The following is a 72,089-nucleotide window of genomic DNA, read 5'->3' on the forward strand; positions in this document are numbered from 1 at the left end:
TAGGGAGTTGAGGCTTCATGATAGCACTCACAGATGAGGGTAATTGTACCCTTGCATTAGGCCTAAATTTTCTTTTATTTGTACAACAATCTTTCAAAAATTTGGCATACTTAGGAAAGTTCTTAACTACATCCATCAAGGGTACATTAACATGAATCTTGTGGAAGAAATCATATACCTCTTGATCAAATTGTCCCTTCACTTGCTTAGGGACCACTTGTGCTTGTGGAAAAGGAAGCTTCTTCATAATCTCTTGACTTTGCTTTCCTTCTTCCTTCCTTGAACTCTCCTTTCTTGTTTCACTTTGCTCGGCCTCTCCCTCTTTTTCCTTACTAAACAACTCGGCCATAGTTCCCTTTTCCACCTTAGATGGTGGTTGCTCACATATGATCTCCTCAATGTTTTCATCCTCATCATCTCTACAAAAAATGCATCATTAGGAGAAAAAGAAGAACTAGAAACATTAACATCAATTGAAGAATTTAAAGAGGGCTTCTCGGCTTCCCTTGTCTTTTGTCTTCTTGTACTCTTTCTCCTTGTCTCCTTCACTCTTTCTCCCAACTCCTTGCAACTCCTCAATGTGATAGCATTAAGATTAGCTTTAGGATTAGCAACGGTGTTGGATGGTAATGTAGAGGCTTGAGCATTGGCTGCACTTAATTGGTTAGCAAGCATATTCATTTGAGAAGTAAGGGCATCAATTTTAGAGTTCATGTTCTCACACTTGTTACCCATACTCTCTACCTTGTTCCCTAAGCCATCATACATGTTTTTATACAAAGAGCTCATTTCAATCAACTGCTTACGTAACACATTCACATCATTAGAAGAGTTTGAATTAGAAGAACTCTCAATTGGAACAAGCCTCCTATCACTATAAGAATTAGAAGAAGGTGCAAGAGAATTACCACTTGGATTGTAGCTTTGAGAAGAGCTACCTTGAGACAAATGAGGTGGAGGGTCACGGCCAAAGGTGTTTTGATAGGATCCTCTTTGTTGATTGTCTTGTAAAGCCACATTTGGATTTGAATAGGAAAATTAGGATGGTCTCTCCATGAAGGGTTGTAAGTATTAGAATAAGCTCCTTGCCCTTGCCTCCCACCATAGGATTGTTTTCTATTGTAGATAGCATTTACTTGTTCAAACTTAATAGGACAATTGCTTTCTACATGCATAGGTGAGTCACAAAAAGTACAAGAATAAGGGACAAGTGCTTGAGAAGTACTTACATTGCTCACTTGAGATATTTGTGAAGCCAACATTCTCCAATCTTGGCAGCTAGCAAGTCCACATATGAATCATTAAGAACTGAGGAACCTACCATATTCACATTTCTCTTTTCCCTTGTAGAGTATTAAGCACCACTTGAAGCCATCTTGTCAATTAGTTCCAAAGCTTTTAAGGAAGTGAGGTCAATTAAGCATCCCCCACTAGCGGCATCAATGTTAACTTTGTCTCTTGGAATTCAAGCCCTCATAGAAATATTGGACTAAATTCTCACTAGAAATTTGATGGTGTGGGCATTTAGCCAAAAGGCCTTGGAATCTAGTCCAATACTCATAGAGACTCTCATCCTCTCCTTGTTGGACCCCATAGATTTGCTTCCTCAAATTGGTGACCTTGGAATTTGGAAAGAATTTATCTAAGAAGATCTTCTTAGCTCGGCCCATGTGCTACTTTCACATAAGAAGGGTAGTTGAAATACTACTCCTTTGCTAAACCTTCAAGAGAAAATACAAAAGCCTTAGCTTGAACATCATCAACATTTACATGCATAGGCTTCATAGTATCACAAACCAATAGGAGAGTATGCAAAAACCTATGGCAATCCTCTCCTGGTAACCCATGAAATTTAGGCAATGCATTAATCAAAGAGGATTTAATTTCAAATTGAACATTAGTAGGAGGAACATATAAGCCATAAGGATTATCATGCCAATTAGGTTGAGTTAATTGCCTAATGCTCCTCTCCTCTCTAGGGTTATGCAAGCCTTCAAATTCATTATTAACATGGCCATCATTATGCAAATTCTCATTCCCATTCCCATGGCCCTCATTATGCACATGCTCATGTCCTAAGATACCTTCCATTGTTGAATTACAAACCAAATGAGAATCAAGAATAGGTTGTGATCTTCTCAATCTAGAAATAGTCCTTTCAATTTCTGGATCTAATTCAACAAAAGAGGTATGTTTTCTTCGGGTCATGCACTAATCAAGCTCAAGAAAATTAAGAACAAAGAACAAGCTAAACTAAAATGCAAATCAACACGAAACAATTCAAAACACACAAAAGCAAGAGAAATAATTTTTTTTCTTTTTTTTAATATACTCAATAGTAACAAAATGAGAAAAAAAATAACACCAAACAAGTAGAAAGAGAGTTAGAAATGCTCAATCAAGAAGCTTTGGCAATTCTGGAATTCGCACAGTAGGCTCTCTGGAGACAGTGAACTTGTGAATTTTCTAACAGCAAATCCACATAATAAATTCCCCTGAAAATTTTATGAGAAACACAAGAGATATACAGGAAAATTATAAAAAACTTTCAAATTAAAAATCCTTCCCAATCGTTCCCAGAATTTTTCACAAGTTGGTCCTCGGGTCTGGAGAAACAGGATTTCGTCCAGAAGACCTTCAGAGCTTCTAACAAACTTTCAAATAGGAAAATGGAAAAATTGAAGAAAATCCTAAACACAAGAAACAAATACAATATAGTGATAATAAAAATGAAACTGGAATAAATCAATTTGAACGCACAAAGAGGAAGATATGCTAACTCAAAGTTGAAACAGGGTTTTGGGAATCCTCTGTAATGGCTCCCTGGACCTTGTTAGATTGTAAAATTCCCACAGGACACTTCCCACGTCCAAAATTGACCAAACCAATTTTAAAGTGAAGCTAAGATATAGAGCTTTCAATGAAATAAATTTCAAGTTCAAATTCCCTCAGACTCATTCCCAGTTAATTTTTCAATTTTAGACAGAGACACTAGAAACAGAGTATTTTCAGCTCTACACCAAACTAACGAAAATTGCACTAATTTTTTTTTCTTTTTCAAAACAAAATAAAAACACTCAAAACACACAAAAAACACTAAACAAGACACAAAAATAAATTTTTATAATTTTTCAAAAAATTTTCCAGGAACACTAAAAATGTAAATTAAGTACTAAACAACCTTAGAATTAAACTTAAACCAATTCCCCGGCAACGGCGCCAAAATTTTGATATGAAATTAGTCGTTTATCCTCAAAATTACACTAAAGCTAACCCTAATGCAATATAGGGCCAACCCTAGGTCATCTCCCAAGGAATGGTTTTAAGTCTAATTGAAAGTTATCTAGTGAAATAAATCAACCAAAGTTTGTAGGAATTTAGTTACCTAGCTAATTATCTAAACTAATTACCTAATGTGCAAGTAATTAAAATGCTAGTGAAAGTGAGTGAAATGAACTTCGCTTTTTATAATAATGGAACCCTAGAGATTAGTTGATTTTGGACTCATTATCTTCTCATGATTAGGCTAAGTTTAGCTTCCCTTTCCTCTTGACTAAAGCTGTCATGACTTAAGAAAATTATCCTAAGCCAATTAACCTAATTAGCTAACCTCCCTAGGTCTTAGATTAAAGTCCCTAGTTCAATTAACCAATTGGTGAAGACATTAGCCAAGTGATTCACTCAAAATCCTCTCTCAACAGCCATGGTCAAACACATAAATTGAGCAACCACAAGATTATGTCAAGCTACTCAACAACACAAGCATTAACACCACAAGATTATGCAATATTAACACAAGAAATTCACTAATTGAAAAACACAAGATTATGTGCCAAGCAAAGAGTGGCAAAATTCAGTCATGGCTGTCCAAGGAAGAAATTAAATGAAACAATCCTCTCTCTTTACATCAACATCAAATTCAAATTAGAATTTATAAGCTAAGATGATTAAACCCTAGATTAAGGAATCTAACCATCTAGTAAAAAGAGAAGAGGATAGGAAACAAAAGAACTTAGCCAATTTGAAGCTCAAGACTCATCCTCCATCTTCATCTCTCTAGGATTCCACAAAGAAACTTAGCCAATCTTCATCTTCAAGAACCCTAGTGATTGCTTGTGAAGGCCAAACTCTATAGCTCTTGAATGATGGAAATGAGCTTTAATCTTTGTGAAAATGGAAGGGATGGAACGAAAATGAAGAGAGGAGAAGAATGGTATGAGTTTTGTGGAGGTTTGGTGGCTGAAAATAGAGGTTAGGGTGCTGGAAAATGAAGAACAAAAGAGAGAAAACGAAGAACACTATGAACAAGAGAGAGAGAATGTGGAAGATGAATGAGATATGTGTTGGATCCCATTTGGGGCTTAAAATGGCGTGCTCCTTAGTGTCTCCCATCAGCTGAAGCTTAATTAAAATAAGGAAAAAGAAATTAAAATGTAAATGGGAGCCTTGTCACACTTGCAAGGTGGCAACTTCCTATTGGTTTGTAGATGATTCCAATGTGTGCCAAATTTCCCATGTGTCATCCACATCATTTTAGCTGATTTAATCCCTCAAAATAATCATAATTCACGTGCAAACGATCAGCCATTGACCTCAAGGAGTGTTGACCTCAATTGCCCAATTGATGCACAAGTCACATGCCACCTATGTCACATAAATCACATAATTCAATTAAATAGCATATGATATAATAAAATCTAATTCATGTCCAAAATTAAATTCATATTTAGAAGGGAGAATTTATTAAATTAACCAAGTTTCAGGCTGCATAAAATTATATAAAAATTTTCACACAAAGGCAAACCAAAAAACTAGGACAAACTAAGACACTTAAGAAAGTGTTGACTTTTTTATTTAATTACTCCCAAACTAAAATAAATTTTAAAAATATAATTTCACCATTCATCAACTGGACATAAAATGCACTTTGTCAATTTTTCTTGTACATTTTCTCAAAAGTTCATTTTTTAGACCAAAATGCCCCTAGTGCACTGATCTTAGAAACTTAGGCAAAGTTTCAAATCTAATGCAATGTGTGCACTTGAAGGTGATAAATCATTAATAAAATGGTCCTAATTGACAAATAAAAGTAGGTAACAAATGTGTTCTATCAAAAGGTCTAGAGTTCGAAGCCCTTGGTGTATATGGAGTGATTTTATTTTTGCTTCAAACTTTTAAAATAAGCATTTTTCCCCTAAAAAAAGAAAATAAAACATAAGATACATTAGAGCCTGCATCTCTGCTTTGATTTTTTAAGGTCATCCCTCATCTTTGATGATGTTCTAGAGCAGAGAGAGAACAAGGGCTCTATTAAAACCACCATCCTTCCTCCTTCCTCTATTGTCTTCAAATGATCACCAGCATATGTTTGCCATCTGCCACTGGTCAAGGTTGTCGTTATTAAGGGATTCTTTTTCGTCTTCTATTGCCTTGTGTCATTGTCCATCTGCTATTAGGGTGTTCCATCAAGCTTACAACTCTCTCTCCTTTGTCTTCGCATGGTCAAATCTTCCTCTCTTCCTTGTTATAGTCTTATTCGTGGTTCCTTTTTTGGCTCTCTGTTTGCTGCTTGTTTTTTTGGGTATAGGTGCTTCATTATCATTGTTGTTGTTGTTGTTATTTTTTTTGTCTTCCTTATATTGAGTGTTGGTTGTTGTTAGAGGGAGAAATTTTGATGATTTATTTTAGTTATAGCATTGGAGGAGGAGTTTCACTTGAATAGGCATTTTCTAAAACTCCTTCAATTATAATGAGAAGCATGAATTAATTTAGTTGCTTTTCAGTTGTGAGTTTAACTTTAGCACTGCAAATTCTCTTTTATTATGAAGCTATTGTGCTACTAGTTGAATTTTTAGGAGTAGTATGGTTGAAAAATTATAAACCATGGTGTTGTTCTATGACTTGGTTTTTGGATACACTTAAGGTGTTCGATGAAATGGGTGTTAGAAGTATTCTTGGATTAATGGAGTGGTTCAGAGTAGAGGGTGTCTATGTATATACTTTTGATTAAAAATGTAACTACATGTGTATTGAAAGAGCTTCCAATTATAGTTTGAAGTTTGAAGAAATTTTGATTTATAATGGCAATATATATGTGGTGATTATGTTGATAATTGGACAATTATTAGAAGTAATCATTCTCTATAATGAAAGTTTTAAAGTATATGTATATATTTGGTTAATAAATTATGGAACAAGCTCGTTTCTTCTTATTTAAACTTTTGGGTATATAAAATTCTTGTGGAAGAAAGAAAATGAAATTGGATAAACACAAGTGGTAATGTTGAATAAATCATAACATAAGTTTTTATTTTCTACTGAGACTTAGAAGTTCTAGATATTGTTTAGATATACTTTGGATGTTTATGGATTAAATTCACTATGATATGTTATATGTGAAAGATTAAGGTTGGGATTTTTTTTTATACTTGATGGATTGTTATTTGGTATATATGTTACAAATTAGATTCAATGTAACATTTTACATGCAAAAAATTAACGGTAAGTTATTTTCTTTTGAATTTGCCGTGGACTTGGGATGTGAATGTGCCCTTTTGGATTGTTGAATATTAGCCCAAAGTAATTTAAAGAGTTTGGATTGATGCTCAAATAAAGTGTAGATATGAATTTATTAACGATTTTAACTTTGAGAGTTGTATTAAAAGAAAATATTTTGTTTTATAAAGTGTATATATGAAAAATGACAACAATATTATTACTTTGGGCATTAGGAAAATAAAGAGCTGCCCATATTGTGAAAGCAACTAACTAGGAGTAAGTTATATATTTGAAAATGCATCAAGTAAGTGGATAACATCCTGTTTAACTTATCAATAAAATTTCTTTTTACAAACATATTATTTTTCTTAAGTAGATGACAGGTACTATTTCAAGTGATTTTAAGTGTTGGTTATTTTATTAAATAAATTACTAACCTCACGTTTTTATGGTGAAGAATAGATAAACTTGGGCAAGCGTTGTACAATTCCATGAAAAAAATATACTTTTTAGCTTGATAGAAATGTTTATACAAGTTTCAGAATATTTCTACTTGATAAATGCAAGCTTGGAAATTGGTGGAGAAGTTTAAGAGAAATTATTTATGAATTTTATATTAAAATATTGATGTTTTTAAATGCTTCATGTGAGTTTGATACTAAGAAAATAAATTTATATTTTAAACATGATTATTTTCTCGCATGTTTAAAAATTATTTTCAGTGTGACATAGCTAAAACCTAGCTAAGTTGGTACTCGTGGGCATAGTACTCATGTTTGATATTCATGAGTGCTGCACTCACGTTTGTTATTCGTGGTTCTAACAACTACATTTGTTTTTGTGGATTAGGTCGTGTTTGGTTAGTATTACCCTCATAGACTGTGTGTCCACATTTGTCTTCGTGATATAAGCCACATTTGGTTATTTAGGATTGTGTGTCTACGTTTGTCTTTATGGCTTTAAGCTGCATTTGATTAGTTACTTACCCTTATAGATTGTGTGTTGACATTTGTCTTTGTGGCTTTAAGTTTCATTTGATTAGTTACTTACCCTCGTGAGCTATGTGTCTGCATTTGTTATTTGTTCTATTAAATTCCCAATAAAGCATAATTTTACTTAATTCACTTGTTTTATATAATTTCATTTAATTCTTATTTACAAGTTTTTTACAATCTTTATTTTTTTTCAGCCTAAGGAATCATGGTTTGAATGTTGATTTTATATCTATGATTGTGCAAATGGAAACAAATAATGATGGATATATCTTCTTATTACTTACCCTTATAGATTGTGTGTTGACATTTGTCTTTGTGGCTTTAAGTTTCATTTGATTGGTTACTTACCCTCGTGAGCTATGTGTCTGCATTCGTTATTTGTTCTATTAAATTCCCAATAAAGCATAATTTTACTTAATTCACTTGTTTTATATAATTTCATTTAATTCTTATTTACAAGTTTTTTACAATCTTTATTTTTTTTTCAGCCTAAGGAATCATGGTTTGAATGTTGATTTTATATCTATGATTGTGCAAATGGAAACAAATAATGGTGGATATATCTTCTTATTATTCATATAGTTGAAATGCCTTGAAGATTTTATGATGTTGAAGCAAGATGTTTACATTATATATTTACATCTTTAAAGTAGTGACATGTTTCTTTCATTATTTCCTTTATTGATATTATTTTAATTTTATTAAAATGTTATTCACTACAAGATATTTTTGATTTCAGATAGCATAGACAGCTCTGCACCTCCAAAGGATCTTTAAGAGGTTTAATGCCAAGTTGGAATTGGAACGTAACTTTTGGTTAATCTTCATTTGTTGTAAAATTTGAATTTATATTTTATTTTGTAAATTTTATTCTAAATGCTCCACGTAAGTTATAGGTAGAGTCTTTGTTTTCTCTAGTAGTAATGTATGATTATTGATATGGTGCAGAGTTTTTATTTTTCCCATCATTTAATTCAATTTTGTTGTTACAAATGTTTTCCTTTTTTTTCTTGGAGGTATTATTTAAAAGGAAGGTTCTTATAAAATTTCTATACAAAGTTTGTGGTTAAACTTATACATTTCTTATATTAAGGCCTAAGGAATATGTGTTCATATGCATATTCTGTACTAGTCACATTTTAAATTTTTAGGGCATGACATGTGAAAACTGCCTAAATCTCTCCTAAAATTCAAAAGTTGTTGGTGAATATGCTACTATTTACAAACCGATTTCTAGGCTACCACCTCATAAAACAAACAGCCACTCTATTAGGATTAGATAGGGGGCACAACCACCTAACTTATATCCATACCACTATTTGTACACTCACATGACAGAAATTGAGAAGTTGGTGAAAGAGATGATTGAGGTTGGAATTATATAGTTGAGTAGCAGCCCTTATTCAAGTCCAGTGCTTTTGGTGAAGGAAAAAGATGGAAGTTGGAGATTTTGTGTTGATTTCAAGGCATTGAACAAGATAACAATTCTCGATAAATACCCCATACCCGCTTTTGATGAGCTACATGATGAATTGGGTATTGCCACTATTTTTTAAAGCTAGATTTGAAGTCAAGATATCATCAAATTTGAGTCAAAGCTGGAGATGCGCATAAGACGGCCTTCTATACTCATGATGGGCACTATGAAGTTTTAGTCATGCCTTTCAGCCTCACAAATGCACCTTCTACCTTCCAATCTTTAATGAATGATATTTTTAGAAATTATTTGAGAAAATTTATCTTAGGTTTTTTGATGATATTCTTATCTATAGTAGAGATGAAAGGCTATATCCAGAACACCTAATAAGGTGTTAGAAGTACTGCAGTAGCATTAGTTGGTGATAAACAAAAAAAATGCAGTTTTGGGCAATCACAATTGGAATAATTAAGGCATATCATCACGGCTAGAGCTATAAAAGTTGACCCAGCTAAGATTGAAGCAATGGTGAATTGGCCGACTCCTAATGACATTAAAAGCCTGAGGGGTTTCCTAAGACTTATAGGGTACTGCAGGAAATTTATCAAGAATTATAGGAGAATTGTAGCCCCCCTTAATAGCCTTGCTTAAAAAGAATGCCTTTAAGTAGGGAGTTTCAAGTCAAGCTACCTTTAAGAAATTAAAGTCAACTATGACAACTGTGTTGGTTTTAGCCATGCCCAATTTCCAACTACCATTTGAAATAAAAGCCAACACTTGTGGAGTGGGAGTAGGTGCAGTTCTCATGCAAAATGGGAGACCCATCGCATATTTCAGCCAACAACTTTTAGAAAATGCTCAATAAGGGTCAATATATGAGAAGGAATTGATGGCCATTGTCTTTGCAATTAAGAAGTGGTAATATTACCTTGTAGCTTCTCCTTTTATCATTAAGACTAACTAAAAAGCATTGAAATATTTATTAGAGTAGTGAATCATGGACTTGGATTAGAAAAAGTGGATTTCAAAACTTATGGCCTATAAATTTGAGATTTACTACAAGCCTAGCAAAGAAAATAGGGTTGCGGATGCTTTGTCTAGAAAAGAGGCACCTGAGTGCACTTTGAATGCCCTATCTTTATGGAAATATGCTGGAATGGAAGAGTTTGAGACTGAGATAGCCAAGGATGATGTATTTAAAATGATTTGGCAGCAGGTATTAGTGGGAAAGGATGTGCTAATAGGGTATTTGTCAAAAAATGAGTGTTTATTATATCAAGGCTAGTTGGTACTTCCTAAAACTCCCCAAAAACAATTGCTTTAATCATAAAATTTCACTGCTCGCTTATGGGGGGCATTCAAGTTATCTAAGAACTTATAAGAGGTTATCAAAAGTTGTGTACTAGGAGGGAAGGAAAAAGGATGTACAAGATCAAATTGCAAGATGCAAGATCTGTCAATGTAATTAGTATGAAGCAGTTAGCCTTGCCAAACTAGTACAGCCCTACTAATTTCCCAATAGGTGTGGGAAGATGTTAGTATGGATTTCATAGTGGGCATGCCCAGAGTTGCAAGGTATGACACTATTATGGTGGTAATCGACTGATTTACTAGATATGCCCATTTTATTCCCCTATCTTATCCTTTCACTGCTAAAGATATAGCTAAACAATTTGTAGCCAATATTGTAAAGCTCCATGGATTTCCTAAATCCATTGTATTGTATAGGAATTGCATATTTATTAGTCAGTTTTAGAAGGAGATATTTGCACACTCAGGAACCACTCTCAAATATAGCTCCGGTTATCACCCACAAATTGATAGTCAAACTAAGGTGGTGAATTGAAGTTTAGAAACTTACTTGAGATGTTTTGTTAGAGAATGTCTAAAGAAATGGATAAAAATGTTTCCCTGGGTAGAATTTTGGTTCAATACTACTTACAATCAATCAATGGGAACTACACTCTTTAAAGCCTTATATAGGAGGGATCTACCTACTATTTTTAAGTAGAAGGATGATGAAAGCATTGAAGAGGTTAACGAACAAATAGTAGAATGAAATGAAGTGCTACAGAAGTTAAAGCTCTACCTTGGATGAGCTCAAGTAGTTATGAAAGAGCGAGCTGATAAGAAAAAGAGGGAAGTCAATTTTTAGGTAGGAGACAAGTTGTATATGCATAAACAGCCTTACAAGTTATAGAGTTTGGCTAAAAAGTAGAATGAGAAATTGGCCCTACGTTACTATGGGCCTTATGAGATTGTGCAGCAAGTAGGTAAGGTTGCCTACAAGCTCAAACACCCAGAAACTGCACGTACTCACTCTAGCTTTTATGTATCTCAGCTCAAAACATCCCTTTCTCCATTCACCACAGCATGAACTTGCTCACCTTTAGCTAGGTGAGTTAGGTGTCAAGAAATGGACCTGATCTTGGAGTGAGAAGGAGATAAGGTGGAGTCATGCATCCTTATTTGGTTTTGTTTAGATTGTTTGGAATATTTGTTTGGAACTTGTTGGTATGTCCTACTTAGCAATTACATGATTAATTACATTATGTAACATCCTAAATTTTTTATTCAAAAACTAATTGCTAATTAAGGGTAAATTAATAAATTTATAGATTAATTGTGTAATCAAGATTTTGGATGGTGGGTTGACATTTAAGGTGGTTGGACAATTGTATAATTAGGATCGAGTGGAATGAGATTTGATTGGGACCACATGGGTGAGCTAGAGTGTGGAGTAGCTCATTGTGTTATATGCTGTGACATGGCATAATGTGCCATGGTGCATAGAGCAAAAATTTGAATATTTATTTTGTGAATTAGCTTGTGGATTAGAGGAGACATAGGGCCAAAAACATGAAAGAGAAGGAGGAAAAGGTCAGCTATGCTAGGATAAAGAATCTTAAGCATCTAGGAGATAGTTCTAACATGTCGCTTACCGAGTAAGTTTCATACCTCCCCATTCTTATATTTTACCCTATTTTTTCTTGGTTTGAAATGTAGAAAAATTGAATTAAGTACTTTTGAGGAATTGTTTTTTGACTCAATAGTCATAGAAAGGCTATTGAAAGTTATACTAAGGATTTGTAACTGGTTTGGTGGTTAGTAGTTGAGCTTTAAAGTTATAAGCTCAATTTTAGCCTTAATTGGGAAGTGTAAAAGTGTGAAAAATCTTGTCTGGGTAATAAGAAAGCTAATAGAAGTTGTAAAAGGTTTATAGAAAATAAACAGGACTTAAGGTTGCTTAGTGGATGGAATTAGAAGTTTAAGCTAGTTTAATTTGAACTAATAAGTATTTATGTTTGATTTAAAATTGACATATAGTGCTTAGTTATGTAGACTGATGTGACTCATGAGTTATCTCGAGCAAGTGATAGTGAAGGAAGTAAAAGTACCACGGGTAGCCCTTTTTAGCACAAAAGGGTTAAGGTAAATATTGTCTATTAATTAGTTTAACTGTTTATAAGTAAAATTTTGCAATATGATATATGATATTGTACATTAGCATGATTTGAAACTTGCATGATTTTAGATTGGAGGAGGATTTGATTTATAAATTGAGTTTACCAAAGAAAGTTGTTATATATATATATATATATATATATGGATATATAATAGTTCATTATATAAAAGTCATGATCATAATAAGGGTGGGAATTCACCTTGGGTGGAGTACTGTGAAAATCAATATGGTTGAGCTGACATTCGGTGTGGCATTTGGAAAGTCATTACATAATATGAGTTCTTTAGTACCTTAAATGGGTTAGGTGTTGGAATAAACGACACCCCAAATGCATATGTGTTAGGGGAAATTGTAACTTGAAACTAGGATAAAACACCTTTAGCGGGGTAGTTCTCCTATAGAAAGTGAGGTTGGATCAATTATATATAATTGGTTTAGTGTGTAGCCTACGAATTTAATCAGAGGTAGATGCAGAGGTTCGATTAGATAATATAATCATGCATGTGATATTTATTATATAACTATATGTTTATGAATTAGCTTATAAATGGATAATATTTTATTTACTTGTTTATGGTTTTACTTATAAATATATAACTTTAGATTATTTTGGTTATTAGGACTCTGTCTACCCTATGAGTACTATTTTATAGGTTTAGACGTTAGTAGTAGCAGAGGGAAAGAGTTGAGTTAGAAGTAGTAGGTCTACTGTATTGCCCTATTTGAGATTATATAATGAATTTATATTATTGTATAAATTAATGTTTATAAGTTGCTATGGGAATGAATACATGCTTTTTGTTGCACTTGTATGATTGTGTGTGTATCTTAGCCTAAAGTATGTGGAAATGTGTGAAATGTAACTACAAGGCTGAGATACTAGTACAAGTGCAATGTTGTATGTTTTGAGATTATTGTGATATGTGAAATTTGGCAAAAAGTTGAATGTGCGTATATGTGAAAGTGGCCCCCTTTTGATGTGAATTAGGACAGTTGGATGGCCAAATTATATTATGATTGTATGGTTGTTGATATAGCTACTCAATCAAATGTATAATGTTCCATTGGATGTGATTAAGGCTTTAATAGTGGCTAATGACACAAGATTATGGTTTGGGATGCTCAAATGTGGAAAAAAATTGCAATAAGTGGTCATTTTAGATTTGGATATCCCATTTTTAAATGAGACATCAGATTGAGGTGAAACTTTTGTCATTAATTAGATTATGAAATAAATTATATATAAGTATTTGAATCATTCTAATCAAATGTTGTATGTGAAAATGGTGTACAGTTGAAGTTTGTATAAAAAAGCTATTCATAATTGTTTTTGCTGTAATAAGTACGTGTGGCACAATGCATGATATATATGCCATGGTTCATGGTATAGAGATGTGAATTCACCCTTCGAGTCACATGCCACAGCATATGGGCTATTTGGGTGAAAATGACTATTTTGCTTTTGATTCATCATTTAATATGATTTTGAATTCCTATATGCTTCTATTAGGCATAATGACTTATATTTTGAAGTTATAAAAGTATTGTCTATGATTTTTGAAATCGCAACCATTTTTAAAGAGTTATTTCCTATATTTTAAGTATTTATGATTTGTAATAATTTAGGGTTTAAAGACTCCAAATTATTTTTATGTGCTAAGTGTGGTGATTAACGATAATGTTGAGGCAGACATTAAACATTGCATGCATTATAACATTTTAGTATTGATTACTAGAACTATTATGTCTTATCTCCCATGGTTAGTAATTTTTAGGGTAGGGTCTAGCCAGAGAAGTACCTAAGGCATAATGTAGTGTGTGGAGTCACCATTTTAGCTTGTTGGCCTCTTTATGCCTTTTATGTACATTTTGCCAACCATAGGATTTATTTTGTGTAAATGAGCATGTGACTCTCCACTTTTGATCAAGCTTGTATATGGTAGTTGTGAGGCATGTTTTTTATTCTCATGGTCTTGAATATTATGATTTGAACATGATTTGAGTGTGAAGTTAATGACAACTTATGCTAATTGGTTGATTTTAACTACATAGATGGTTGTAATCTAACTATGGGTGTTCGCATGTATTGAAGCGAATGTTTTGGTGTTATGTGTTGTTTGACATGTTTTTAATGTGGTCAAGTATTTCACACATGGCCATTGGCTTAGGTTTTGGTTTTATAAGTGAAATTATTTGGAAAAGGTGTGTTTTGACTCATAATGAGATTTTGTGGACAAAAGCCTCATATGAAGGACTTTTTATACCAAATGAAAGCCATTAGCTAAATATGTTGTAAACTTCATGTGAATACTTAAATCACTCAATTTGGATTAGTGTGCTAAAAGTTATGCCCCTTTTAAATTTGAGATTTATTGTTTATTCTTTTATATTTGCTGATGGAGCTTTTCCACTACGGTGCATTGCTATTTAGCCGCAATGCATGACATAATGAGCTGTTGGTTGCAGCTCATGTCACCTTAGACGTTTCTTGTTATTTCTATTTTATCCACCACAGCACACAATGCATTAGCCATCATTGAGGACTCAAATTTTTCAAATTCCTCTTTTTTTATAAATTTTTTTTTCAAAATGTCCTTTTAGATACTTTTACCCTTTTTTAACATATTTTTAGATAATTTAGCTTTGGGACCCATGCTTAACCACTATATGAGAGTTATGGCATCATTTTGTATTTTAGATTATTGTTTTCAATGGGATCCCATTTGTTAGTCCTTTGCTTAATCTTTTTTTTTTTTTCTAAATTATCATAGTAGGTCTAGTTTGCTATGTTTAATCTTTTCTATTATGGTAGATCCTTTTCTACTATGATAGTTGACTTTGAAATTGGTTTCATTGCAAGGAAAATTCTTTTTGCACCATGATAAGTCTTTCAAAATTTAATTTAATTCTTAATTATTATGGTAGACTTTTTCTACCATAGTAGAGTTTTAAAATAATATTTTAAATTTTTTTTTACCATGGTAAACATTTTTACTACCATGGTAGGAATTGAAAAATTAAATTTCATTCCTTTTACCATGATAGATACTTTTCTACACGGTAAGCATTTAAAAAAAATCAAGTTTTGATTATCAAATTCATTATTTGAGGAAAAAGTGGTTTAAAAATCTAGAGTGTTTCAAATTTCATAAACTGAAATTTATTTGTATTTCATATAATTAAAAGTACTTTTAAATGTATTATTATTAAAACAGATTTTGATTTTTATTATATGTAATTTTTGTTGGGGTTAAAGCAACTTTTAATCCCTTAAGTTAGGGGTTTTTATTAATTCAGTCCCTCAGCTTTAATTTTTATCATTTCAATCCTTAACATTTAATAAATTTATTTAAATAGTCCTAAATCTTATGAGAAAAATTAATACCGTTAAAAAATTATAATATAATAATAATGTGATAGTCACATAGGTTAATAATATGAAAAGAAAGGAAGCTAAGTTGGATAATAAAAAAAACATATTTAGGAAATAAAAAGCACTATCTCTCTCAAACGGTGCGCAGCCTCCATCTGTCTCAAACAAAGTCTGATACAGCATGAGAGGGCATGAAATCTACTCCTAGCCGTCCTAGGGCATGAAGGATAAACAATTAGGACGAATTCCACAAAGACTCTCATTATCATCTCTTTTCACCAATAACCTGTCCACAGTCGCCTTCCACAATAGCCCACTCAAAATATGAGTAGAAGATACATAGAGGAAAGTCTTGGGATTTGGTGATTTTTTAGGTACATAGGAATTGTCCAATATATTAAAAACTAAATTGATCATTGAATCAATCAAGACAATGAATCAAGGGTTAATGATTCAATCAAGGGTTAACTCAAAATCAAACCGATATTAATTAAAATGATATAATTTAATTTAAATACATAAAATTATTCATATTTTTTAGTATGAAAAAATTAATATCTAAATAAATGAGAAAATTCAAGAATGAAAATTTATAAAATTTTCTTTTAATTTTTTTAAATTAATAATATAGTTTTTTAAAATAATTTAACATATTTTATTTGTCATCCCCATTTTCTGTCACCATGTACAGAATTTAAAAATAATAATGAAGATTACATTGGTAAAATAGTATATGAATTTTTGCATTGCCTAATTAATAAATATAAAGAATAATATAATATTGTATTAATCGTGTACCCCTCCATTCCAAATCCCGTTCTGCCCACTCCGCCTTTTCAATATAATAATATTAAAATTGAAGCCATTTGTCAAGGGATGATTTCATCATTTGAAATTAATCGCAGGCTTTTTAGTTTTTTTTTATTTTATTTAAAAATCCTAAAGCATTGTCTTTTTGAGTTTTTAGAAAAAATAAATAAATAACACAATCAATCTAGCAAACTCGTCGAATTATTCAATTTACATTGGGTTGGTCTCAGATTGACAGATTATCCTATGTTAATTGCAATTTAAGTTAAATAGAAAATTAAACTGATGAAGAGGTCGATTTATTAATTTATAAGTTGACCTAACTGGTTCAATCCGTTTTTTCATTCAATTAAATTGTAATTAGTAGAAGTGACATTGAACACTATAGTGGAGCTACCATATTCATTTACTGTCTTTTACTATAAACCTTTGACCACTTTGCTTTTTTGACTTACCTTCTTTATAATTGCATTCGTTCCTCAATTTACCATTGCCGTTACAAGCTTTAGCCTAACCTCAATTCAACAATTCGACATCTCCTACCGTCGTTCTCAGTTTGTTATGCCTTCAGATTTGCAAGTCTCTTGCGTTAATATAAAATTAGAATGGTAAATTAGAAATTATAAAATGATAAAATTAATGATAGGCCAACCATTAGGACTTGGTAGATTTGTCTTATGTGTTTTCATTGATCCACATTAATATTTTTCAAATCAGATTTTTTGAAAAAAAAAATTATTTTCCAAAATTTAGAAAATTAACTAAATAATGGAAGTAAACTTTTAAAAACTAGAACGATAGAAATTAAAATTGAGTGATCAAATTGATATTTCCCAAAACATAAAAGATTAAAATTTAGTTTATACATCTTTGTTATGTAAAACTTGATTGTAAAAAATATATAAATACTATACAATATGATAAGTTGAATAATATATAAAAAAAATGTATAGGTAGTATGAAATATACACACATGCTCGTTATTTGCATATATATTTAGTCTCGTTGGCAAAAAAATATAAAGGAAAATTAGTAAAAAGGTTTCTAGCTTGGGTACAAGCCTTCTAGCTTAAGGTGCAAAGTTTTTGGCTTTGGGTATAAGACTTCTGGCTTGGCTACAAGCCTTCAAACTTAAGGTGTAAGGCTTTTGACTAGGGTGTAAGGATTAAGTATTGTGTAATGGAAACATTAATTTACATGTAATCTTTAGGCATTTTCATGTAATTCTAGACTAGATGTAAAGCTTTTGGCTTATGGTGTAAGGCTTCTGACTTAAGGTGCAAGGCTTTTGGCTTGGGGTGTAAGAATTCTGACTTAAGTACAAGACTTCTGACTTGGGGTGCAAGGCTTATGGCTTAAGGTAGAAGGCTTCTAGCTTAGGCCTTCTAGCTTAAGGTCTAAGGCTTCTGATTTGGATGCAAGGGTTAAGTGTTGTGTGATAGTAACATTAATTTACATGCAATCTTTGGGCATTTTCATGTAATTCTAGATTGGGTGCAAGGGTTTTGGTTAAGGTACAAGGCTTCTAGCTTGAGTGCATGGCTTCTGGCTTACAATAAAAGCCTTCTGGTTTACTGTGCAAGATTTCTGGCTTGGGTGCAAGGGTTCTACCTTAGCGTGCAAGGGTTTTGCCTTATATTATACTAATGATATTTACATGTAATCTGTAGTAGTTTTCATATAATTCTTCACAACTAACAAGGGCTTCCTTTTTGTTTGACGGGTTCACATGTAATCCCTAGTGGATTACATGTAAATTGTTACTCAATCATGCTCAAGATTTTTCTCTCGTAGTTGATATACATGTAATCCATAATTATTTTCATGTAATTCTTGGCGACTAATAGGTCCTTCCTTTCTATGTGACAGGTTTACATGTAATTCGCTAGAGCTTACATGTAAATTGTTCCTCAACCATGCTCATAAATTTTTCTCCCTTTATTGGTTTACATGTAATCTGCAGTCATTTTCGTGTAATGCTCAACAATTGACAGGGGCCTCCTTTCTATGTGACAAGTTTATATGTAATCCGCTAGAGATTACATGTAAATTGTTACTCAATCATGCTTGTGATTTTTCTCCCCTTATTGATTTACATGTAATCCGCAATTATTTTCATGTAATTCTTAACAACTGATAGAGCCTCCTTTCTATGTGATGGGTTTACATGTAATCTGCTAAAGATTACATGTAAATTGTTCCTTAGCCATGCTCGTGAATTTTTTTTTCCTTATTGATTTACATGGAATTAGTTGTATTTTTTGTGTAATTATAGGGGCACTCACAGTGGATTCTCTTAGTGTTTTTTATTTACATGTAATTCATAACTTATTACATGTAATTGTCATACTGAAAGGTGATGATTCAACAATTTTACATAAAAGACAATTGAATTTTTAATTTTACATATTATTATGAACAACTAAAATATAAAAGAAAGAATACTAATTCCATTGGTTTTGGTATGCCATTGTGAAAAGTACAAACCAACAAAAAGATAAACCATTCATATAGTATAAAGATTAGGATTTTAATGATGTTACAATTCTAAAGAAAAGAGTGGGTCACTATTTTTTGCTATTATAAAGAATACCTTATTAAGGACACAATATTGATTGACACTGCACAAAAAGAAAAACACAACTTAAACTATTTATATTTAGTGGCAACGTTGAGGCCAAGTTATACATTACCATGTAACACACTATTTTTTTACATCAACTAGCATTTTATAATTTTGTTAATCATATCAATTAAGGTTCTTTTTTCTCTTAGTACAAATATTAAGATATTGAATGCTATCTCTCTAATTCAAGTTTGGACTTCTCTAGTGCTGTCTTGCCTACAAGTTACTTTACTTCTATCTCTTGATTGAGTGTTCTTGTAGTGCCTACTTGTTGAAAATTGTACCTCAGGGCCAATCATTATACTATGAACATTATTATTTAATGAATTTTTCTTTTATTATCATATTAATTGTATGTTTACTATGATAACTATATCCTTGGATAAACTATAGTGATTGTCTTAAAGTCCTTGGTTGGTTATCTATAAGGGATTATATATGAAATAAGATTAGTATGACTTTAATTAATTATAAAAATATAAATCAAAGTTGTAGGCACTTGAAAGGATTCAAGGTGCTAGACCGACCCGCTATGAGAAAGCTATGTGGCACAAGTCATGAGGTTATCTCATATGTAACTATGTTACTAAGCTCTTTGACCTGAGATTATCATTAATTATTTGTACTTACTATGGTAGAATTCTTTCTGTTATGGTAGGGACTACTATGTGATTTTTAATTGTACAAGTCAAATTCTATTAATCAACGTAGACTTTCAAACTAGATATTTTGATTCCTTTTTCTATTGTGATTAGCTATTTTCAACAATAGTTGAATCCTTTCTATCATGATAAGATAATAATATGATTAATTGTCCTCTAATTGTCATAATAGGGCTATTAAATGTGGTTAAATGTGTTATATTAGGTAATATCAAAGTTGTGTAGATAACATGTTATGAAAATAAGACAAATATAGATTGAGATGGGAGAAATGAACAAAACAAGAAAGAAGTAGGGGAGCAAAACCAACAAATATCAGTCTAGTTTGCAAGGATTTTGTTCATAGCCCACAAGGTTATAGGATCAAATTCTGCTGCTAATGAGTGTTAGTGAGTGATTTGTAATACTTGTCTAAAAGCTTTTTGAGCCTAGAGGCATACTCTGACCAAGTCAACCCTCAACATCCAACTCACTTAAGCTTATTTTTCATTTTAAAAGAAAACTTAAGGAAGGAAAATGAGGAGTGATTCTCATTTACTTCAAATATGCAATTAATTGGTATACGCCAACTCTTTATAGGCCATAAATCCTTAAATTTTATTACAAGAGCTAAGTATAAAGAATAAATATAAATAATTGTAAAATATATAACATTTAGAGGTTATATGTATTAATTATAAAAAAATCTCAACAAGCCATTCATGTTATAAGTTATCTAACTTCAATCAAAAAGTTTCTAAAGAACAACTATTATAAAGTTATGGATATCTACTATTACATTTCAATATTTATAATGCAACATCCTCAAATTTTTAACTTTGAATTTTTAGTGTTTATGGATAGCCAGGGCAGGCTTTCTCAATCACTAGGCTCTACGGGTGAAATTAGTAAGAGATCTAATTTTAGCTCTAGTAGTTTTAGGAGCTTTGGGAAGAGAAAGACATTTCAGAAAGGAGGTCTTGAGGTTCTTTTTAGAAGAGCGGTGGCCTGAAGAACAATGTTGGGTGCTCACAGCCATCTCAACAAGCTTCTATTATGCCTATTGTTGGATAGGGAGGTGCAATGAAAGATTAAAATTTTAAAATCCATCTCCCGATGCAAATCGAACTAATTCATTTAAGTCAAGGTGGATAGAAAAATACATTTTAGATGTCAAACTTTTGTCCTTCCTTCAAATGTTTGGATCTCAAAAGTTTACAACGAGATCAACTTTCTCTATCAGTATCACATGAATAGATCTCCAACTCAAACAGTGTACTAGTACTTGAATCATTCATCCATTTTCTTAAACGTTAAACGTCACTTTTCTCTAGGGTGTTTCTGTGGCTCTTACTGTGTTTTGTTGTCAGGACTGTTTTGACTCTTACTCTATTAGTTTCTCACGTTCCCTTATTCTATAAAATATATATATATATATATATATTAGGGTTTTTAGACTTCCTCTTATAAACCAATGGAAAAATTAGATTAAATTCATCTCATATCTACGATATCATCATATGTTAGTTATTAAATTTAATTTTATCATATAAAACTAAATTTAAAACTAACATAATAATATAATACATATTATATTATATATACATGGATATACATATATATACATATATATATATATATATTTCAAAAATATATATACATATATTATATTATATATTTTGAATTTTATATATCATATACATAAATACATACACACATACATACATAGATATATCAAACACACACACACACACGAATATATATATATATATATATATTTCAAAAAATATATATACATATATATAATTATATTTTATATTTTATATTTCATTTAAATATATATATATATATATATATTCATTTACCCTAGATAAAACATTACATTCATTGAATCTAAACACATTCAAGATTCAATGAACTTGGATATCATAGCTCGAGTTGGGCTATTCTTGTGTGCGATCTTGTAGGCCCATATGAAGTTGGTAGTAGGATAATTACGCTACTAGCCCACAAGTCACATGTGACCTCTAGCAAGATATTGCAACTACCCAATTCATATGGGGATCGATGATCTGATGTAACTTATCATATAATCGTATCACATCCCTTTTATCATGCAAAATTTTGGTCAAGTGTAAGATATGTAATTATCATTCTCCTTTACCTGACCATTACTTTTTCGATCTTTGAGTGGAGTGACTATAAAAATAGAAAAACCATTCCTATTATAGTATGGCCATATATTTTTTCAGTTTTACTTATCGAGGGGCCTAGAAATATCTCTCAATTAATGTAAGGGACAAATTTCATCTTGACCACTCATATTCCTCTACATAAATATCATTAAATTCAATCATAGCCTTTATGATCACTTGGTTAAAGGTGACTTTTAACTAACTCAAAGTTCAGTGGTCATCATGTAGGAATCTATGATGATCTCAGGTCAAAGGACTTAGTGACATAGTTACATATGAGATAAGTTTATGACTTGTATCAGCTTTCTTATAACGGGTCAATCCAACACCTAGAACCCTTTCAAATACCTATGACTTTGATTTATATCTCTATAATTAATCAAAGTCATACTAGTCTTATTTTATCTAAAATTCCTCATAGATGACCGACTAAAGACATTTAGGACAATCATTATAGTTTGTCCAAGGATACAGTTATCATAGTGGACATTCAATTATTATGATAACAAAAGAAAAATTCATTAAATAACAATGTTCATAGTACAATGATTAGCCTTAGAGTATAATTTTCAATAAATAAAATTGCAAGACTTCATGGAGTGCTGAAAGACATTGTCTCTAATCATGATCCGAGGTTCACTTTGAACCTCTAGAGAGAGTTACAAAGCAATGGGAAACAAGTTGAGGTTTAGCATTGCCTATCATCCGTAGACAGATGGTCAGAATGAGGGGACCATCTATATATTGAAAGATATGTTGAGAGTCTATGCTTTAAAGTTGAGGGGTTGTTGGTTTACCTATAATAACAGTTATCACTCTAGCATTAGGATGGCTTCATATGAGGCTTTGTATGAAAGAAAATGTCCATAACCTCTATGCTGGATGGAATTAAGCGAGAGGAGTTTGTTGGGATCGGATTTGGTAGACTAAACCACTCAGAAGATTTAAATGACTAAGTAGAAGCTGTTAACAACTTAAAGTCAGCAGAAGAGATATGCAGATAGGTGTAGGAAGTCGTTGGAATTCTTGGTGGGCAATCATGTGTTCTTGAGGGTTACACTAATTACTAGTATAGAGAGATCAATAAAAACTAAAAAGTTGCCTCCTTAGTTCATAGGTCCCTTTGAGATTCTGGAGAAATTGAGACTTGTGGCTTATCAGATTGCCTTATTGCCTTATTTTTCCGGAGTTCATGATGTTTTCTATGCAAGTTAGCTTGAGAAATATCAACTATATCCTTCTCATATTATTAAGCTAAAAGGGATGGAGCTACAAGAGAACCTGACTTATAGAGTCGAGTTAGAGCGAATTGTGGATATGAAAGATCAACAAATGAGAAACAAAAGCATCTATGTAACACTTACCCCGAGTGTTATCCAAAAATCACACAATTCAAATAAAATAAGTGTGGTTAAGAAATTAATCCTAAAACCAACTTAGGAAACAAACCATTTAAATCACTAAGCAAATACACAATTGCAAATTAAACATTTAAAGCCTTTAAAAAATTTTATAGGTTCTACCTATAGCGCACGGAAGCAAGTTAGACGAAAGAAGGGTAAAAATATGCTGTCATGACAGCATTAAATTGCTGTCATGACAGCCCTCCTGAGTCAACTTCAGGGTGGCACCGTTCTGTCTTTCGACCCCCGATCGAAGAAATTTTAAAGCTCACACGTCACATTCAAAGGGTACTATAAGTGTACCAAATTTCAAAAAGATCCAACGGTCGGATTAAAAATTGAACATGTTATAAATTTGGTCAATTTTGCTGTCATGACAGCTAAAAAGCTATCATGACAGCACTTCCGGACCAACTTTCGGAGTGCACCATTTCATCATCTGACCTTCGATCGGAGTGATTCCAAAGCCCACATGTCACTTTTTAAGAATACTATTAGCATACCAAATTTTGAAAAGATCCAACGAACGGATTGAATTTTGTGCAGGTTACAATATAACTACTGTAGCTGTCATGACAGCAATGAAATGCTGTCATGACAGCACCTCCAGAGCAAATTCTGGAGTGCGCCGTTTCTCCATCCGATATCCGATCGACATGATTCCAAATCCCACACGAAGCTTATAAATGGTTTTACTTGTGACCCAAATTTTAGAGAAATTCAACGGTCGGATTAAGATTTGGACACCCGAATGCAAAAGTGCAGCTTTTTGATAAAAACCATTTTCAAAATTGTCCAAATCTCATCCTAATGGTCACAAACCTATGGGAACACTTTGGACATGTCAAATAAAACTAAAAACACCTGATAGAACATTCAAATGATGGAAAACCCCTATACATCAAAATTTGACCACCCGGGTGCCATTTCCCAAAATGGACCATAAACCCCCAAAATGCACAAATCATACAAGAGTGGTCACAAATCAATCTAAATACCATGTATTTATATAAATACATATGCTAAACATTTTCACTTGGCTCAGAGCTCCTTGTGGGCCCACGCACCCACTCTCTCTATCCAAGGTGTATGTTTGCCCATAGCACATCATTTGCAATGCAACCACTTTACATTTGCTTATAAAATCACATATATATCAAAATAAATATCTGCTTGTAATAGAAACTTGGTCTACTAAGTAAATCCATCAAAACCACACACCATAACCAAGTTTCCTAGCCACAAGTCTACAAACAGACAAAAATTCATACACAAGCACACAATCCACACATATTCACACACACATACATAATCATATCCTACTGGCACCCTAATCTTAAATACATTACAATATATTTGCTCAAAAGAAAGGAGTTGCAATTCTTTACAAATCACAAGCAAACCCCTAGCTTTGCTCCTTTCCTCGTCCACCACTGGATCCTTCGCCTGGAGCTAGAATATTGAAAAGAAAGGGGTGAGACAACCACAGTCTCAGTAACAGCAAAATCTACATTGATTATTACAAAGTAAGCCATAAATTTAACATAGTATATAATTTAGCCATTTAAAATGCATAAATGCATGACCTAGGCCGGTATGGCCTTTCATGACCAACAGAATGCCCCTGGCACTCTTTAACTCGCAGGTAAACCTTATATCCAGTTGTACCTCCACAGGCATAAAACATAATCTAAGGCATGATCTAATCCACCGAACCGCCTATGCCCCATCGACGTGAATCCTGAGCAGTTAAAGCTAACTCCCTCCTAGAGCCAGCCCGACTTACTCTCCATGTGAGGGCTACCTTGGCCTAGGCACTCAACCTCACATTTCATATGTCGGATTCCTTCCCCCACTGAGAGGTGTCGAACACTCAATACACTAACCACTTTAATGCACTGAGCCCACAATACGTAAGATAACACTGAGTATTGACAGTGTGCCATAAAATATCAAAAATCCACACCTTCTCATTGGTGAACTCCCACCAAGATCAAGCCTTTTACTCTTGTCTACCTTTCCCGAGTATTGACCACTTCAACACTCTAAGGTAGTATAACATTTATAAATCTCCCTTAAACGATTCCTTAGCCTATCTAAGGTACTTACTTAGTTACACTTGCTTAAGTGCAACTTTTATTCCTTATGATTAAAATACATGTAAACAAATCTCGTTTCCATAAAAATATTGTTATTAAATAATTAGAAAATATATTTGCACTATAATCAAATAAGTACCCCATAACCCCTTATAAAGCACATTTAATCTTTTAAAACATATAATGCATGATAGTTAGTAATATTTATTCAAAAATAGCTAAAATAGAGTAATAAAAAATATAAATTTCCCCTATTACCTCAACCCTTTGATACCAAAAGGGTTCCCCTTGTATAAAATAGGGCTCAGCTTGTTCCTTAATTTCTGAACAAATTCCACCAACAATTCCTACAACATATAAGTGATCCACATCACTTATCATGTCAAATAGCATTAATGAAGACAATAACTCATACCACACAACTTGGGTCTATGAGCCATAATCTATCCCAATGGTCCATATATTAAACCAACCATTCACGTAGTATCACTTAATCACCAAAACCATTTATTAGCCATCACTAGGCTAATTTTCAATTTTTATAATTTTTTAATCAATTAAAAACCTTTACTTAGTGCCACCAACTTTCACCATTAGCCCTTATAATGAAAATCAAACCTTAATTTAATATTGGGTTCAAATAGCAAAATTATAACTAAATCAATAGGCTTAAACCATTGAGGAGCAAAAACCCAATTTCTCAGTGTTTATTTTGTGCCCAAAACACCTCTTTTCATCCAATTATCCACTCAAAACATTAGATCACTATATAGAAACTCAAAACATGCTCCCTAGGATCCAAAGAAACAAAAGCTTACAAGAATAAAGCCTTTGGGATCAAAATCCAAAAATTTTTTCTTCTAAAAATTGAAGAAAATCAAGAAAAAGAGAAGAGGATTAAAGTAGGAAGTTTATCTATCGTGTAGCCGAGCTCGCAACGGTCGCAAAGACTCCTAGATCCAAACCTAACTCCCTCCCTTTCTCTTCTCTTTTTCCTCTCTCTCTCTCTCCCATTTGTGCGTTTCTTTCCTTGTTCATTTTCTCTGCGTTTCTGCATCTGTTTTCCCCTTATAAAAGCTGATCTAAAAGTTTGTGGAAAATTACAAGAAATGGCCCAACATTTTTTATTATTGCATAAAAGCTCGGGTCAACTTTTGTAATTTTTTCCATAGTTAAAAATCAAATAAAACTAAACTTTTGCTTAGTAAAATTCAAATTCTGGACCTTTATCAAATTATTCTAAATTTTAATTTAATTATAGATATTTTATTTTATTTTTATAAATCCGAGTTTTAAAATTTCGAAATGTTACAATCTACTTGGTCAAAGTCTTTTAGAAGGGTATGACTCTAGGTGATGCCATATAGGAGACTGAGAACAAGATGAAGTAGTTATACCCACATTTGTTCTCATAGGTAGATGGTTATGTGAGATTTCAAATCAGCAAAATTCTTAAAAGGAGGAGAGAATTATAACATCTTTAATTTTAAACTTTGAATTTTTAGTGTTTAAAAGGGATAAATTAGTAAAATTAAGTGATTAATAAGTTAATAATATTTTCAAACTACTAATGAGGTTATTAGGTTATTAGACAACCTTAGAAGAGGGTTCGATTGGAGTTTGTAGGTAGGTGACTGGAGTTCATGCGGACTGGGCATCAAGTGAGGCTTAAATTTCACCTTAGGCTCACTATGCCATCCACCGCGGCAAATATGCCAATTGCTGTGACAAATATGCAAAAATATAGTTTTGTCATATGCTCGTGTGAGTGTTTAAAAACAAAAGAGAGGGAAAGAGTAAATGGGAAGAGCGATGGAAAAAGGGCATGGAGCTACTAAGGCTACACTTAGATAAGCCTTTTAGCTACTCTCTTCCTCCCATATGTGAAATTTCTATTAGTTTGGGAAGTGCTATGTGTTATTTTTGTCTCTCCTTGAGTTTAGACCGAATTCATTGGTTTATTTAGAGTGTTAGGGAGTTAAATCAAGCTTGTAAACCTTGATTTAAGGCTTTTATAATGATCTAAATTTTTTGGTTAGGGTTTGGACGAACTGTAAGTAAAAATGACAAGATTAGGAGTAATGTGGGTGAAAAATTGATGTTATTCAAGTGTTTGAGTGTTAAATGGAATTATTAGAAGGTTTTGGAAGTGTTAATCTTGCTAAAGAGGAAATTTAGGTATAGTGGTACCTAAAATTAGGCCAAAAAGGGGTTTAATTAGAGTTATAATTGATTATTGATATTTAATTATGCAGATTAAATATTGATTGAACCCCATTGAATTAGTGAACTATTGTTAAGTAGCTTTTGCCATGGTAACCCTTTTTGTGACAAAAGAGTTGAGGTAACCAAATGATCTAAACTTACTATTTATGTGTTCAAATGGTTGTGGAAATTGTGGTAATACCTATATCGTTGTTTTGAACTAGTATATTATTAATATGTATTTAATTGTGACTAGAAATACTATGTGAAATGGAATGTACTCTTATAATTACATATTTGGGTTTTTGAAAGGGGTTCATGCCAAAATCATAAGTGAATATACTAGTAAAATTGTACGATTTGTTATGGTAATTGATGTTTTGGAATAATTCACATGTGTGTGACAATGTGAATTGAAATATATGAGCATCATCATTGTGAAAGGGTGAGAATTCACCTTAAAGTTGTCAGAAGATATTGTTTGAAATTCATATGGTATATTGACACCATAGAGGTCTTGATGTTTAGTCTTACCTTGTTTGAAAATCTCAATACTATTTGAAATAGATTGGACATACGACACCCTTAGGCCTCGTTTGGTATAATAGAAGAGTTTTTAATGGAATCAGAATCAAAATTGGAATTGAAATCGAAATCAAAATCGAAATAGAATTGAGTTTTAAAAGTGTGTTGGGTGTGAAGATGGAATTCTAATATAATATTAATTTGTATATGTACCTAAAATAAGAAAAGACGAAATTGCCTTTTTTTCTCAAAATTAAAAAGACCTACCTTGTTATAAATGGACAAAAAAAGATGAGGATAGTGGAGTTCACAAATTGAATTCAAGGGAATTGAAGCAATTCCATGGTCAATATGATAAAATTAAATTCTAGCATTTTTGATGGAATTAAGATTATTAGGAATTGCAACTCTTGCATACCAATCATGCTTAAATTAGGATTCCATCTTTGATTTCATTTCCACCTTGTCAATTCAATGCTACCAAACATAACCTTAATGTTTAAGAGAGGGAATCTAAGGTTCAAAAATGTATTATAATAATCTTATACATGAAATTATTTAATCTGTTTATCTTAACAGTATGATACAATATACTTTGATAATGTCAAAGCAAACATTACACATAACATTACACAAATAATCTCTCTCATTATATTCTTTTCTCTAAATTGAGTAACCAACCTAGAAAAATTAGATAGTGAGGATTTATCTCTTTTGCATAGTAGAAAAACAATTTAAAAATTTATTTTTCAAAGTAGTACTTCTTCCATTCTCAAATCATTAAAGTTTAACATTATAATATATTAAAGTTTAACATTATAATATATAGATAAGATTTGAGATAAATATACTTTTCAAAGGGATAAGTGAAACTTTTTAAGGGAGCAAATGATTTTTTTTTTTTTTTGCAAGTGGGGACAATTATAATTTTTTGAAGAGGGCAAAGATAATATTTAAGTATGTCTAATTCTTTTTACCTTTCCTGGTGGGGGCAATTGTCCATAAATGTGTCATTTCACTTGTTCCTATATCTTTTTTTTTTTTACATCGAAAGAAATTACATTACAAAGGTAAAAGTACATAAAAAGCCAAATAAAAATAAAATAAAATTCCGGATTAAGATATCTAAAACTAAGGGGACTGGGGAAAGAGAAACACATAGAAGCAGAAAAGTTAAAATGAGGGAAAATTTGCAGCAAGGAGATCTTTGATTTGACTACATAACTTTGCCCTTTCATTGCTGGAATTTGAAAATGAAATCGCCGATAACATGAAATGTGCAAGTCCTCAAGTGGAAATAAATAGTTTGCCACTATAAGCAAGGATTCATAAAATGGAGGGGTGATGGCAAGAGTTGAAGAAATAAGGAAAATCACTTCTTTTCTTTTCTTTGTTTTTGTTTTTGTTTTTTTGTTTTTACCTCCAGCCAAATGTCTTCTTTTTTTGTTTTTTCTTTTCTAGAAATAAGAAATAAATAGTTTTTTGTTTTTTGTTTTTTCGACAATAATTTGAAAGTGAAATTGGGAGATCAAATTATACCTCAAGTGAAAAAGTTTAGATATTTGGGAGCTATTATTCAAAATGATGGCGAAATCAGTGGAGATATTTCACATAGAATTCAAGCTGGGTGGTTTAATTGGAGAAAAGCTAAAGGAGTTATTTGTGACCGTAAGGTGCCTAATAAACTTAAAGGAAAGTTTTATCACACTGCTATCAGACCGGCAATGTTATATAGTAGTGAATGTTGGGCTCTAACGGGACAGCAAGAGCATAAAGTTGGAGTAGCAGAGATGAGAATGTTATGATGGATGTGCAGACATACACGTAAAGATAAAATTTGAAATGAGCACGTACGCGAAAAAGTGAGGGTGACACCTATTGAGGAAAAATGGTAGAAAATCGGTTGAGATGGTTTGGGCATGCACAAAGAAGACCAAGGGAGGCACCAGTGAGAAGAGTGGAACATATAACTTTGAGTCCGATTAAGAGAGGTAGAGGAAGGCCTAAGAGAACACTCTTGGAAGTTGTTGAACGCGAGCTCTTAATTAATAATATTCCTAAAAGCTTGATAAATGATAGAACACAATGGCGTCTTGCAATCCATGTAGCCGACCCCACCTAGTGGGATAAAAGCTTGTTGTTGTTGTTGTTGTACCTCCAGCCAAATGTCTGTAAGATTGAATCCTGAAAGGAAATGGAAAACAAGAAAATTGAGTAGTCAGATATCTTATTACTCCAAATACCCCATCCTATTGACTGAAGAAGATTGCAACTACTAAACAAAGATAAACCAAATGTTCATCGAGTCTTGTTAACATCAAAATTTAAGGTACTATCTAGCTTACAAATATTTTAAAAAAGAAAATAAGTTGATAAAATTCCTAGATCACATCAGCTGGTTGGCTAGAAAAACCATTGTGTAAAAAAGCATTTTTCTTCCTCCAAATAAGAGAAATTAGAATGGTGAACTACTTGATGATGGAAAATTGATTATCCTTAAAAAGAGACGAATGGACAATCATGAGATTTTGAAAATTACTTTTAGGTAGCAAATTATCAATTTTGACTGATAAAGCACCAAACCAAATTGGTGAAAGGATAGGAAACAAAGACATGATTAATAGATTCATCATCATTATAACCAAAAACACACTTGATGTTCTGCAAATGGTGATGCTTTAAAACATCACTGGATGGCATGATCTTGGTAGATGCCTTCCATGTGAGCAAAAGATATTTCCCAGGAAGATCTAGTCTCCTTAAGGGCTTCTAAGGGAAAGGAAACAGGTTATCAAGAGAAATTTCCTGTACCAAAACTCATAGGAGCCTGCTTTGACTAGGTAATTACCTGAGGGGCTCCCTAGCCAAGTCAATTTAACTTGTTGATCATTAGCAGAGATTGGAAAGACAAGAATCTGATGCAAATCAGTAACTTGGCAATATAATTTTTGTTCCATTTTAATGGCTGCCAAGGTACAGAGGGAGTGGTAATAAAGTCTGAGACATTCTTGGGTACATACAACAACAAAACAACAACAACAACAAGCCTTTATCCCACTAGGTAGGGTCTCCTTAAGGGCTTCTAAGGGAAAGGAAACAGGTTATCAAGAGAAATTTCTTGTACCAAAACTCGTAGGAGCCTGCTTTGACTAGGTAATTACCTGAGGGGCTCCCTAGCCAAGTCAATTTAACTTGTTGATCATTAGCAGAGATTGGAAAGACGAGAATCTGATGCAAATCAGTAACTTGGCAATATAATCTTTGTTCCATTTTAATGGCTGCCAAGGTACAGAGGGAGTGGTAATAAAGTTTGAGACATTCTTGGGTACATACAACAACAAAACAGCAACAACAACAAGCCTTTATCCCACTAGGTGGGGTCGGCTACATGAATTGCAAGACGCCATTGTGCTCTATCATTTATCAAGCTTTTAGGAATATTATTAATTAAGAGATCGCGTTCAACAACTTCCAAGAGTGTTCTCTTAGGCCTTCCTCTACCCCTCTTAATCGGACTCAGTTATATGTTCCACTTTTCTCACTGGTGCTTCCCTTGATCTTTTTTGTACATGCCCAAATCATCTCAACCGATTTTCTACCATTTTTTCCTCAATAAGTGCTACCCTCATTTTCTACCATTCTTGGGTACATAATAAAATAAAATTTCCATAAGTTAGTGATTACAACAACACGCATGTAACCTTCAGGGAGTAGTAGTGAACATGAAGAAAACCGACAAAATTATTATTAATTATTAATTCCAAGGTTGAGTAGTGCTAAATATATAGATTATTTTCCCCTATCTGGAAAACTCTGATCATGATTATGTCGCAGATATAACAAGATAAGAACGCTTCAACTACATAACGTACATGTAACGGGATGGTGGAAGAGAAATTATACTGCAGAAATAAAATATCAATAATGCAATTCATCAAAACACCCACCTTCCCTCTCTGCTTAAATCCAAAATGAGATCGACCCAGTGATGCAAATTTCCTAAGACGTAATCAGATTCAAGAGCTTCTCCAGTGCTTCTTGATAAACTCTCCAGCACTACCTTCAGCACAAGGAATAGGATAACATCCCCAACCTAAAAGAACAATGTACTCATTAAATTTTCTAGTCATTCCACCTGCATAATGGCTTTTGGAAGCTCATAAATTTTAACCAGAGATTGCCACTAGGACAACCTTCTCCTCAGACTGTTTTCCTCCCAAGCAAAGATTGAACTGATTCTCAAAAAACTCTGGCATGAAGAAATTTCTGGAATTAGTTCTTTCACATTAGATGTGTTCCCCTTTCCAGCTGCACTGAACCAAGTATCCTTTACACTGCTGAAAAGACAATCAGCATGGTCAAACTGGCAGCCACCTTGAAGCCATGAATTACCTGTACTGAAAGAGGGAAGGTGAAGAAGATAGAAGAGGACAATTCCAGCACTCGAATAATGTGATTGATGGAATCTCTTTTGCTGCACAAACCTATAAGAGGAGAAATAGGAAGCTACAAACCTATAAGAGGAGAAATAGGAAAACACAAGAAAAAGGAATAGCACCTTTAGGAGGGGCTGAATGTTGACTTTGCTATTCTTACTTGTAAGAGAAAAGCTATATAGACTTGGTATTGGCCTCGGGGGTTTTAGGTTTGTCTTAACAAAAAATGACATTGGAGATTGTGCAAGGTACTTTTGGTGTTATAGTAGCCACTAGTGTCTTTTGGAGGGCAAGTCATATTTTGTATTTTGAGTGAGAGGACAAACTGGCTGTCGAAAACCAGAGGATGTTCTGTTGAATATTTTGATTATTGTAAGGAATAGGGTTTGCTTTGAATCAGTGGAGTGTCTTTGTAACACTGATTTAGTCTTTTGGAATCATTAATATCAAACCTTAGCATTTCCCTTGATCTGTTGGCTGTTTTATTGTTGTTATTTCTGTATTTTTTAGTGTTAAACAGCAGGGTTTCATCAGTGATCCATAATGAAACTTTGGAATCTCTAGATCATCCCAGCTCTCACGCATGATGAGGAAAATTATAATATGATACATCAGACGAGGGGAAAGAACTTCCTAAGATCAGATTTCAGAGATATTCTTTTTTTCTTTTTATCATATAATTGTTAAAACATCTTAAGTGAAGAACATGCCCAAATATTATAATAGCAAATGCAAAGCCAGTATAATGTTCTCATGTTTCTTTCCAGACATTCTAAGTTCAATCAAATCAATATGTTCTAGTGATTCCCCATCTGCATGCTTCTACAAACTAAAAACAGTTTAAATATGATCTATATTAGTAACAAAGCAACAAAGTCCATGACGAAAGAAAAAATAGTAAATTAGTAACACAAGAAGTTAAGAACACTCAGAGCCAACCTTTTGGTTTATCAAGCTAGCAAAATGTTTTTGGATTGGACATCCAGATTTTCACTTTCATAACCCGCAAGAACCCAAGGATCCCGCCAAGGTGTTTAGATGCATGAGGTTATTTCTCCATTCCGCCACACTTTTTAAAGGATTTGGCCATTATTTAAAAAGACAGCTGGCATCCATTATTTTCTTGTTTTGATGATCCTGAAGTAGCTGTGTCCAACCTGATGCTATGCAGACAATCAATTTAGAAATGGAAAGGATAGGTCAGCTTCTCAAGCACCAAAATGTAGCCCCACATGGAGAGAAAGGGATCAAGTACAGCAATTACAGAATGTATTATAAATCACAAAGAAAATTGACAAGAAAAATGTATAAGCAGAAAGCAAAACATGAAAGAGGAGAAAGTCATGCATTCTATTTCGGGAAAGATTCATGGCAACTGGGTTTCAGAAAAACTATTCACTCTCCTTTTGTGGAAAACCAGGAGATCATTACATTCATCCATGCTTGAATATTTCAATAGCAATAAGACACACCTGATAATCATGCCACAAAATCTCATGAACACTATTAAGTTTCCCATGCGCCAAAGGTGAGGTAAACTGCTGCTGTTTTGCACTTTCTCCTTTCCCCATGCACAACCACTATGGGTCCAAGCCTTGCTCCAACAGAGTACTCAATTTTTGTGCTCCATGATGAATGTGAGTTGGATTGGAAATCAACACTATCGCTAAAAATTTTCTTGACACACATGATCAATAACTGAAAGTTCAAGTTCACTTTCCCTCCCAAAGAAGCACCTAGAAACATCAATATTTAATATACAAATTTTCAATCAAATACGTATTATCAAATAAAGAAAGAAAAAAAGACAAAGGATACATTTTGACTTAGATGATACGAAATAAAATAGTTGAATTTAAATTTACTTTTAACAAAAAGCACACAAAAGCACCTGATTACAGACGAAGATTAGGAACTTTATACCAAAAACATCATTCATCATCCGAAAAGTATGTGATGAGGATGAAAACATATGACTGATCATATTTCACATGATAAGCATCTTATCTTAACCCAGAAGCCATATTCCTTCAAGTGAATGAGAAATATGCTTTATGGAGCTAGCATAGGATGTGGCTATGTGACCAAGTTTATTAACGGTACACAAGCCCTCTTCATTTTAGTGCCAGTTCTCAATTGCAACATCCTCAAGGGAGTTAAGAGCTGTCGAATATTTGGAAAGCAATTTCAATGATCACCAGCAGCAGGAAGGAACCAGCAAAGCCCATGATAATATGTTTTCAACTTTTCATATAATTATCAAAGTAGTCACCAAAAATCTCCACATGAACAGACTCCCTTTTGAAAGTGATGGAATCTGTTTGCATCCCTTACAATGAGGACTCGTTTTGAGACTTTAGATGCTAGCTTAAAGAATGCATGACAATCATTACATATTCGAAGATTCTTCATGATCCGAAGAGGAGTACCCTTAGGAGTAGCAATAAGACCATAACCAAGAGCCAACCTTTCACTATGTCCATATAGCATCTGAATTTTATCCTCTTCCCTAACATTGTGCAAAACAAGCTTCGTTTGAGGCCTGTAGCCTTCTTTATCCTCCAATGACTTTGCAAGCTGAGCTAATTTTAGATAAATGTCATTAGAGTTTGGATGAGATTTGTCCCTTGCCATGAAGGTATGAACCTCATTCCCCACCTCAATCCAACTGCATCCGGGTTGTTTCTTCAATCCATTTTTTCTCATTCTCATCCTCACTTCTTCAACATTGTTCCATCTTCCATCAGCTGCTAGGATATTGGATATTAGTGCATAATTTCCTGAATTCTCAGTATCCAATTGTAAGAGCTGTTCTGCTGCAAGCTCCCCTAATTCTTTATTAGAATGGATCCGACAGGCCCCAAGAAGAGCACACCAGACCTCAGCAGTAGGTTTGATTGGCATATTCTTCACAGTATGATATGCCTCTTCCAAGCAATTTGAACGACCAAGGAGATCAACCAAACAAGCATAATGGTCTGGCCGGGGCTCCATCTGATATTCATGTTTCATAATTGCAAAAAACCTCTTGCCTTCAGTAATCAATCCTGAATGGCTGCATGCATGCAATAAAGCCAAAAAGGTTATATGATCAGGTATAATATTTTCATCAGTCATTTTATTGAATAAATCAATAGCTACAGTTCCATAACCGTGCATTCCATATGCATTAATCATGGAAGTCCATAAAATTATATCTCTCTTTATGACAGAATTAAAAAGCTTTTTGGAATCCCCTAAACTTCCACAGGAAGCGTACATATCCACCAATGAGCTAGCAATTGATCCCTCCAATGGGAAACCATTCCTAATCATAAATCCGTGAATCTCTTTACCTTTCTTCAGTGCAGATAAACTAGCAACGGCAGAGAGTAGGCTAACCAGAGCTACAGAATCAAGTTGTAATTTAGTTTCTTTCAAAGAGTAGAAAAGTTCAAGAGCCTCAATTGCAAGTCCATTATGAACATAACAAGATAACATACTTGTCCAAGACACAATACATTTGGATTCAATAGCTTCAAACATGCGCTTTGCATAATCTATGTGCCCAGTCTCACCATATGCATTGACAATGGCATTTTGAAGTAAAGCATCAGTTAAATCTCTTTTTATAATGTAACCATGAATTTCTTTGATTGAGGTTTTGGACTTCAACCTACCACAAGCCACCAAAATGCTTCCAATCATCATCACATCAATATTTACCCTTTCTACATGGACCATCCGAAACAAATTTAAAGCATCCAGATGGCATTTGTTTTGTGCATAGCCAGCAATAATTGTTGTCCAAGAAATGAAGTCTTTTTCACGCATATTTTCAAAAGCACGACCCATGTATTTTACACAATAACACTTGGCATACATATCTATCAATGTGTTTCCAATCTGCATGTCAGAATTCATTCCATGTCTTATTGCATATGCATGAGCTTCCATTCCACTCGATAGTTTCCCTAATTGACCTGATGCCGCAATCACATTTAGCAGTGACACCTGGTCAGGCCTTTGACCAGAATTCCTCATCTCCTGGAAGTACTTAAAAACATCACAATGTAGGTCATTTTGAACAAAACCTGAAAGCAGTGTGTTCCATGATATATAATCCTTATTATTCATATTTATAAAAACTCTTTCAGCTTCGTCCATGCCACCACATTTTGCATACATGGCAATCAAAGCGTTGGCAACGTATACATCAGCATAATAATGAGATTTCAAGATTACAGCGTGCATCTCCATACCCAGCCTGATGAAGGCTGGATCTTCACAAGCTTGAAGAGTGGCAACCAAAGTATATGTATTACTGGCAAGACCAATACCCTGCATTCTTCTAAATAATGTCAATGCATCTGAGAAACGACCTTCCGTAACATGTGCTACAATTATAGAATTCCATGAAACAACGTCCTCTTTCTCATCTATACTGTCAAATAACAACCTTGCTCCATCGAGATCATTGCACTTCGCATACATAGATATAAGAGCATTAGATACGAATACAAATGCACCATATCCACATTTGATGGCCATACCATGAATTTCAGCACCCAAATGGGGTTCTTTGAGAGCACCACAGGCTTTAAGGACGCAAGGAAAGGTATGCGCATCTAGTGACACACCCAGAGCTCGCATTTCTTCATATAATGCAAGTGCTTTCATATGTTTCCCATCTGATACGTAAGCGCCTAACATGGCGTTCCAAGTAAAAATTGTTCTGTCAGACATTTCATCAAACACCTTCTCCGCATCAAGGGATGAACCACACTTTCCGTACATGTGAACGAGCTTCGTGTTCAGAAAAACAGAATGACACAAGCCACAGGATTTTATCATGCGGCCATGTATCTGCTTCCCTTGTGATAGAGATTTCTGGCTCGCGCAGAGGTCAAGAACCCGAGAATAAGGCTCTTCAAGAGAAAAATGATCTGAACTGTGGTCAGAAGCGAGCAATAGGGTTAATGATTTAAAAGCATCTTTTAGATTTCCTTGCCTGCAATTCTCCTTTAAAAAAGGGATCTTGATGGGTTTATAAGTGAGTCTGGAGCCGTGAACTGGAGGGCTCAGCCAAATTTTTTGGAGCATGGAATGGTTTGCAAGGCACAGGCAGCATTGAGGTGACAATATGGGATTGCAGTGAGCAATGTAAAGCACAGGCATGGGAAAAAAGAGCAATGCCTTCTACCTAGACAAAGATTTCATGCAATCTAAAAACGAATTTGATTGTTTCCGACAAATCCTGTATACTCCTACTGTTAAAGTTTAGTAAGTTTGCTTGGTCTGCTTCTTTGCCAGCAAAGGACTTGGGGGGCTGGGAAAAAGGTGCAATGCCTTCTACCTAGACAAAGATTTCATGCAATCTAAAAACGAATTTGATTGTTTCCGACAAATCCTGTATACTCCTACTGTTAAAGCTTAGTAAGTTTGCTTGGTCTGCTTCTTTGCCAGCAAGGGATTTTTTGGGGGGGACTTTAAATCCAATTTAATGACTTACAATGCTTTTCTACCATATTTTATGATAAATTTAATTTAATATTTAAGACATTATTATAAATATTTATAAAGATATTTTTATAAAATAATCTTCAACATATGTATAGAATATTCTTGAACATTTTAATCTAAACATCTCCACATTTCTTCAAAAAAAATTTAAAATCTTTTAAAAATTTCTAGATCCTTTTGTTTTTCTTCAAATATTTTTAAATTGTTTCATATTCTTTTAAAATATTTCGAAATACATAAGATTCTTCTTGAATATTCTAGAATCTTTTACATCATCTTGAAACTTCAAAAATACCTTAATTTTGTAAGTTATCCTCTTTTTTAATACAAGTTGTGACATGATGTTCTCAATGGAGCCGAATTATATTATACCATCAGTTCACCTTCGAAATTTGGATAGGCTTTTTTACAAAGGGAAAGAAAAATTGAGATGGAAAGGGGAAAAGTGATAGATAAATTTCTCAAAAATTGAGAAATGATAATTTGATCATGTAAAATATAATAATGATATTGAGATCTTAAAAGATTTTTTTTAGATTAAATGTTTGTGTGAAATTATTTTATTACTCCTTTGTGATTTAGGAAGTTGTAACTTTCTAAATCATTTTAATCATTGGTAAAGACAAACTTATAAATACTTATATCAAACTTGTAAATAATATAAAATTAGTTGAACTTTATTAATAAAAAGTTATAATTTTTTAAATTGTTTAGTCATTAGTAGAATTAAACTTGCAAATATTTATACCAAACTTGTTTACTATATAAAATTAGTTGGCCTTTACCTATTGAAGAAAATTACTAATAGAAAGTTGTGATTTTTTAAATCATTTTAATCATTTGTGGAACCAAACTGATGAATAATTATACCAAATTTGTTAATCATATGAAATTAGTTGCTATTGGTATTAAAATAATTTTACACATAAATTTAATCTCAAATAAGTGCCTTAAGACTTCACTGTTATTATCACATTTTATGAGATTAAATTATTATTTTTTTTTATTTTAGAAATATTTTTCTATTATTCTCCTAAGAAAAAATTGAAGGGAAAGAAAAACTAAGTTGAAAAGAAAACTGAAAAAAAATGTTTTCATTCCTTTAAATTTAGATGGACAAAAAGAATTGTTGCAAAAAAATGGACAAGAAAAAAATGAGTAAATATTAAAATAACTATAATATTATTATGTCAAAATATATCATAAAGCATATCTCACCAAAATTTAAGATTAACATAAACTAATAAGTTACCTTAAATCAAAGAACAAGATTTAATATTAAAATATATACTAATATATATTTAGTGGCTGAGAACCTTTGGTTAGTGGGGGTGTTTTAAAGAAATTAAAAATTTATTATTTAAATTTTAAATACAATATGTTTAACTTTTTTTTTAAATTGATTAGCGGATTATATTTGCACTCCTCTATTCAAAATAAAATATATATTTATATTGAAATTTAAATTGTAGCATTACATTGCAATGTTATTTTTTTTCCTAATTGAGTGAGATTGATTTTTTAGTGGGTTTAAAATCTTAAATTTTGTGGGAAAAGTGTAAATGTTTCTTATGCTAACATGCAATTTTTCCCAAGTCAGTGGTATAGGTACGCAAGTGAATACTCCTACCTAATATATCTATACATATATTAAATTAGGATGCAAAAACACACGTGTTAGTGTATTAGTAAGCCAAATCAGCTCCTTGTTTTTTTCTTCCCTCTTGATACGTGGATGCCGGTTTATTAATTTAACAAAAATAAAATAACGTATCCCCAATATATCACTTTGAAACACAATGCACGCATACAATGTATTAATTTTAGGATTTAATTTTTTTAATTTACAGAAAATATGATCATAATTTTATTTTGCGTATAAATTACTTTTTCTAATAGTCAAGTTTGAATTATTATTTCTCCTCAATTTCTCCTTAATTTGTTGACTATGACCATTTTATGCTATATTTAGCAGCAAGACTTGAAGTAATTAATATCTGCATTTTTTTTATTTGTGATTGAATTGTGATTCTATTTTGTGATATATCTTAATTTTGATCTGTGATTAAATTGCAATGATTTAAAGTTAGACTATTTTTTACGGTTTAAAATTTGCAAAATTCCCGTATAGATATCTTTATTGATTTTAAATTACGTCAATGTTTTTGAAATTATTAGGTCAATTTTAAATTAGGCAACCTAGGGAATCTATTTCTTGCACTAATACTTATTTAATTGATTGTTTTGTGAATAATTTGTAAAAGTATGTTTTGTAAAACAATTTAAATGTTTAATGTTTTTGGAAACTCAATGCAAGTGGGTTATGTCGCAAAATGACAAAATATTGTTGAAATAATGATTTTGATTAGATTATGATCTGAGGAATATGATATGTGGAAATGAGCATGACTTACTTATATGATCATAGTAATAGGTGAGAATTTACTTTAGAAGAGTTAACGTATTATTAATATCCACATAAATAGTACCAACACTGTAGATAGATCTGGTGTTTGGCCTTGATTCATTACCTTAATATCACACAATTTAGGTGTGGGGTAGGTTATGCCCTTAATATCACCTGGGATAGGGTGTGAATTAAGGCATCACGACACCCTTGTAATTTGAGATAGGGTTATTTGTAGCTTGAGAGTGAATGTTGTATTTTTGATCAAGTTGCCCCTCATAATTTGTAAGCTTGGGTTATATAATACTTCCAAGAAAATATATATATATATATATATATAAGGTAGGATTCCTCTCAAAGTTTTTGAAAAATTTACATGTTCCCTTCTATTTTGCAAAATGCTAAGTATTTAATTCCCATGTTTAGGTTAAAAAAAAAGTTTGTTGGGTTGCATATACCAATGTAGTAAATCAATTTATTATAGTTCTTTTTATAAATTAATATTATTTGTGATTTTAAACTTTAGCCTTTTTTTTTTGTAATAATAAAGTTTTGCTTGACTACTTTTCTCATAACTAAGAGTGTATTTGGGAGTTTATGATTGAATGGAAAGGAACAGTCATTGATGGAATGTAATGGAATGGAGCAGAGTGGAGTGGAATAAAACAAATTTTTTTATTATTTGGGAGTTTTATGATGGGAAGGAATGGTTTTATATGACCATTGTTTGGAAATTATTATAAAATAAATGGAACAAAACAGTTTAAAACTTTTTTCTTCCAATATTATCCATATAACTAAATTTAAAAATAATAATAATATCCATTAAAAAAATTATAATACTTTTGCAAAAATAATAATAATAATAATAATAGTAATAAAAATTAATGGTTAAACAAGATATTCAAGAATCTATATATATCTATATCTATATCTATATATATATATATAATAGAAGAATAACAAGCACATCTCTATAGATGACAAGTGTCATTTTCTTCAAATACTACAATTTTAGAAAGCCACATAAGATTTCATTTACAAAATTATTTTTAATTCATAAATATAATTTATTTTTATTTTTTCATTTCAGTAACTTCTTAACCTATGATCTAACAATTTCATAATCCCACGATTCCTCTTTTAGATATGGTTAGTTATTCAATATTCTATCATTTTAATAACTTCTTTGCCCTAAATTTAGTTTTTTATCTTTTTAATTCATGCATATAATTAAATTTAAATATGGATAGTTATTTAGATTATTCATTCCAATAACTTCTTAACCCATGATTTAATAATTTCCTAACCCCATGATTCCTCTTTTAGATATGGTTAACTATTCAGTATCCTATCATTCTAATAACCTCCTTGCTCTACGATTTAATTTGTAATTTTTTTAATTCATGCATATAATTAAATTTAAATATGAATAGTTATTTAGATTATTCTATCATTCTAATAACTTCTTAGATTCATGATGTAAAGAGCGTCCTAAATTAGGATTTAATCATCATACTAACCATGGTTAATCAAGGACTAACCCAAATGGATTATCCAATATGAGATTAACCCAAATGAATTCTTAATATGTATTTTTTTAAAAAAATATTTAATATAAAGGGATCCCAAGTCTTTAAAATATTTTAAGAACTCATATCATTCAATTAAACCTATACGGAAGCATGATAATAACTATTTTTACTTGCACAAATATTTTGGCCCGTAATTATAGCACAAGCATCAAACCACATTTCCTAGGGCCCAAAATACATTTCCCCCAACAGAAAACCCATAATGCAAGTGGATCAAGAATATATTATCCTAGTTGGCAATATCATAAACTAAATACACATATCAAATAAAAGGAGAGAAGCCTACAGAAGTGATTATTATCACTTGGCCTAATGCTCCTTTCCTCTATTCTTCTGAGATGAGCTAGCTCCTGTAATATGTTAAAAAAGAGGGATGAGTACAATCACTTAGTAACCAAGGTACATCTAAGTTGTACAAATGCATGGTAATTAATCATGAATGCAAGTGGCTAATACGTTTATCAAAGTGACTATGTAAATAATCACATTAATAACATGTTAATCACATTAACATCTAACTCATATGAATAATCTTAAGAATAAAGTCAAGTACAAACTTTGCACAAATGGCTATATATACATTATTCAGAAAATTAATACATATTCTCATTTCCATAATTATAATCATATTCTCAACATAGCCATCAATCACTCAAATGGCATGATAATAATAATATGCATGATCAATCTCTTCCTTATATCCCCCCTTATTTTCTCTGACATGAAATCCGTGGGCCAACAATCGGAAGGGATCGTCCATGTGGTGAGACTACCTAAAGCCTTAATCATATCATGAGGGGTTACCGGGCCAGGGTTACCTTACTCACTTATGAACACGGTTTCCCCCAAATCACACTCTATGGGGTGTCATACCCAAAACTAGCTCTACCCAAAACTCCAGGTAGGCCAGTAGGGTCAAGTCCCTTAATAGGAACAATGCTACAGTACCTTACAAGGTAAGTAGCGGCTATAACCCCTAGGATTATTGATTAATAGCCAAGTACCATATGGATTTTGTATAACTGCTAACTCCTTCACTAAGGCGAACTCCCGCCATATGATCATGCTCATGAGAAAATGCATTTCAAAAACTTATATATATAATTGAAAATTATCCCACATGCTCATCAACTTTCTTGCTCAACAAACATCAAGAATCATCATATTTCAATCATGTCTCTTGCATCAATTTTTTTTAAAATTATCATACAAAACCACATTAGCATCATGTAAAACTCAACATGCTCATACCATTCATCACTGTGCATAATCCACGACTTATATCCAAGAGTGTACACATAATCATTAACCATCAATCTTATTACTCACACCAAGTCATAATTAACTTGGTCACAAGTCATAGAGTCTCAACAAAGCCACATGCATTACAAACAATCATTTTAAAATTTAGACATATATATATATATATATTTATTTCACCAACATAATTAATTAAGTAACATACAAATGCATAAAATAGATTTCCCTCTGTTACCTCAACCTTTGAGAGGTCAAAGGTTACCCTTCAAGTTACAATACTTTCAAAGCTTGAATGGTGTCAAAGGAAATTAATCTACAATTAATCATATCTCAATGTGTCAATAATATTATTAACACAATTTTTACTCATACTCTAATACCTAAGTATTTATTTTATTTTATTTCATTTTTTAAGACCTTAGTCTTAGCCTCTTAAGTTCTAAAATTTAATTTCATATATTTGAACCTATCTACTTGGTTCAATAGTCTCCTTCACAATAATTTAATTCAAATAATTTTCTAATATCAAAATTTCCCTTTTTATTCCAAAAATTTGCACATAAATTTACCCAAAAATTGTAAACTTGATTTCAAGCCTAGAATCATTATTCTATAGCCATAATAATTTATTTCTCATCTCAAATAATCATCTAAATATCAACAAATCAATTTATATTTTCGAATTTAACCAAAAATCTACCCATAGGGATCTAGGGATAAACTCAAATGCCTCAAATTCCAATTCTATCAACAAAATAATACTCTAGAATATTTATTATATTACCAACAACCTCAACAACCAGATTTTCTCATCAAAAATTCATCCCTCTTTCAAACCTTAGAATTTTTATTTTCCCTCATTTCTCTCCCACTCTCCTATCATCATAACTTCCCACAATTGTTTTTCTTATTTTTAGTTTTAAAATTTTAATTACACAAATATACGATCATATTGAGCAGTTATAAAGCACATAAGATTTTCTTTTAATTCTAATATCATTCAATTGCTCCATTCCCTCATCAAGACAAGTAGAATCATAAAACTCTCATTATCTTTGGCTTCTCCCTTCATCACCAATGCCCTCTCACCCCCTATGTCATCTTTTATGATAATTTTTCATTCCTAATCAATGGTGTGATAAGGTTGTTATGTGCTTGTAGATATCAAAAGAGCAATTTATTTTTTGATATATGTCATATTCATGGTAGATACCAAGTAATTGCACATAAGCATGCATTTTGTAATTTTTTTACTGAATTTTTCTCCATCATTCTAAATCTGTCTTTTATAAACAATAGAATTGAAAAACTTACTGTGCTCTATTTTCATGAAGTTATAGTTTCATAGAATTTAATTTTTAGTTTTTGGAATATTTATTGTAAATTGTATGATGATCTGTTAATTATTTTACAACTCTGCATGTATATTAAAATTGAATGAAGAGGAAGATATATATTGACATGGTTCTTCACATCAATGCAAAGTAATTTTTTTTCCACTTTTCATATATCTTGGCTCTTAGGCATCTCTTTATAAATCTTTTTTGAAAAGCATACTCATAATAATTTACTCATAGTGATCCAAATTTCTTAATGTCAAATGATATTTTAATGATTTATGTTTAGTTTTAATTTTTATTTGAATTATAAATGTCAAATGAATTAATCAAATTTCAAATTTTAAAATTATATATAATTTGTATTTGAAGATAATGACTTAACCTTCAAGTTTGTGTTTTGATCTTGATGATATTTTATATTGTAATATCTCAGTTACAGGATTTGAAAATATTAATATTTGTGTTGAAAATTAAAATTTTAATATATATTAATATTTATTTGTTGATATTTATAAATCATAAAAATTATACTACTTAAAACAATTTTCTACCCTCACATGATTTAATGGAAAAGATGGAGCCATGCAATTTTTATATTTACCTTATAATCTTAATTTTTCATGGATTATATATAAGAAAAACATTACAAACTATGTAATTATTAGATAAACCTACGAATAATAAAAAAAATACAAAATCACAATATCAGCATAATAAAAATAATAAAGTATATTGTGGTTTACAAAGAAAATACTTCAACAACTGTGGGTGTTAGACTTAATCAACTATGGTAACTTCCCTATTAGAGTGAAAACAAAGCAAAGAAGATTGGTAGATGAGCCGAAGAAAAGAGGCGAAAGGTATGGAGAGAGAGGCCACCATGTTTTTGGGCATTTGAGGATTCATGATGAATTCTTTAATTTTTATTTTTATAATTCTACACTCATCTTATTAGTTAATATTGTAATTTATTTTATGTAAATTTTTTTCATTTGTATTGATTAACATTCTAAAATAAAATTATTTTAAGTTACAAAAATACACCGTACATTACATAGGTACCATACTAGTTAAGCATAAAAAGAGAAAGCAAATAATAGAACTATTTGTGCAAACATTCCTGTTGCACAAAAGGAAAACACAACAGAGTCATAGTGTTAAAAGGCATGACAGATAGAGATGGCAAGAGTAAGAGATATATGGTGGGAGGTATGGCTATACATTATGCTTGAATGCCCGATTAGCCCAGCCTTGCCTAAAAGTTATCATAAATTATATTATTTTTATGATGTTTTAGACATTTTTTACTATTACAATTTTTTAAATATCTTTCAAAATTACTTTTGATTCTAATATTAGTTTTATGAAGAATATATTTTAAATAATAATAATATTTTTTAAGGAAAATTTTTTATATATTTTTCAAAAAATACTTGTAAAAATATTTTCGGGTCAATTGGGTTAGCCTGGTGCAAACTACATATTGAGCTAGGAATTGGGCTGGGATGATGCCTGGCCCAACCTTGCCCATATGCAATCCTAATAGGGACGGATCTAGATCCAGCTTTATAAGGGGACCAAAATGCAAAAATATATTATAGTGGGGGGCTAAAATTAATTTTAACATCTTTTACAAAGGAAAACCAAGTTAATTTAACAATTTTTTGTACCTTAGGGTTGCATGCCCCCTTGTAGATCTGTCTTTGAACCTTAGTAAGAGGTGAGAGAGATGGTTGGAAAATGAAAATAAAATACGAGATTTTTTTATTAGGATGGGAGGTTAGGGGTGTTTTTGTAAATAAAATAATTATACTGTATCAATGTCACTCCATCCTTGATCCCCCCAATTTGAAGAATAAAAAATATTGAGTTATGGATAGCAAAGGAGGGCTTTAGAGGCCCTTCCTTGCCATTTCATCTTTTTTTTTTAAAAAAAAAATCACAATGGCTTATATCTTTTAGTCATCCCACTCCATTCCATTCCTCTCTAAAAAAAAAAAACTCTCTCAAACATAGTGTAAGGCCATACATGGAAGGGAGAGAGATACATCAAACTTTGGAGAGAGAAAAAAAAGGAAAAAAGAAGGAAAGTGAGGTGGGAGTACATGAATAAAAGAAGGAAAAGACATAAAATATTAAATAAATATAGAATGGGGATGAATTTGTGGTGAGAAGTGTTTTTGTAATCTCAAATGAATCCATCAGTGGTAAGTGACGTAATAAATTATAAACCACTTGCCTCTCCAACCTTTTTTTATAAATAGCCAGACAATCAAGTAAAGGGGAATGAAAAAAATTTACCAAGTATAAGAGTGAGACAAAATCTTGGATATAGAGACATGGGAAAAGAAAAGGAGCAATACAATAAGATTTTTCCTTAAAATTTTTCCTTGTCTTTTAATGATATTGAGATAATATGTTTAATTTTTTTAGTTAATACTATTGTTTAGTCTCTATGAAAATTCTTTTAAATATTTGTTATTAATTATCCTGATTCTCTAGTATGTATTTTAACCACCCAACCACACATATCTTTAGGCTAAAATAACATGTGTATGTGTGTGTGCGTTTTTTGTTTGTTTGTTCTCTCTTTAACAAAAGGCTTGAGATAAAGAGGAAAATTACACATGATTACCCCACTCACATGTTAGGGTTTCTAGTTGTAGTTTATGCTTCCGAGAATATACATATTTAATTATTTAAAATTAATATATATATATATATATATAGTTTGTATTAATTTTATAAACATAATTATTTATTTACTATATAGTTATTCATTTAAAATTAATTTGCTACATGTATCTATAGTTTTAGTTTTAAGTAATAATTATTCATTTGCTCATTTACATTTAGTATAGTAAGTCATATTTAATTATTTTTATAATTGTTGCATTATTAATAATAATTTCTTATTTACTGTTCTATATACTATGCATGATTTGATTAAATTTATTTACATTAATTACTTCCTTAAATAAATAATTAGTATTTATTTAATGCATACAAATTAATATGTTTTAGTATTAGCAATAATTGTTTAAACCATGCATTGACTCTTTTAATTTGTCTTAGTTACTCAATGAACTTTTTCTTTGAGAGATTATTAGATATATATATATATATATATATATATTCATTGTTGCCAATGTTTATTTTTTGGTATTATGACCGTTATGATTAAAATTATTTCTTTGATATATATATATATTCCCGAAAAAATTATAAGTGTTTATTGTGATATGTTACATTGCATGAGTTAGTTTTGAAGACTTGTTTGTGATCAAATCGATGTCAATGGCTATTGGCTTTTGGTAATTAGTTTGGGCATGTAATTTTGTGAAAATTTATAGAAAAAGTGCAAGTTTTTAAAAGAGTGTCTAAATTTTGATTGAGTAATAATTTGATTATAAAACTAAATCCATTAGTTAGAGCTTAGAAAGAGCCTTCTGTAGACATATAGTTCGCATCAATTAGACGTCGAATGGAGAATTGGCACACGTTAGAAATTACCCTAAAAGGTATCAAATTCATAACAGAAATTATTATCAAAATTCGTGCAATTGCATCGTATCGCATGATGCCATGAGCCACGGTGCATGTCACAGAGGTGAATATGATGCGGCATACGCCCTAAAATTTTTTAGAATTTTCTTGTTTTCACACTTTTTAGCAAATGCACTCATATTTGAAATGATTCCATACTTCCACATATTTGTGAACTTTGATTTGTCTAATTGTAAGACTTTAAAAATAATTGTAGTTTTGTAAACTTGGGATCCCTACTTTTCTAATGATTTGAAACTTGGTATTATGATAACTACCTTAATCCCATTCCTTGTTACTTGAGAATTGGACTTAATTTTGGGATTACAATGAGGAGGATATTACATAAGTGTTATGAGAAGTATGTGGGAGAATATTAACAGTACTTATATTTTATATATAATTATGTTGTTTATACTTATATTGTTTTAATTGTCATTCTTTCTGGCATAGGTAGAATAGTTGGTGTAACATCTTAAGTTCTCTCATTAGTAATTATCAGCTTTTTCAAGGGGTAATTTGGTCAATTTAGATTAATTGTTATTTAGCAAGGTTTATGGAGACTAATATAGTTTTTGAATCCTTAGACAGCCTTAGAAGAGGATTAGGTCGAGATTCGAGCGGGCCATAGATTGGAACGAAGTTTAAAATTTCATGGGGCTTTCTATGCCATGCGCCGTAGCGGGTGAGTTAGTATGTCGTGGCGCACGTGCAAAATCTGCACTTATCAGATCACGAAAACATACTGAAAACAGAAGAAAGAAGAAGGAAAAATGAGAGAGCGATGGAGGAGAGCTTTTGGTCTGCTAAGGCACGATCCCTAGGCTACTTTAAGGGAATTTGGAGCTTGATTTACTATTGGGTAAGCTGTACATTCCCTCTTCTCCCTCCTTTATGCAAAAATCTGAACATTTGGGGTAATGGGGGCTTTGATTTCGGTTCCCTTGGATTTAGACCAAACCCATTAGTTTATTTAAGATCTTAGAGAGTTAAATCAAGCTTTTAACCCTAAGTTTATAAGTTTTGTGGTGATTGAGAATTTTTGATAAAGGTTTGAACGAATCCTAAGTATAATTTGAGAATTTTGAGATAATGTGAAACATTGATTAGCGAATTTGGTGTGTTGAAATGTGTAATAGGATGGTTAGAGTGTGTAGGAATGGTTGATGTTGTTAAAAAATGAATTTAAATATTTTAAGCACTTAGAACCTAATGAATTCAGAGTTATCCGAAGTGATAATTGATGATTGTCACCTATTGGTGTAGATTGAGTGTTGCTCGGGCCATATTGTGCGTATAGAACGTGTGGAGCTAACGTTGAGCCACGGTAACTCTTTTTGTGTGACAAAAGGGTTGAGGTAACTATATAGTTTAATGTGTTTATTAACTATTGTAACTGTGTATAAGTAATTTTAAATGATAAATTTGTGGTTGTGAAGAGTTTTGTGCATAATTTGACATTATAAATGATTTTAGTATGAAAAAGTGTTTTGTAAATGGTTATTATTTCTAATTGAAATATATATACTATGTATATAAGTGTGATGTAAAAATGTAATGAAAAGTAGTAAAAATTATGAAAGAGTATGATCATAGGGGGTGGGAGTTCACCCGAGATATGTGAGAATATGTGTGTGTGGAGATATGTGAGTGAAAAATCCATATGGTCGAGCTGACACCATGGGACATCTGGTATAGCATTATATAAGACTATTACCATAGGACATTCGGGCAGTCTGGCAACTCCCTAATGCCCATTAGGGTGCGGTTAAGAGTCAATGACGCCTCTATCACAAATGTGTGAAGAGGGAAAAACTATAGTCCATAGGTAGGTTAGATTACCTTTGGCCGGGTATTTCTACCACCGAAAGTGTGCTTAGGTCAACAAGTGGTTAAACCAGGAGAGCCTATGGTTTCATGTCGGGAAGCATTGGAGGTTCGGTGGTTAGATAATCATGCTAGTGTAAAAAACTATGTGTTTTGTTGAGAAGAGATACATATATCTCATAATTTTTGGTATGCTTGATAATACTATAGTTTTGATACTTTTTCATGATTATTTGTGGTAATAAACATTTAATGAGCTATATTGGTTACTGAGATGTTTATCTCATCCCGTGGTTATATTTTACAGGCAAAGGCTCCGATAGGGGCAAGGGGAAGGAAGGGGCATTTAAAGAGTGAAGAGCGTTATTGTATAACTCTTCCCTTTTCTCTTTTTGTGTGTTGTAACAAATATTGTCACTAAATAATGCCAACTTATGAACATGATATTATTTGGATATCAGTTGTATGAAATTATGATAAGTATGTATATCTTGATCCAAGAATGATTATATGGATTAATTGTGTGCTTGGCCAAGTTGCTTACAAGTGATTTATATACATTTATTAAGTGTTTTGAGTGTCAAAATGACCAATTGATTGATGTATTGAATTTTGTCCACCCTATTGTGTTTTTGTCCAATAGGGGTTTGGTGGTCATTTTGAGCATGATTGCTTAATTGTGTGATGTGAATGGATTGTTATGTGGTGTATGGTCCATTTGAGGTGATCAAGTTATCTTTGGGGCTAATGGCATTGTGTATTGTGAGTTGGACACCATAGTATGTGTTTTGTTGTGAAAATGAACCATTTTGGGTTCGAGTGTTCATCTTTTAAATGGATGATTGTTTAAGTATGAGGCCAGTGCCATTAGCTAGATGGCTCAAAGAGCTTCGTGTGGATACTTGAATCATTCAAATCAGATGTTGGATGGTGAAATGACGCGCTTTGAAAGTTAAAAGAAAAGTCATGACAGCAATCTGCTATCATAATAGCAAGTGCGCGCCACGACGCAAGAGGCCTTCTAGGGATTCGTCCCTCTGTGCCATCCGCTGCGGCAAACATATCAGTATTTGCTAAAAAATGGCGTTTAAGCCAGATTTTATTGTAGTTTGTTTCCCATGCTTCCTTATTTGCTCTTAATCAATTTTTAACTATGGTTTGAGCTCAAACAATATATTAAAAAAGGTTTTTTTAGGATCTTAATGTTTTAATTAATTTTCTTTAAATCCTTAAGTTGTGGTAACTTCTTCTGAGGATTCGACTTAATTCGAGTTATCACAAGGATGTGTGAGTATTGTCCTGGTAATGTCAAGGCGGACATTATAGTTGGTATTGAGATTAATCACCTTAATACTCACTACTTTACTATGAGAAAGAAATGGCTTCACATAAGAGAAGTAATACTAGTAACAATAACCATATAACAAATGATTTAGTTCATACCATCAAAGGAATAACTGCTGAAATGAAAGCACAAGTAGAAAAACAGCTATTACTATTAAAGAACAAGCTACTTCCACTGCTCAATTAGTACAAATGTTTCAAGAAAGTCAGGATGAAAACATAAACTTTACTAATAGGAATCAATCATTTGTTATGGAATTCTAAAATTTTGTTAACCTATGTATGATTCAAGATTTTTTGGGCCTTATCAAATTTAAAAAGGCCAAACTTCCATCCTTTCAAGGAGAATATAAGCCAACTATGGCAGATGAATGGTTAAAGTAGTTGGAAAATGTTTTTGAAGTTATGCAATGTGCACATAATTGAAAGGTTTCTTTTGCCACGTATATGTTGGTAGGATATGTTTATAACTGGTGGAAGGAAACGAAGCAAGCTATGGAACGTCATCAAAATGTGATAACTTGGGAAGGGTTCAAAGCCACTTTTCTAGATAAATATTTTCCAAAAAATGTCAAACATGAGAAGGAGATAGAGTTTTTTAGATTGGTTCAAGGAATTATGACTATAGATCAATATGTCACAAAGTTTGAAGAATTAACAAAGCACTCCTCTTATCTCATTAATAACCAAGATGAGTCTTCAAAAGCAAGGAAGTTTGAAGCTGATCTAAGATCCGATATTCATGAGGCGGTAACTGCTCTCAAAATTCAAGACTATGCAAACTTAGTTAATAAGTGTAGAGCAATAGAAAGACATTTGATAGATATCAAGAGAGCTAAACAAAATAAAAATTTCTGGACCATAAAAATAAGACAAGATTTGTACAAAGAACAAATTTCAAATCACCATTAAATCAAAAGAATGGCATCTTAGCTATTCCATTATGCAAGATTTATGGAAAACCCTATAGGAGCAAGCCCTATTACTTTAGCTAGAATTTTTGCTACAGTTGTGAAAAAATTGGTCATTATTCTTGTGAATGCCTAAAGAACAAAAGGAAGGTCCCAGAAGAAAAAGCCCTAACTAAAAAGGCTGTGATCAGAGGAAGGGTTTATACTATAAATGAAAAGGATCTTAGTCAATCTACTAATTTGGTGAAAGGTACGTGTGTTATAAACAATAGTCCTTTGCTCGCACTTTATGATTTAGGAGAACTCACTTCTTCATAGCTAATAATTCTATGAAGAAATTAGGCTTACGTGTTTCCAACATTCCTTATTAGTTAGAGGTCTCAACTCCTATAGGGAAAAATGTTTGTATAACCCTTATAAGTTTAAATTGCCCTATTAAGATTGAAAATCAATCCTATGTTGTCAACCTAATCTGCCTACCTTTGATAGATGTTGATATCATCTTAGGCATGGATTGACTAAATGAAAATTGAATAACCATTGATTGTTTCAAAAAGTCTTGTGATAGTTCCTTCCAAACCCATGAACTTAGCTTACCTTTTTGCCTATTCTAAGAGTATGGAAATAGAGCAAGGGGACATAGATCTTCTTCTCTCAAAGCTTGAAGGAAAGCCTAGACCCAAATAAATTCCAATAGTAAAGAATTACCTTGATGTATTTCCTTCAAAAATTATCACCCTTCCCTCAGATAGAGAAATTGAACTAACCATTAATCTAATTCCAGGAAGCAAACCTATTTCTATAGCACCTTATAGGATGTCTCATCTAGAATTAAAGGAACTAAAGGTACAAATAGAAGATTTATTAGGGAGAGCCTTTCTTATTTATCAAAAAGAAGGATGGTAGCCTTAAGTTGTGTATTGATTATAAGCAATCAAATAAATTGATTATTAAGAATAAATATTCACCCCTAGAATAGATGATTTTTTAGACCAATTGAAGGATCATTTGTTTTTTCAAAGATTGACCTTCGATCAAGATATCACCAAATTAGGGTTAGAAAAGAGGATATATTTAAAACATCTTTTAGAACCCGATATGGATATTATGAATTCTTAGTAATGCCTTTCGAACTAACCAATACGCTAGCAATATTTATGGATTATATCAATTGAATTTTCAGACCCTATTTGGATCAATTTGTGGTATTATTTATAGATGATATATTGATTTATTCAAGGTCCATAATGGAGCACGAGCAACATCTTCATATAATGTTGCAAATCTTAAAAGATAAGTAATTATTTGCAAAGTTTAAAAAGTATGAGTTTTGGATGAGAAAGGTTAAATTCTAAGGTCATGTTATTGGGTATCAATAGACCTAAACAAAGTATTTGTTGTAGTTTAATGAAAAATACCTCAATCAATAATGGAAATAAGAAGTTTTCTAGGATTGGCTGGTTATTATAGGAGGTTCATAAAAGAATTTTCCTAATAGCTTTACCCCTAACTGGACTAACTAGGAAAGGACCATCATTCTTATGGACCTCAAAATGTGACACTAGTTTCTAAATTTTGAAAGAAAGATTGATCACTTCTCCAGTTTTAATCCTCCCTAACCTTTAAGAAAATTTTGATGTTTACACTGATACATCCAAAAAGGGGTTAGGTTGTGCATTAATGGAAAATGGGAAGGTAGTTGCGTATACATCTAGACAACTTAGGACATATGAAATAAACTATCCTACCAATGATTTAGAATTAGCTGCTATTATGTTTGCCTTAAAAATTTGGAGGCACTACTTATATAGAGCTAGTATTAAGGCTTTCACTTATCGTAAAAGCCTTAAATATCTTTTTGATAAAAAAGAATTGAACATGAGATAAAGGAGATGGATGGAGTTTATTAAATATTATGAGTTCAAGGTTAAATATCATCTTGGAAAAGCAAATATAGTTACAGGTGCACTCAATAGAAAATCCCTACAACTTTCCCATTTGATGATAGAAGAAGCTAAGATGTTATAATACTTTAGAGACAATAGATTCTCTATGATGATCTTGCCTCATAACATACAGATAAGTACTCTAAGAGTAGGTTGTGACTTAAAGGATCAAATTAAACAAGCTTAATATAAAAATCTATTCCTATAGAGTCAAGTGAATCACAAAGGATTTTCTCAAGTTATAGATGGAACGATTCTATTTTAGGGAAGAATCTATATAGCATAAATAGAGGGAGTTAGAAAGCAAATTCTGGAAGAAGCACATAAAAGACCCTGGATGTAACACTTGCCCTGAGTATTATTCAAAAATCACACTATTCAAACAAATTAAGTGTGGTTAAGGAGTTGATCTTAAAACCAACTTAGGAAATAGATCATTTAAATCACTAAATAAATACATCATTGTAAAATAAACATTTAAAACCTTTAGAAAAATTTATAGGTTCCACCTATAGTGCACGAAAGTAAGCTAGACGAAAGTGGGATAAAAAAATTTTGTCATGACAGCATTAAATTATTACTATGATAGCCCCCCGGGCTAACTTCTGGGAGGTGCCGTTCCGCTATTTGACCTCCGATTAAAATGATTTTAAATCTCATACATCATTTTTAATGATTACTAGTAGTGTACCAAGTTACAAAACAATCTAATGGTTGGATTAGAATTTGGACACTCTACAAGATTGGATAAATTTGCTATCATGACAGCACTTCTGAACCAACTTTTGGAGTGCACAATTTCATCATTTAACCTCCGATTGGAGCAATTTCAAAGCCCACATGTCACTTTTAAAGAGTATTATTAGCAAACCAAATTTTGAAAATATTCAACTAATGGAATGAAATTTGTACGTGTTGCAAATTCAGCCACTTTGCTATCATGACAGCATTAAATAACTTAATGTTGTCGTGACAGCACCTCTAAACCAACTTTTAGAGTGCACCATTTTTCCATACGATATTCAATTAAGGTGATTCCAAAGCTCACATGAAGATTATAAAATTTTTTACTTGTAACCCAAATTTTAAAAAAATCCAATGGTCGGATTAAAATTTACACACCTAGATGCAAAAGTGCTACCTTTTAGTAAAAATCATTTTCTAAATTATCCAAATCTCATCTCAATGGTCACAAACTTATGGGAACACTTTGGAAATGTCAAATAGGCCTAAGAGTACCTGATAAAACATTTAAGTGATGGAAAAACTCTTTATATCAAAATTTAACCACCCAGGTGCCATTTCCCAAAATGAACCCTAAGCCCTCAAAATTTACAAATCACACAAGAGTGGCCAAAAATCATTTCAAATACCATATAAACATATGAATACATATGGTAAAAATTTTCACTTGGCTCAAAGATCTTCGTGGGGCCCATGCACCTACTCTCTTTATAATATCTCGAAAATTTTAAGACTCAAATTTATGTTAAAAATAAAATAAAATATCTATAATTAAATTAAAACTAAGAATAACTTGATAGAGGTCTAGGGTTTGAATTTTTCTTAGAAAAAGTTTGGTTTTATTTATTTTTAACTATGGAAAAAATTATCAAAGTTAACCCAGGCTTTTGTGCTATAATAAAAAATGTTGGGCCCTTTCTTGTAATTTTTCCTAAAGTGTTAGATCAACAGTTTTAAGAGGAAAAATGAACGTAGAAACAGGAATGAAAAAAGAAAGAAGGAAAAGAAATGCATGAGAAAGAAAGAGGAAGAAGAGAGGAGGAAGAGAGGTAGTGAGGCTCAGATTCAGGAGGCTTTGTGGCCGTTACGAGCTCGGCTACACGATAGGTAAACTCTCTACTTCAATCTTCTTCCCTCTCTCTTTGTTTTCTTCAATTTTGGAAGAGAAAATTTTTAAAGTTTGATCCAAAAGGCTTTATTCTTGTAAGCTTTAGTTTCCTTGGGTCTTTGGGAGGTTGTTTTAAGTTTCTACATGATGTCCTAATGTTTTGAGTGGGTAATTGGATGAAAAATAGAGTTTTAGGGCAAAAGTTAAACCCCAAGAGGTTGGGTTTTTTTTCCTCAATGGTTTAAGTCTATTGATTTAGTTATAATTTTGCTATTTAAGCCCAATAAGATTTAAATTAAGGTTTGATTTTCATTATAAGGGCTAATGGTAGAAGTTGGTAACACTAAGTGAAGGTTTTTAATTGATTAAAAATTATATGAATTGAAAATTAGCTTAGTGATGGCTAATAAATAGTTTTGGTAGTTAAGTGATGCTATATGAATGGTTGGTTTAATATATGGACCATTAGGATGGATTATGGCTTATTGACCTAAGTTGTGTGATATGAATTATAGTCTTCATTAATGCTATTTGTCATAATAAGTGATATGGATCACTTATATGTTGTAGGGAATTGTTAGTGGAACTTATTGAGAAGTTAAAGGATAAGCCAAGTCTTATTTTGTACAAAAGGAACCCTTTTAGCACTAAAGAGTTGAGGTAACAGAGAAATTTATATTTTTTATTACTTTGTTTAGCTATTTTTGAATAAATATTACTAGCTGTCATGCATTACATGTTTTAAAAGATTAAATATGCTTTATAAGGGGTTATAGGGTACTACTTTGATTATAGTGCAAATATCTTTTTTAATTGTTTAACAATAATGTTTTTATAAAAATGAGATTTGTTTGCATGTATTGTAATCATAAAGAATAGAAGTTACACTTAAGGAAGTATAATTAAATTAGGTACCTTAGATAGGCTAAGGAACCGTTTAAGGAAGATTTATAAATGTTATAATACCTTAAAGTGTTGAAGTGGTCAATATTTAGGAAAGGTAGACAAGAGTAAAAGGCATGATTTCGGTGGGAGTTCACCAATGAGAAATTGTGGACTTGTAACATTTTATGGCACACTGCCAATACTTAGTATTGCCTTACATGTTGTGGGCTCAGTGCACTAAAGTGGTTAGTATATTGAGTATTCGACACCTCTCAGTGGGGGAGGAAATCTGACATATAAAGTGTGAGGTTGAGTGCCTAGGCCAAGGTAGCCCTTACATAGAGAGTAAGTCGGGCTGGCTCTGGGAGGGAGTTAGCTTTGACTGCTCAGGAGTCACATCGAAAGGGCATAGACGGTTTGGTGGATTAGATTATACCTTAGATTATGTTTTGTGCCTATGGAGGCACAAGTGGGTATAAGGTTTACCTATAAGTTAAAGAGTGTCAGGGGGCATTCTGTTGGTCATGAAAGGCCATACCGGCTTATGTCATGCATTCATGCATTTTAAATGGCTAAATTATATACTACGTTGAATTTATTATTCATTTATTTGATTATGGCTTACTTTGTAATAATCAATGTAGATTTCTCTGTTACTGAAACTGTAGTTGTCTCACCCCTTTCTTTTCAATATTTCTAGGTCCAGGTGAAGAAACCAGTAGAAGACGAGGAAAGGAGCAGAGCTAGGGGTTGTTTGTGAATTGTAAAGAACTGCGACCCCTTTCTTTTGAACAAAACTATTATAATGTATTTAAGATTAAGGTGCTAGTAGAATGTGATTATGTATATATGTGTGTGAGTATGTGTGAATTGTATGGCTTGTGTATGAATTTTTATTTGCTTGTAGACTTGTGGTTAGGAAACTTGGTTTGGGTGTATGGTTTTGATGGATTTATTTAGTAGACCAAGTTTTCACTACAAGAAAATATTTATTTTGATATGTGTGTGTGTGTGTGTGTGTGTGATTCTACAAGCAAATGTAAAGTGGTTACATTACAAATGGTGTGCTATGGGTAAACATACACCTTGGATAGAGAGAGTAGGTGCGTGGGCCCTACAGAGATCTCTAAACTAAGTAAAAATGTTTAACGTGTGTATTCATATGTGTATATGATATTTGAAATAGTTTTTGGCTACTCTTGTGTGATTTGTGCATTTTGAAGGTTTAGGGTCCATTTTGGGAAACGGCACCGGGGTGGTCAAATTTTAGTATAAAGGGAATTTCTATCATTTAAATATTCTATCAGGTGTTTTTAGTCCTATTTGACATTTTCAAAGTGTTCCCATTTTGTGACCATTAGGATGAGATTTGGACAATTTTGAAAATAGTTTTTACTAAAAAAAAATTGCACTTTTGCATCTAGGTATCCAAATCTTAATTTGACCGGTGAATTTCTCTAAAATTTGTATTAGAAGTAAAAAATTTTATAAGTTTCATGTGGGCTTTGGAATCATGTCAATCAGACATTGAATGGAAAAATGGCACACTCTGAAATTTGGTTCGGAGGAGCTATCATGACAATAAAAGTGCTGTAATGATAGCAACAGTATTGATGTTGCAACATGCATGAAATTCAATCCATCCGTTAGATCTTTTCAAAATTTGATATGCTAATAGTAGTCTTTAAAAGTGACATGTGAGCTTTGGAATCACTCCGATCAAAGGTCGGATGATGAAATGGTGCACTCTGGAAGTTAGTCTGGAGGTGCTATCATGACAGCTAAAATGACAGCAAAAATGACCCAACTTGTAACATGTTCAATTTTTAATCCGACGGTTGGATCTTTTTGAAATTTGGTACACTTATAGTACCCTTTGAATGTGACGTGTGAGCTTTAAAATTTCTTTGATCGGTGACTGGATGACAGAACGGTGCCCCTGAAAGTTGGCTCTGGAGGGCTGTCATGACAGTAATTTAATGCTGTCATGACAGTGTCTTTTTACCCTGCCTTCACCTAGCTTGCTTTCGTGCGCTATAGGTAAAACATATATTTTTTTTAAAAAAGGTTTTAAATGTTTATTTTGTAATCGTGTATCTATTTAGTGATTTAAATGGTTTGTTTCTTAAGTTGGTTTTATGATCAACTCCTTAACCACACTTAATTTATTTAAATTGTGTGATTTTTAGATAACACTCAGGGCAAGTGTTACACTCTTCATCCAAGGTATATGTTTGCCCATAGCACATCATTTATAATATAACCACTTTGTATTTTCTTGTAGAATCACTTGTATACCAAATAAACATTTGCTTGTATTGAAAATTTAGTCTACCAAATAAATCCATCAAAACCACATACATAACCAAGTTTCCTAGCCATAAGTCTACAAGCAGATAAAAATTCATACATAAGCCACATAATCCACACATATTCACACACACACACACATCATCACATCCTATTGGCACCTTAATCATAAATACATTACAATAAATTTTCTTAAAAGAAAGGGGTTGTAGTTCTTTACAATCTACAAACAACCCCTAGCTCTGTTCTTTTTTCCATCACCACTAGTTCCTTTCCCTGGACCTGCAAATATTGAAAATAAAGGGGTGAGATAACCACAGTCTCAGTAACAAAGAAATCTACATTTATTATTACAAAGTAAGCTATAGTCAAATAAATGAATAATATATTAAACATAACATATAATTTAATCATTTAAAGTGCATGAATGCATGACATAGGCCGGTATGACCTTTCTTGATCGAAAAAATACCCCCTGGCATTCTTTAGCTCACAGGTAAATCTTATACCCACTTGTACCTCCACAGGTACAAAACATGATCTAAGGCATGATCGAATTTACCTAACCACCTGTGCTCCTTTGATATGAATCCTGAGCAGTCAAAGCTAATTCCTTCCTAAAGTTAGCCCAACTTACTCTCCATGTGAGGGCTACCTTGGCCTAGGAACTCAACCTCACACTTCATATGTCAAATTTCCTCCCCCACTGAGAGGTGTCAAACACTCAATTCACTAACCACTTTAGTGCATTGAGCCCATATTATGAAAGGCAACACTGAATACTGGCAGTGTGCCATAGAATATTACAAGTCCACACCTCCCCATTAGTGAACTTCCACTGACATCATGCCTTTTACTCTTGTCTATCTTTCCCAAATATTGACCATTTCAACACTCTAAGGTTGTATAACAAATATCACTCCTTTCTTAAGTAGTTCCTTAACCTATCTAAGGTACCTAACCTATTTACACTTCCTTAAGTACAACTTCCATTCTCTATAATTACAATGCATGTAAACAACCTTGTTTTCATAAAAACATTATTGTTAAACAAATAGAAAACATATATACACTATTATCCAAGTTGTACCCCATAAGTTTTTATAAAACACAATTAGTTGCATTTAATCATTTAAAACATGTAATGCATGATAGCTAGTAATATTTATTCAAAAATAGCTAAATAAAATAATAAAAAATATAGATTTCCCTGTTACCTCAACCCTTTTATATCAAAAGGATTTTTCTTTGTACAAAATGAAACTTGGCTTGTTTTTTATCCTCCAATTAAGTTCCACAAATAATTTCCTACAACATATAAGTGATCTATATCACTTTTCATGACAAATAGCATTAATGAAGACTATAACTCATACCACACAACTTGGGTCAATGAACCATAATCCATCCTAATAGTCTATATATTAAACCAACCATTCACATAGTATCACTTAACCACCAAAACCATTTATTAGCCACCACTAGGCCAATTTTTAATTTATATAATTTTTAATCAATTAAAAACCTTCACTTAGTGTCACCAACTTTCACCATTAGCCCTTATAATGAAAAGCAAACCTTAATTTAAATCTTATTGGATTCAAATCGCATAATTATAACTAAATTAATAGGCTTAAACCATTGAGGAGAAAAACCTAACCTCTTGAGGTTTGACTTTTGTCCTAAAACTCTATTTTTATCCAATTACTCGCTCACAACATTAGAACACTATATAAAAACTCAAAATAACCTCCTAAGGACCCAAGGAAACCAAAGCTTATAAGAATAAAGCCTTTGGGATCAAATTTTGTAAATTTCCTCTTCCAAAAATTGAAAAAAAACCAAAAGAAAAGGAAGAGGATTGAAATTGAGAGCTTATCTAACTCGTACCCAAGCTCACAACTACCGCAACACCTTTCGGATCCTAGCCCTAGTTCCCCCTCTTCCTTTTCTCTCTTGGTCTCTCTTCCGTCTCTCTCTCTTGTGCTCTTTGTTCTTTCTTTGATTCTAAATTCTGTTTCTGCATTCCTTTCTTTAAAAAAAATGAACTTAACCTATTGGGGAAAATTACAAGGAAGGCCCAACATTTTTTGTTATCACACAAAAGCTTGAGTCAACTTTAGTAATTTTTTTCATAGTTAAAAATAAAATAAAATAAAACTTTTGCTTAGTAAAATTTTAACTTTGGACCTCAATCAAATTACTTTTAATTTTAATTCAATTATTGATATTTTATTTTAAATTAAATTTGGGTCTTAAAATTTTTGGGATGTTATATTCTTCCCTCCTTTAAAAAGGATTTTGTCTTCAAAATCCAAGCTAATTCATGATCAAAGAAAAAAGCATACCTAGGGAAATAACTATGGATACTCCTTCCTCATTTGATCCTCAACCTCTCAAGTTGCATCTCCTAAAGCTGTCCCTTTCTAGATCACTTTTACCAACTAAATTGTCTTATTACCAATCGAAGCTTTTGATACTAAATTACATTTTAGTGCAACTTATCATCCCCTAACAGATGGTGGATAATTCAAACCTTAGAGGATGTGCTTAGGCCTTGTATAATAGATCAAGGTGAAAGCTAGGAGAAATACTTACCATTAGTAGAATTTTGCCTATAATAATAGTTATCATTTAAGCATGGGAATGGCACCCTATGAAACTCTTTAGGGTAAGAAATGTAGGTAACATCTTTATTGGTTTGGTGTATGAGAAAAGGGTTATTAGAACTTGAATTGGTGCAAGAAACTACTAAGCAGCTTCAGTAAATATGAAAAAGGATGTTAGCTATTTAAAGTAGGCAAAAAAGTTATGCAGATCAAAGGAGAAAACCCTTAGAATTTGAGGAAGGAGCACATGTATTTTTGAACATTACCCCGACAACAGGGATAGGTAGATCTCTCAAGTCCCAAAAACTAAGCTTAAGATATATTAGACCTTTTTAAAGTTTAAAAAAGATTGGGCTAGCAGCCAACCAAATTTCCTTGCCACCTAGGTTTCCAAATCTTCATCTTGTATTTCATGTATCTCAATTTCGAAAATATATACCTAATTCTTCACACATATTAGTAGATGAAATAGTGCAAGTAAAAGAAAATTTAACATATCATCCTAAACTAGCCAAGATAGTGGATTTTGATCAACAACATTTGAGGAATAAAACTATGCCACTTGTTAAAGTGGTATGGGAAGGGTTAACCCTAGAAGAAGCAATATGAGAAATAGAAGAATAATGCTACAAAAGTTTCTAGAAGTATTCGGTTAAGGTGAATTTTGAATTGTGAGCATGAAATTCATTTAAAGGAGGGAGGAATTGTAATACCTTTGAGGAAATATATATAAATATATATAATGTAGGATTCCTCTTAGAATTTTTGGAAAATTCACATGTTTCCTTGTATTTGCAAAATACTAATATTTGATTCCTATGTTTAGGTTAAAAAAAGTTTGTTGGGTTGCATATACCTATATAGTAAATGTAACACACCAAATTTTTTTTAAATAATTTAACTCAACCATAGTTGGGTTACAGCCACCCAACACATTTTATATCAATAATTTTAATATAAAAATATTTTATAATTGGCTTCAACTCGCGCAATATAATATTTCAGATAAATTTTTACCTCCCACATGCCATTAGGCTAAATCACATTTGTCCATCCTTATACTCCCAACAAGTAAACTAAATTACATTTGTCCATCCTTATACTCCCAACAAGTAAAATAAATAATTTAGTCAATTTTCAAAACAAGCCAGTTATTTGGCCTTATAATCATGCCATTTTAACCAATCTGAAGTAAACCAAATATTAAAATTACAGTCATTCAAATTGTACCAAAAATAGAAATAGTTTGAAACGCATGATTATATTTATATATTCATATAATTGTCAATAAACAAAAAGCCCTAATATTGGCAATATAACACATTATAAATCATAAATCAAATACCCAAAAGAGACAGTGGATCTATGCCACTAAGTCTCTGGGACTCCTCCACGTGTCACTTGTGGCTCTTCTCCTAAAAATTGTTAACCACATAATGAGACTCAAAAGTCTCAGTAACTATAGCCAATTTATGATAGTATATACAAACAGTTAAGTGTGTGCTTACTAAGTGGGAATTAAAATAATATAATTTCAACAAATATAAGAAATATTACAATACATACAAATAACTATCCTTATATCTCTTCATTAACCTCGAGCCGTAGCCCTCACTCGGTGCTAAATTACTCGGCCAAAAGTAGATTAGCCCGAGCCCTTACAAGCCACCTATTGAGCTCCAATAGGGGGTACCACATGGCACATAAATACAACAAGAATAGAAAATCTCCCAACACCTCCCACAATAATCAAACAAATTCATAATAATATTGCACAATTATACAATATTACAAAATTCATAATTTTCTTAATAATCACCCAATTAACATGAAGTAACACTAATCACAAATTAAAAGTATGGTTACCTCATGGCTTTTTCAATCAATTATTCCTTATAATTTCTCTCCCACTACAATCTTCACCAATAATACAATCTACAAATAACATATTATTTATAAATATTAGTTTCAATTTTTGAAACTAATAAAATAATTCTAATAATAGAATTAAAAATATAACATAATTTCTAATCTCAATCTTAATACAAATCTAGAGTTAATACTATTAAGTAAAATTTTTAACTCCTCTTTTAATTATCAATAAACATTAATAATCTAAAAATCAACTTCTAAACTAATTTCTATTATTAAAATTTTCTTTTTATTTCATAAATTTGCACCTAAAATACCCAAAAATTAAAAATTAAGTCTCTAGCTTATAATCATAATCCTATAGCCATAAAAATTCATTTCTCATCCCAAATAATCATCTAAACCTCAATAAATCAACATATATTTTCAGATTTAATAAAAATCTAGTCTAGGATTTGATCCTTAAGCCACAAATTCAAAGATCATCAATAAATTTATACTCTAGAATATTTATTATACTACTAACAACCTCAAAAACCATGTTTATTCAACATAAATTCATTCCTCTTCCAAATCCTAAATTTTCTACCACCGTAAAATCATAAATCAAAGAGGAAGGATGACTAAGAAAATTTTTTAGAACACTTACTTAGTTTTGAAAAGCTTGAAATCACACCCTAAATATCCTATTAAAAACTCTTACCTTAAAAATTCAGATCTTTCGCACCGGCGACTCACGCTCACAGACGCTCTCTCTCTGCCTCAACTCGCGCACAGGGAAGAATGAAGAAACGAAGGAAACAGGTGAGTTTTTATAAAAATTCAGTGGGTCCCACATTTTTTATTATTTCTTCTTTCTCTCTCTCTTCTTCTTCTTTTTTATTATTTTATACACATTATTGATGCATGCGGGGCCGAAAGTGGTTTCTTTTTCTTCTTTCTTTCCTTCCTCTTTCTCATACCTTTTCTTCTTCTTTTTATTATAATAATAATATTTTTTTAATTTTTTTTAATTTTTTTAATTTAGAATTATATCCTGAGTTAGATTTAATAATCATCTCCTACTAATTTGTTTACCTCTAAATATTTTTTAAAATTTCTATTAACCCAAATTAACTATTAAAATTTAAATTGAGATGTTATAGTAAATCTATTTATTATAATTCTTTCTATAAATTACTATTGTTTGTGACTTTAAATTCTAGTCATTTTGTTTTGGTTTTTGTAATAATAAAGTTTTGCTTGACTACTTTTCTCATAATTAAGGCCATATGCGAAAGGGAGAGAGATGCGTTAAGCTTTGGAGGGGAAAAAAAGAAGGAAAGTGAATGTGAATGAAAAAAGAAAAAGACATAAAATATTAAATAAATATAGGATAGGGATGAATTTGTGGTAAGGAAGTGTTTTTGTAATCTCGAATGAATCCATTAGTGGTAAGTGATGTAATAAATTATGAAACACTTGCCTCTCCAACCTTTTTCTATAAATAGTCGGACGATCAAGTAAAGGGGGTGAAAAAAATTTACCAAGTAAGAGAGTGAGACAAAATCTTAGAGGTAGAGACATAAAAAAAAAAACAAAGAAAGGAAGGGATATAGTAAGATCTTTTCTTAAATTTTTTCCGTCTTTTAATGATATTAGGATAATATATTTAATTTTTTTAGCTAATGCAATTGTTTAGTCTCTATCAAAATTCTTTTAGATATTTGTTACTAATTATCCTAATGTTCTTGTATGTATTTTAGTCACCTAATGACACATATCTTTAGGCTATATAATATATATATATATATATATATATAATTTTTGTTTGTTTGTTCTCTCTTTTGTGTTGGACAAAATGTATTAAAAAGGGGAAAATTACACATAACGAGCTAACTACATGCTATAGGTTCTAGGTTTAGTTTATTCTTCCTAGAGCATACATATATATTTATTTAAAAATATATATATATATATATATAGAGAGAGAGAGAGTTAGTTTGTATTCTTTTTATAAACATAATTATTTATTTACTATATAGTTATTCATTTAAAATTAATTTGTTACATGTACCTATAGTTTTAGTTTTAAGAAATAATTATTTATTTGCTCATTTACATTTAGTATAGTAAGTCATATTTAGTTATTTCTATAATTGCTAAATTATTATTAATAATTTATTATTTAATGTTCTGTATACAATGCATAATCCACTTAAATTTATTTATATCATTTACTTCCTTAAATAAATAATTACTGTTTATTTGCGTGCACAATAATATGTTTTAGTATTAGCAATAGTTGTTTAAACTATGCATTGGCTCTTTTAATTTATCTTAGTTACTTAATTAACATTTATTTCTTCTTGTAATTATTATATATGTATGTATATATATATATATTCATTGTTATTAATATTTAATTTTAATTATAATTGTTTAATTACTGTACCAATGTTTATTTTTGGTATTATGACTGTTATGATCAAAATTATTACTTTGATATATATATATATATATTCCCAAGAGAATTACTTTTATGAAAGAAGATCTAAGATAAACTCAATGAAATTCCTAATCAGTAAGAAGATTGGGATGAAAAAAACTATTTTGTGGATCCACTCTAGGGGACACCCTAGTATAGTTTCTTATGATAAATTATGGTTGATTTAGAAGTATTTATTTTCAATTATTTGAAAATCGTTTTAGTATTGTTGGCTAATGTAATTGATTATTCATGTTATGCTATTGCTTATTTTTTTAAAAAAATTTTGCACTCGAGGCAGCTGGACCATTATTAGTTCTTAGGTAAAGATCTTACTAAGAATTTAAATTCTCATTTAGTTATCTTCATAATGTGTCTGGATGCCAACATAGAGGATTGTCATGAAGATTGATTAGATAGCAATCATAGTACCAAATTATAGACTAACCTCAAGTGATAGTGTATACTCGCACCCACTCTGAGACCATCTTAGGTCCCCTACTACCTCCCACTCCAGACTTGATAGTACCACCCTCATCCTCCCATTCATCACACATTTCACTTTCCCCACCACCATTAGTACCTTAACTAGTACTAACTTTAGTTGCCCTTTTACCAGCCATGCTGTTGCCACTAGCATTCTTTATGCCACCACCTCCATCAATTATTCAGTCACCACCTCCGTTTATGTCTTTACCACCATTACCTTTTTATATGCAGCCTACTCCAATGCAAATGATGCCTCTAAACATGCCCAATTGGCATAATTAGATATTTCATGAATGTATATGTGGGATTTTTTTTGGTGTATTATATTAGGGGATATTATGATATATTTTAGTGTAAGTACAAAATCTCCTTCTCCCATGATTGTTAGGAATGCTTAGAAAATCCACAAGTTGACCTGATATAACTTGGTTGTATGTAAATAAATATATGCACATATCTATATGATCTTACTTAAATGTGTGCAGAAATAATTCTTTATGACTTAATTTGTAATACAATTTTTGTTCCTTTAAACGTGGTATCATACAAAAAAATGTGCACAATTCCCTATAACTCTTAGATAAATCTAATTAATGATAATAATATACAAAACAAATAAATAAATATTCTAACCTACTAACCAATTAAACCATCCTAAGGGGAGGTTATAGGTTAGTCCATTCAAATAGACGTAGCCTTATTTGATATAATAGCTTACAAGTTCAATTGAAGTATCAGTAGGAGATAAGGGAGGTTATTTGATCATGCATGATATTGATATATGTTGATTTGATTTACTTTGCCTATTTTACATGCCTATATATTGACTTAACTCACATGTGATAGATTTAGTATACTTAACCTTGATTATTGGGTGATTGTACTAACTCTCTTAACATTTTACAAGTAAAAATTTTGATAGGAGTAAAGGGGAGGTATTTAAGGTAAAGTACTAGAGTCCTTGCAAATGCCTTTAATTACTTTAAATAGTAGTATGTGTATTATGAATGATATTGCCAACTAGGAACACTATATTTTGTTATACTTCTATCATTTATGTTAATATTGTGATTGGTTTGTGTTTTAGGCCTAATATTATATGTGATTTGACATATTTATATAGATTAGGCAAAAATATTGGTATATAAGTATGTCTTTGAATATTTTGATGAAGTTTCTATTAGATTTATGGTTTATGATATGACCCTTTATTGTTGTTAAAAAGTTGGCATTTAAGGGTCAAAATTTAATGTATGGCATTTTGTGTGAATGTGGCACATTGTATAGGTTATATAGGATCCCTTGCATGTGGTCTGTAAGGTCACCCTTACTAAACTACAATTAACTCATTAATCAAGGTAATTATAGGTCTAACGCAAGTAAATTACCAAGTTTGTGAAATTACATACATGAGAAGAGTTCACAAAACATTTACAGTGGGATCCCAAAATTCAACATTTTTAATCTTTATCACATACTTATTATACTCAAATCAGGGTTTTAAAATAACATGGAAGCTTGGAAAGTCGTTAGGACCCACAACATTGAGTTCAAAACTCAAAACTGTGTTTCGTGCAGAAAATGTGACATGCATCGTTGCTAAGTACACATACGCTATGATTCATTCATCTCCATGCCATGCTTATCAGCATGAGGCACCATGCGCCACGACACATTACACAAATATGACAATAATCAACTGTCAATTTGACAACATAGGAAGAAAACTTCAAATGCTTCCTAAATCTTCATCTGACGACCAATTGAGGTGGTTTTGGTATCTACACAGAGCTTTCTCCTAGCTCTACACTCAAATTCAATTTCTACAAAATTTGGACACCAAAACCCATTTTATCACTTTTTTCATATAAATCTCACAACAATGGTGTCCCAACTCACACACAAGTGCTAAAAGCCTACATTGACCATTCGATCATACTTAATGGACTCTAAAGGACATGGCAATACACCACACTCAACCAAAAACACGCACATCAAATTTTCACCACTCAACCCCATAACCATAAAACTCAAGGGGGAGGAAAAATTTATGCAAAACAATTATTTTCATTTCAAATCATTCAAAATATATATGTTCCTACTTACACCAATATTTTGGCTTTAACTAAGGGTTTACAACCAAAATTGACTAACCCAAGGCACAAAATATGCAAGTTGTACACTATGGCAATGCAAGTAGTAAAAATATATCATGTAATTCCTAATTAGCAATCAAATTGACATTTTTTACACATTAAACAACATAGAGGCATACAAGGGATTACTCTAGAACCTTATGTCTTGGTATGTTTTCCCTAGTTCGGATCTGATGAGTTAGGTCCTAAAAATATTGAGAATTAAGGGGTGAGTACAACTACTCAGTAATCAAGTTTTACCTAATATATACAGTTGCATATCAATTGAAAACCAGACACAAATAGGAAAAAAATATACAAATATAGCACGTATTAAGAGAATAGCCATAGCTCACAATACTAACAATCATGTGGCAAGGCCTTAAACACAAATAATCATATAAAATGATAATGCACATATTGGGGTCATAAAAATACCAACTATGCACTCCTAACTCATGCCGAACCACAATAATAACAACCATATGCCTGGATCTAAATGCATGATTAAATGCCAACCTTATACCCTTTTGTTACCTCCAACTTGAAATCGGTGGCTATTTGATGGCTATGTCCTTCACAAACTAACCTAGCCTTCTACTTGTGAGAAGCTACTGAGCTAGGGTCAACTCACTCACTTTTTTAATCCAATTTCCCCCAATACTAACAATTATGGGGTGTCATACCCTTAATCTAGCCTCCTCATGAATCGGTGAAGACTAGTTAGGTTTTAGTCCTTTATAGAACAAGTGGGACAGTCCCAAATCAACCATGGGATAAGGTCTACCTCTCGATTCTAATAGTCAGTACCAAGGCGAGTTTTTGATTCCAACGATTACTGCTATTATTATGTGGATTTAACCATTTACTCCTCTCTCTAAACGAACTCCTGCCAATAATTATGTGATGCATATTTAACACATACTATACACTTATGACAATTAATGTCATTGATATAATCCTCTCATCACATTAAACATATAAAACTTTTTTTCACCATTAAACTCCATATATCTATTAATAAATGCTCATATGTTCTCAATCATCATTATTATTCACATGTATATGAACACACACATAGCATTTTCACAATGTCATATTATCAAATATGCCAAATTTACATTTAGGTTTTAAAATATAAATCATATTTCAAATCTATCCATTTTCAATAAATAATTAATTAACATTCAACTATTTAAATTAGGTTTCCCCTGATTACCTCAAACTTTTGAGAAGGTAAAGGTTTACCCCTCATACTAATCACTTCCAAAGCTTCTCCCAAGCTTGAATAATGCCAAATTGAATTCCACTACAATCATATCACAAAAATATCATCATAATCTCACTCTTGTGAGTTTACCAACACTATAATTTCATATTTTCTACTTTATCAATGCCATAATTCACTACCCATTCATACCCATAGGTTAACTAAGTTTCACTAACCCACATTGATTTTAAAGAATCAATAAACCACCATTAATGAGCCATCAACACTCCCAACAACCTCTTTATTGTAATTTTCACATACTAATGACCCCTTCCAACTAACTCTTGACAAAATCATCAATGTAGGGTTTAACTACTCTAAAACAACTCCCATTATATCTATTTTAATTAATGGGTTCAAACCCATAATTCCTATGGACTGAAAGCTACCATTAATACTTAAATCCTAAGTTTACTCTTTATAAATATGGTAGAGAAGGAAGAAAATAAGCTCATATACTTACCATGTAAGTTGAGAAGCTTCAAACTATCACCAACAATCTCCAAAGTCATGCCATAACAGAGCATTAGGCATGCTCTTTGATTTCCCCTTCCTCCTCTTTTGATTTCACATGCAGAACTTGAACTGATAAATTCATATTTTTGGTCATGCGTCACGGTACACGTTGCCCTATGCTATGGCATGTGGTACAGAGAAGCCTAAAACATGCCTAATTGCCTCTGTGAGTTATAGTGAATTGCCCACATGCTATAGCATATGTCACATAGGGCTTTCCTTCACTTTTTCTTCCTCTTTCCATGCCCGAATGGCCTAACTTCAATTTCGACCCACATCTTAGGATAAAATCAAAGCCAAATTCACTAACTAGGCCCCTTTGACCACACACCACATCAATTCACTAATCATACTCGTTAAGTTAATTAACCATGATTAATTTCCTAAATGTTGCATGGTCTAGGTGTTGGGTTGAATATTTGGTACTTAGTTATAGGTTTAGACACATTATAAGTGTGAAAATGTTACTATTTTCATTCCAGGTGTCCAAGTTTATGATATGTTAATATTTAAAAGCAAGACTATTGTCATTAGCTAGTTTACTGAATGATCTTTTTGTGAACACCTAGATCACTTCTATCAAATACTGGATGGAGATTTAAGGCACGTTAGAAGTTGGCCCCCAAAATTTGGCATGACATTATATTGCTGCCACAAGTTCTACGTAGTGTGTAACATCCTATTTTCCCTTAATAATTAGTGAATTAATATTGCAAGTTACAATTTTAAATATAAATTGAGGTATAGAAGCAATAAATTTTTAGGGGAAAAAAGAGAAAAAAATTAATTTTGATTAAATAAATTATATACAAGTTAAATTTACTCATTTGAATTTTATTGGGAAAAAATATTTTCAAAGATGAATGAAAAATGTTTGAGATCAAGATATCAAAGTAGAGCAAAGGAAAGTTATATAGATTGAATTGAAAAAAAAAAGTGAAAGAAATGGTAGAAAGCAAATGATGTGTGGGGCCCACACTAAAATTTTTAAAACCCTACACACCAAATTTCATTCTCCAATGTTATACTCCCTCCGCATGTTCATTCTAGGTGACAGAAAGGGAGAGCGTGCAACAGTCATAGAAGGAGGCATTTAAAACCTTTGAGCTCTATTTCTTGCTCATATCTTCTTCTAATCATAAACTCCCTTCACCAAAATTATTCTACACAATGAGAGTTATCTAACTATTTAAATATTAAGGGGTGGAGAGCAAGATTGAGGATTAGGGCTCGGAACAAGTGTTGAGTTTCACCAATTAGGAACCATAAGTTTATTGAGATAAGTAAGTGCTTAAATTTAATCAGTTTAGTTTGTTG

The 72,089-nt window shown here is 31.9% G+C and overlaps 1 protein-coding gene and 1 non-coding gene across 12 annotated transcripts; one reads left to right on the top strand and one right to left on the bottom strand.

The window, feature by feature from the left end:
• Positions 1-1,506: 1,506 nt before the first annotated feature.
• Positions 1,507-1,613, top strand: LOC129307572 (small nucleolar RNA R71). Its single transcript, XR_008592459.1, has one exon. It is a non-coding gene; the product is annotated as a small nucleolar RNA R71 (small nucleolar RNA).
• Positions 1,614-24,601: 22,988 nt separating this feature from the next.
• LOC129307266 (pentatricopeptide repeat-containing protein At3g63370, chloroplastic) lies at positions 24,602-38,099 on the bottom strand. 11 transcript variants are annotated; one of them, XM_054948185.1, is made up of 5 exons: positions 34,581-38,099; positions 34,162-34,425; positions 33,629-33,852; positions 32,201-32,346; positions 29,230-30,437 (listed from the first exon to the last, which is right to left on the bottom strand). In XM_054948185.1, the coding sequence occupies exon 1, from the start codon at positions 37,844-37,846 to the stop codon at positions 34,958-34,960; it is 2,889 nt and encodes a 962-aa protein (XP_054804160.1). In that variant the 5' UTR covers positions 37,847-38,099; the 3' UTR covers positions 29,230-30,437; positions 32,201-32,346; positions 33,629-33,852; positions 34,162-34,425; positions 34,581-34,957. The 11 variants fall into 11 exon arrangements, with proteins under 11 accessions (XP_054804156.1, XP_054804160.1, XP_054804159.1 ...); XM_054948184.1 differs by having other exon boundaries at positions 32,201-32,587; XM_054948183.1 differs by having other exon boundaries at positions 32,201-32,590.
• Between the last annotated feature and the right edge of the window lie 33,990 nt (positions 38,100-72,089).

This window comes from Prosopis cineraria, unplaced genomic scaffold (assembly GCF_029017545.1).
Source record: "Prosopis cineraria cultivar Desert tree isolate PC_DT_omini unplaced genomic scaffold, ASM2901754v1 PC3, whole genome shotgun sequence".
Lineage (NCBI taxonomy): Eukaryota > Viridiplantae > Streptophyta > Magnoliopsida > Fabales > Fabaceae > Prosopis > Prosopis cineraria.

Coding starts and splice junctions, on each gene's coding strand:
- LOC129307266 (XM_054948181.1), bottom strand. CDS start 37,846: ATGCCTGTGCTTTACATTGCTCACTGCAATCCCATATTGTCACCTCAA.